At 39.7% G+C, this 50,993-nt stretch overlaps 1 long non-coding RNA gene across 1 annotated transcript; it reads right to left on the reverse strand.

Annotated features, from left to right (window-relative positions):
• Window positions 1–366: 366 nt before the first annotated feature.
• Window positions 367–31,241, reverse strand: LOC309612914. Its single transcript, XR_014235405.1, has 2 exons — window positions 27,287–31,241; window positions 367–26,962 (listed from the first exon to the last, which is right to left on the reverse strand). It is a non-coding gene; the product is annotated as an uncharacterized lncRNA (long non-coding RNA).
• Window positions 31,242–50,993: the final 19,752 nt, after the last annotated feature.

Genomic DNA, 50,993 nt, shown 5'->3' on the forward strand with positions numbered 1-50,993 from the left:
TTGAGTAGGAAAACATTTCTTGAACAGAATACAAAAGAGCTAACTATAAAAGAAAAAAAAAAGGAAAATTAGACTAAAAGACTATTGTGTTAGGTATATTGAGGGATGCAATGACAGCAAGACCTGGTTCTAGTCCTAGTGAGGTTTATGATTAAGCCCATCTATGGTTTTATTATTCTTTCTTCCTTTTCTTTCTTCCTTCCTTTCTTCCTTTCTTTCTTTCTTCCTTCCTTCCTTTCTCTCTCTCTCTTTCTTTCTTTCTTTCCTTTCTTTCTTTCTTTCTTTCTTTCTTCCTTCCTTTCTCTCTTTCTTTCTTTCTTTCTTTCTTTCTTTCTTTCTTTCTTTCTTTCTTTCTTTCTTTCTTTCTCTCTTTCTTTCTCTCTTTCTTTCTCTCTCTCTCTCTTTCTTTCCTGTCTGTCAGGCTCTTCCTGGGTGGTGGGCTAACTCCCTCATTTGCCCTGCTGTTATCTTGCTGAGTGTCCCCAGAAAGCCTGTCTCCTCATTGAGTAACTGATATTTCTCCTTTGCCTTGCCCGTATCACCTGGATTAGGAGAGGTGGTGTGGTGGTTGCAGAATAGGAATGGGGTGGGAGAGGAAAACAGGTCTCCTCTGCATCACTGACAGCTGATTTCTGTTGTCAAACTGTTAAGATTGTGAAATTGGCAATTGGTGATGATTAAGATTCTGATGAGACACTGTGGGGGGAGGTGTGGTAGCCCCTGAGAACATAACCAGAAGGCATTTAGGGAAATGGAAAAGTTGCTGTACAGAGGGCTCAGAGATAGTTCCTTCTCTTTTTTCCCCCTCCTCTCCCTTCCCTTTCCTTATCCTGTGGGCTTTGGGCCTCAAGTACTTAAAGGACTCAGAAAAAACTCAGTTGCTTGGAATTATCCTTTTATTTATTCACCAAAAACATATGCAAGGGTAAGTAAATCATTCCCTACCCTTGTTAGTATGAAAACAAATCTTTAATAAGCATGAGGTGTATTGATGACTGTGCCTAATCTACTCAACATTGTTATTACACTTCATGGTTTGTTTGTTTTTTTAAATTGGAGTGAATCAGCTATACGTATACATATATCCCCTCTTTTTTGATTTCCTTCTCATTTAGGTCACCACAGAGCATTGAGTAGATTTCCCTGTGCTATACAGTAGGTTCTCATTAGTTATCTATTTTATGCATAGTATCAGTAGTGTATATAACGTCAATCCCAATCTCCCAATTCATGAGAGACGGACATTTAAAATGGACCATTACAACATTGTGGGGAGGATTATAAGTAGCTTATCATCAATGACATTTATGAAAGTTTTCCATGGACCAAGTATTGTGGCTGAGCCTTTATTTGTACCATTTCATTTAATCCTTATGATATCCCTATGAGCTAAGTAACATTCTACCTATTTCATAGATTCTGAAGTTGAGGTTCATAAAGTTTTAGTAACTTGGTCAAGTGTATTGTCAAGGATCTCAAGACAATCTTCTTTACAGGTCCTGGCCCCTCAATCAGATGCTGCTTGGCAATTACTCTTTCTTTGTTATCAAACTGTCTCCCAAATTATTTGAAGCCTGAGGTCTTAATGAAAAATCTGGCTAATGGCACTTGACTATAAGGTGGCAGAGTGCTGATGCCATGTTTGAAAGTCAAAGTATGCTTCATTTTTTAGCTATAGATTTAAAAAGGATTGGTGGTGGCTACCTATGCCTCAGGGCAGCACCCCTTTTGTGCCCAGCCACTCCAAGAAGGGTTTAGGGCTATAACTGGCTGGCCCCAAATAGAGAAAACATAATGGTTATCTTTCTGCAGTGGCCCAAGGCACAGTGTACAAACCTGTCCAAGCCACAGCTGTTGCACCTGCTGAGACACACCAGGTTGAAGTTCTGTCTTCCTATAATAAATGATGGAAGTGAAACTGTGCAACTCAGACTGGGACTCGGATCTGACCAAAACCAGATTGGGACTTGAACCCACAGTCTTTTAATTGAGATCACATACCTGGTCTCAGGACTTAATGAAGCTCTGGTTCATGATGTCTCATCACAGAAAGAATTCAGTGAGAGACAAAGTTATAGGTGAGAAGTGGATTTATTTAGAGAGAAACACACTCTACCCACAGAGTGTGGACCATCTCAGAAGGTGAGAGGCTGAGAAATATGGCTTGGTTAGTTTTTATGGGCTGGGTAATTTCACAGGCTAATGAGTTGGAGGATTATTCCAACTATTTGAGGGAAAGGGTGGGGATTTCCAGGAATTGGACCACTGCCCACTTTTTGGTCTTATATGGTTAGCTCTGAACTGTCATGGCACTGGTGGGTGTGTCATTCAGCTAATGTATTACAATGAGCATATAATGAGGCTCAAGGTCTACTGGAAGTTGAATATTCCTCCATCTTGGGCCTAGTTGGTTCTAACCAGTTTTTGTCATGTCCTATGGCTACGTCATTCTTTTAAAGGTTGTGCCGTGTCCCCTTCCCTCCTCTTTCAAAAGGACCCAGTTTCTTCGGGTATGTTCAGGATGTCAGAACAACTCTGCCTCCTTTCTCAGTGTTCAGCATGTTCTGTGTCCTGCCTGGAGGGGGGGAGAAATAGAAACTCTTTTCTTTTTTACTTTCTCCTTCATTCCTGTTAGTTCTCAGGAGGTTGAGAGCATTAACCCTGCTCGAGCTGAACCTTTCATCTTAGGTTGAGTTTCCCTTAGGTTCTAGGGGGATTTGAGTGCCTGTAGTTTATTTGGGAGGTGACCTTTGAAAATTAGGAGGGGATGAGGAAATTTGCGACAGAGAAAGAAAGAAACCCAATGCATGGTGTGCTGAAGAGTCGGTACCTCTGACAAGTTAAGATGTATATTGTAAGCCCTAGAGCAACAGCTAAGAAAATAACTCAAAATATAGTGAACATAATCAATAAAGGAATTATGATGTTACATTAGAAAATATTTACATAATATAAAAGAAAGCAGGAAAGGAGGAACAGAGAACAAAAAAGATATGAGACACTGAAAATGAAAAGTAAAATGGCAAATGTAAATCTACCTATATCAATAATATTAAATGTGGATAGAATAGCAAATGGAGTGAAAAAGGCAGTGATTGTCAGACTGGATAAAAAAAAAAAAACCATGATCCTACTATATGCTGTCTATAGGAGACAAACTTTAGATTCAAAGATACAAATAGGTTAAAAATAAAAGGAGGGGAAAGATATATCATGCAAACAGCAATCCTAAGAAAGTTGGAGTGGTGATACTAATACCACTCAAAATAGACTTTAGAGTAAAAAATATTAGATAAAGGGGACCATTTTATAATGATAAAAGAGTCAATGCATCAGGAAGGTATAACAATTATAATATATATTCACCTAACAGCAGAGCCCCAAAATACATGAAGCAAAACCTTCAGAATTGAAGGGAGAAATAGACAATTGAACAATAATAGTTGGAGACTTTAATACTTCACTTTCAATAATGGATATAACAACTAGGCAGAAGATCAACAAAGAAATAGAAGACTTGGGCAACATTATAAACCAACTAGACCTAACAGACATCTGTAATCTACCCAGCAATAGTAGAATACACACTCTTTTCAAGCACACATGGAACATGCTCCAGGACAGACCATATACTAGGGATAAAATAAACCTTAATAGAAGTAAAACAATTGAAATCATATAAAGTATGTTCTCCAACTGTAGCTGAAATTTGGCCTCTGTACACCAGTACTGAACTGAATCTTGGAGACAGTTTTGGGTGAAGTAGAAAAGAATAGCTTTATTGCTTTGCCAGGCAAAGGGGGCCACAGTGGGCTAATGCCCTCAAAACTGTGTGTCCTGACCTGGAGGGGGTAGTGATGAGTTTTATACTAATGGTTCAAAGAGGAGGGCATGATCAGTTCATGGACATTCTTCTGATTGGTTGATGGTGAGGTAATTGGGAGTCAGCAACATCAACCATCTGGTTCTAACAGGTCTGGGGTCTACGTGCTTGCAGGCAGCATACAGCTAACTTCTCCCACCTGGTAGGGGTTTCAGTACCTGCAAAACAGCTCAAAGATATTGTTATGTATATCCCTTGAGGTGGAACCAGGACCCTGCCCCAAGGCTGCACTGTTGTTTCTTGACTGCTCCTCTGTTGTCTTCACATCCCCTCCCTTCCCTAATTAGCAAATGTTTGAACCTGCCCCTTGAAACTCAGGGAAGGTCATTGAGGCTGAACGAAGCCTATTTCCTGCAAACAAGAAATGGGGGACACAGAAAGGCTTTTGTGCTCAGGAGCCCCATAGGGTCCTGCTCGGTTTCACAACTACAGTATAACAGAAGGAAATTTGGGAAGTTCGCAAATATGTGGAAATTAAACAACCACTCCTAAATAACCAGTGTGTTATTTAGAGAAGAAATCACAAAGGAAATTAGAAAATACTTTGAGATGAATGAAAATGAAAACATAACATACCAAAATGTATGTAGGGAAGCTAAAGCAGTGTTTGGAGGAAAATTTATAGCTGTAAATGCCTACATTAAAATAGAATTCCACCTTAAGATACTAGAAAAAGAAGAGCAAACTAAAACTAAAACAAATAGAAGGAAGGAAATAACAAAGATTAGAGAGGAAATTAATGAAATAGAGAATAGGAGAACAATGGAGAAAATCAACAAACACAAATCAAGAAAATTGACAAAACTTTAGCTAGACTGACCAAGAAAAAGAAGACCCAAATTACTAAAATCAAGAATGAAGAGGGGGCATAACTACCAATTTATAGAAATAAAAAGGACTATAAGAGAAAATTATAAAAAACTGTATGCTAGCAAATTAAATAACTGAAATAGACAAATTCCTAGAAAGACACAAACTACCAAAACTGACTCCTGGAGCAGACATGGCCAGGTAAGAGGTTGATACAGTAATCTAGGTGGGGGTGCTGATGGCGACTTGGACTTGGGTGGTAGGGCTGGAAAGTGAGAGGCATGGGGCCCTTGGGATATATTTTAGAGGTAGGACTAGTGGGGCTTGCTGGTGAGTTGGATGCATGGTGGTGGGGGAAAGAGGAATCAGGAATGAGTCTTAGATGTGAGCCTTGCCCAACAATAGGTGGACAGGGTGTCATTGTTTCTTTGTAAGAATCTCACCACTTAGTATAGGACAGAGGTTGTTATGGAGATGGAGAGAGATTTGAGGGAGTGGGAACATAACCCGGTGAAGATGGCGGAGGGTTTTTCAGAGGGAAGACATCTGAAACATTTCTCACTTTCCCTCTACCCATTTTGGAAATCAGAACTCATCTTATTCACCTGGGAGGCGATTACACTGGCCAGGGCTGATTGTTTTGCAGGGTTTGTTTCTGTTATCTTTGTTTTGACAGTGTCTCTTGCTCTGGCATTTGGTGGGCGTCAGCATTATTAGGTTTGCAGAAATAATAGTACTTCTTATTCTGCCAACTGAGTGGGCTTGATTTGAATGTCATTTGCATATGTTAAATTCCTCTGTGAAAATTATCAATACTTCCTGTCTACACTGGAGTCTGAAGAACTAGACTTGAAGACTTAAAGGAAGACTCAACTTAACTAATCCATTAAGCTGCTGTTTAGGTTGGGCTCCTCCAGAAGCAGACACTGAGACAAGGACAAACCTGCCTTGGCACAGTGAGGTGAGACAGAAAAGTGTGTATTAATGAGCAGGTTGCTGCTGGGGGCTATTGGGGTTTAATCCCCCTGCAGAAACTTGGGAGACTATGGAGAGCACATTCCTTAGAGTTGTCACTACTAAGAGGTGAGGAAGTTCCTCCAACCTGCTTTGTTACTGGCTGAGAAGAGCCTCTGGGGGCATCAAATCTTCCAGCACATCCTACCAGCTGTGCCAGTGGGCTGAGAACATTCCTGCAGCCAGATGTAGCTCTCAGGCAGAGTCACAAGTGCTTGATCTAGGAAGCCATTGTATGCACAGGAATGGCGAGGGTCAGGGAGAGATGGGTGGGGCACTGACATCACCTGCTACAATAGCTTTTAGGGAAGATGTGGGTTGCTGGACCCAAGGCATGGGAGGGCATGCAGATGATTTTTCCATGTGTGACACAAAAGATGCCATTGTCACCTGTGGCAGTTTCATGGTTTGAGATTCTCACAACAGCTTATAAACAGTAGCAAAATAATTTCCATGATAGTTCCATCTCTAAAATAGGCCAATAATTCCTGATATCAATATTTCATCCAACTATTCTGTCCTTTTAAATGGTCAGCTTGTACCCAGCCCATGCAAGACCTGCAGAAGGTATGGGCTGGGGGTGGCAGGTATTTTCCAGGAATTCAATGCATAAGGTATCAGGATAATTGGCTGGCTTTAATTTATTGATACTGTTATTGAGCCTGTTTGTTTTGCCTGATGCACAGCTAGGCAAATGCCTAGTTTTGCAGCAGAGCAAGGCAGCCAAGCCAGGAGAAGAAGTCTCAGATTCACCTCTCTGATAGTGAGAGGGTTGGGGCATTTATGGGACAAGCAATATGGTCTTAGGGTGGGAAAGTGTGGTTGAAGGTAGGGAAAAGGTGAGGTAATCTGTGTTCTACACAAGCTTATCTGAGTTACATGCTTCTTCGTGGGATGCGTATTCAAAAATTGAGGCACTTAGCATGATCTGAGGGTGGAGATTTTGGCCCTCTGACATCAAATGGTCATTCTTTGGACACCTGTGCAGGGCCAGTTTTAGGGTCAGTGGTCCCAACCAGTTTTAGCTGGCTTGAACTGAACAGGGACTGATTCCAAGTTCCTGGAAAACAACTTAAACCCTTTGTTACTATAGTGGCCCATACATCAAAGTTGTTATCTATAGGGGTGGTTAAGGGGTCTTGTGATATATTACTTAAACTACGTGAAGCTTGGAGGGTATGCAGTTAAAGGAAAAAACAAAACAAAACAACACAAAAAACTAAAGTGAGCTTAATCAGTAAAGGCAGGTTACAAGCAGGGTTTTTTTTTGTTTTTGTTTTTAAACAAGCTGTTCCATTATCTGCTATTCTGTAAGACAAGCTCAAGGATTTGTGTTAGTCACCAGCTTGCCTGCTTTGCTCACTGTTGTGTCCTCATCACCTAGAACAGTGCCTGGGCCATAGTAAGAGCCCTGCAAATACAGATTAAATGTGAAGAATGGGAACCTAGAAGGGCTCATTCTATGAATTTATCAGCAACCATCTCTCCTGGCCACTGAAATCACTTCCTTCATGGATTTCCAGGTGCGTGAAAGGTTCGATGTTTTGGCCTCACCTCCTAATCTCTTGCTGTATGTATAATCTGACCGTATGGACAAAAGATGTCATGAAATCCTCTGGGCTATGGTTTCCTGTAAAATAATGGTTTTGAACTGGATGATCTGGGGCTCCTAAATCCTGAATTTAACCTCATAAATCTTAGTTGTTGGTTTTTTTCTTTCCATTTTTGCTTTTGCGTGACCAATCTTCAACGAGACTATATTATCAAGGCAATTAATGATTGTGTTCCTTTGGTGAGTCCCAGGCTCAGCTGCTTGCAGCAGACACCATCAGTGGCCAGCCCAAGTTGGCACTCACCATTCTAGGACATGCTGACTGCATTCTACTGCAAGTTCTTGTGCCTTTATGCCTGAAGGTTTTCTTTCTTTCTTCTTTCCTTCCTTCCTTCCTTTCTTTCTTTCTTTCTTTCTTTCTTTCTTTCTTTCTTTCTTTCTTTCTTTCTTTCTTTCTTCTTTCCCTTCCTTCCTTCCTTCTTTTCTTTCTTTCTTTTTTCATGGATTGGACGAATGAATTTATTTATTTATTTATTAACTATAGTTGATTTACAATGTAGTGTTAATTTCTGCTGTACAGCAAAGTGATTCATTTATACATATATACATGTTCTTTTTTAAAAATATTCTTTTCCATTATGGTTTATTACAGGATATTGAATATAGTTTCCTGTGCTATACAGTAAGATCTTGTTATCCATTCTATATATAATAGTTTGCATCTGCTAACCCCCAACTCCAACTCCATCCCTCCCTCACCCTTCCTCCCCCTTGGCAACCACAAGTCTGTTCTCTATGTCTGTGAGTCTGTTTCTGCTTTGTAGATAAGTTCATTTGTGTTATATTTTAGATTCCACATATAAGTGATATCATGTGGTGTTTGTTTTTCTTTCTGACTTACTTCACTTAGTATGTTAATCTCTAGTTCCATCCATGTTGCTGCAAATGACATTATTTTGTTCCTTTTTATGGCTGAGTAGTATTCCATTGTGTGTATGTACCACATCTTGTTTATCCATTCATCTGTTGGTGGACATCTTGGCAATTGTGAATAGTGCTGCTATGAACATAGGGGTGCATGTATCTTTTTGAATTATAGTTTTGTCTGGATATATGCCCAGGAGTGGGATTGCTGGATCATATGTATGCCTGAAGGATTTCTTTCCACACTGGTGGAGGCTGGAAGTTCTGGGGAGTAAGTGTTCCTGGGAGTGGCCTTCAGCTGATGATGTATAAGAGTTGGTGGATAAATAACCAAGCCCCTTTGCCCCTCTAGTGGGATAGCTCTGAGGTGTGTTCAGTGCTGTCTCCCAGCAAGATTGAGCCCCAGTTGCCCAGAGTGGCATCCTGCTCATTACCACTCTCTGCCATCTTTACATCACTCACCCTACTCCCCTTACCAATGTTTCCTAGGATCACCTCCCTAATAATCTGCTTTCAATTTTTTAAAAATTGAATTGTAATTGACATATTAATTTTAGGTGTACAACATAGTTATTTGCTATTTTTTACATTACAAAATTATCACCATGATCTAACACGTTATTAGGAGGTACTGAAATTTTTTTCCAGAAACCCAACAACTTAGAAGGACTATATGATAAAGACTATACTTTTTAATCATACAATCTTTAAAGGCTATAGTCTTTCAAAGCTACCGCTTGGAAAGATTTTCAAAGATGAAGTGAATGGACCACTGGTTTGACCAAGTCTGGTTTTCTTGGTATTTACCTGGAGAAAAATAATACAAGTCATTTCAAACAAAGAAGACATCTACATCATAGGTTAAACCATTATCTGGAGCTCGAATCTTAAATGGGGGAGGTATAACATTACATATAACTTAATTTACTCAATTATAAATACTAATAGCCAATTCAAAAAGTAACAAAACTAAAAATCTTGAAAGTTGAAAGAGCAGAGTTGAGAAAGAGAATAGTTAGATTTAGGGGAAATGCTTACTTTTTACAGAAAGTATTTGCATTAATATAATATAAAATTGGAGTCCAGCTCACATAATTAAAAAAAATAAATTTCCAAATAAGTCAGTATTTAACATTAAAAAATGAAAATATGCAGAAAAAGTAAATATAAATATAAATATATTATCTTAGGGGAAAGAAAGCATAGAGGTAAAGATTAATAAAATTAATGAAAAGTATCTAAATTTTCTATGTTAAAAAAGTGGTCATATTTCCAAAGCAGACATAGAGATGACCAATAAATACATGAAAATATGCTCAACATCACTCATCATTGGGGAAATGCAAATCAAAACCACAATGAGATATCGCCTCACACTATTAGGATGGCTATTATAAAAAAGACCAGAAATAACAAGTGTTGGTGAGGATGTAAAGAAAAGGGAACCCTTGTGCACTGTTGGTGTGAATGTCAATTGGTGCAGCCACTATGGAAAACAGTTCCTCCAAAAAATCAGCAATCCCACTTCTGGGTATATATGAAAAGGAAATAAAATCACTATCTTGAAGAGATATCTGCACCCCCATGTTCATTGCAGTGTTATTCACAATAGCCAATTTATGGAAATAATAAACTAAATGTCTATAGACAGATGAATGAGTTATATATACACACAATGGAATACTATTCAGCCTTAAAAAAAGAAGAAAATCCTGCTATTTGTGACAACATGGATTGACCTGGAAATTATACTATAAGTGAAATAAGCTAGATACAGAAGACAAATACTGGGTGACCTCATTTGTATGTGATATCTACATATAATATAGATTCATAGTAACAGAGTAGAATGGTGGTTTCTAGGGGCTGAGGGAAAGGGGGAAGGGGAATTATTGCTTAATGGAGACAAAGTTTCAATTTTGCAAGATGGAAAGAGCTCTGGCGATGGCTGGTGGTGATGGTTGCACAACAATATGAATATGCTTAGTATCACTGAACTGTACACTTTAAAATGGTTAAGATAGTAAATTTCATGTTATGCATATTTTACCACAATAAGAAAAAAATTGGCCAAACTTTACATGTGTGCAAAAAACTGAGAAAGAACATTTGCAACCTGTTTGACATTTTAAAAATTAATAAGAAAAGGAATTGCATCCAAATGCAAAAAGAAATAGGGCTGAAACAAGAATAGAGCATTTGTTTTTTTTTTTTTAAAAAGAGTAATATAAGGAATTAATGATCTGAAAAAATAAACTCACTAGGAATAAAAGAAGCTCCAGTTAAAATATGTTACCCTGTGAAATAGCTGCTTTAATACTTCATTAGTAAGATAGCAAATTGGTTTTAAATTTTTGAAGGAAAATTTGGAATATTTAAAATATTTACACTAAAATATGGAAGGATGCAAACTGTGCTGTCAATATGGGTAATCTGGGTGGAGAGAAAGGAAGGGAGAGGAATGTTGATTCAGGGGAGAAACCAAATAAAAAGAAAAAAAGGCTAAAAAAAAAATTATCACCATGATAAGTCTAGTTACTATTTGCTTGCACTCAAATTCTTATCTCAGGGTCAGCTTCTGGAGGACCCACCTAAGGTGTTGCTCTTTGACTTCTGCTCGGTCACCCATTATGCATGCCACCTCCACGGAACTGAGTAGCTTATGAATTTCCTCCATAGGCCCCCCTTTCTCTGGGATTGATTGCATCCTCCCACAATCTCCATCCTCCCACAGTCCCCAGGCCCCAGCAGTCAACTCTCAAATTATTATGCAGCATGATTTAGCTGTTCCTTATCCTCACCCCTCTCACCTAAATTATGCCCTCAGGGATATTTACCCTCTCTACGAACCCCACCTATCAAGACACTTGGCTAAACAAAACAATAGATCTCACCCTGCACATTTTGCTCACTTTTCTGAGTTTGAGCTGTTGCTCAAACTGCAAACAGTTTAAAAATGTATTTTCCGGGAACGCTCCTACACTGTTGGTGGGAACGTAAACTGATACAGCCACTATGGAGAACAGTATGGCGGTTCCTTAAAAAACTAAAAATAGAACTACCATATGACCCAGCAATCCCACTACTGGGTATACACCCTGAGAAAACCATAATTCAAAAATGTACATGTACCACAATGTTCACTGCAGCACTATTTACAATAACCAGGACATGGAAGCTACCTAAATGTCCATCGACAGATGAATGGATAAAGAAGATGAGGCACATATATACAATAGAGTATTACTCAGCCATAAAAGGGAACAAAATTGAGTTATTTGTAATGAGGTGGATGGACCTAGAGTCTGTCATACAGAGTGAAGCAAGTCAGAAAGAGAAAAACCAATACCGTATGCTAACGCACATATATGGAATCTAAAAAAAAGGTACTGATGAACCTAGTGGCAGGGCAGGAATAAAGACACAGATGTAGAGAATGGACTTGAGGACACAGCGGGGGATGGGGAAGCTGTGACGAAGTGAGAGAGTAGCATTGACATATATACACTACCAAATGTAAAATGGATGGCTAATGGGAAGCTGCTGCGTAGCACAGGGAGATCAGCTCGATGTTTTGTGACGACCTATAGGGGTCGGATGGGGAAGGTGGAAGGGAGGATCAAGAGGGAAGGGATATGGGGATATATGTGTACTTACAGCTGATTCACTTTGTTGTACAACAGAAACTAACACAACATTGTAAAGCAATTATACTCCAGTAAAGATATTTTTAAAAAAAGAAAAATGCAAAACAGTAAAAAAAAAAAAAAAAAAAAAGTATTTTCCTCATTACATCTGACACATGAGCAAAAGTGAGCTTCAGGTGTACTAAGAAGGCTTAAAGCCACAGCTGGAAAGTGCTGTTCATTCACAGAGCATCTGGGGTAAGACATACTGTCTGTTGGCCACATGAATGATGACAAGCTGAGATACAAATTGTAGAAGAAACTAATATTCCTTCTTCCTGGAAGTATTCTAAAAGAGAAAGGATGAGGACTCTCAATCTTATTGTTTAAAAAATCAGCATATAGCCTCAAATTGCCAATCAGCCTCAAGCATACCTTGCACTTGTAATTTTTCTTGAATATCTAGCATACAAATGTTAGCCTCCATGTCCCAACTAGACTAGCAATCCCATGCAACTTCATGTTCCATGGAACCTTGAGATATTTAATCTTCCACAGTCACTCTGTGCTCCCCAAGCATTTCTAATTAACTCAAGGAATGTGGGTCCCTGTGTGGGCTCGAGGGAGAAGAAGGCATGAGGAGGGGGCACAAGCCACAGAGGTTTTTGCTCTCCTTCTCAGTCCTCATCTCCATCTGGTCACCCCAGACCAACTCTTTGCCTCAAAGATAAGGGGGGGAAAATCCCCACACGCAACTAACTGCAAGTCTGTCCACCTAAACATCCGACCCTGGGATCCAGCTACATGATCACGGTGTGACAGTATGATGGATTTAGAATGTTGACTTATGGGGGAAATATTCACAGTAGATTGAAGACTGCAAAGCAGAAGGTACCGGTGGTCCTGATTTTTCATAATTATATAGGCAGATATAAATTTGTAAATTATTCCATACACATAACACATGCTTGCAATATTCAATTTACATTGTGTAATATATTTATAAATCATAGATTTGTGTATTTAAATATTGTATTTTAAATATTTTAATGTTAAATATTTATAATATTAAAATTTTATTTGTAATATACAATTTAAATATTTATACACAAAATTCAATCATATATTTGTATATTTGAATATTCTATTTTAATATTTAAATATTAAAAAACAATATTTTGTATATTTAAAATACAAAGTTAAAATATTTAATATATTTATATAAAAATGGTAAATATTTGTTATTTAAATATATTTAAAATATATTTACAAATCATATATTTGTATATATGATTTATATATGTTTACATATACAGAAACATGGGGAAAGTAGACATGGCCATATTCATAATGGGTACATTAGAAGAAGATGATTTGGAGTTTTTGGAAAGATACTATTTGTATGTTTTCAGTGTTTTACATATGCTTTTTGTAAGTAGAAAAATATATCAAGAAAAAGAATATTGTGTTTCCTCCTGTTTCCATGAGTTTTGACTTCAATAGTTCGAGCAAAACTACTACTTCTCCCAGCTGCCTCTCCTGCAACCTCAGATGAGGCTCTATCATTCATACTAACAGACGTCACCTAAGCTGGGGTGTTGATCAAAGGATGGGGTGCTGTTAAAGGTCACCAGATGTGAGATCTAGGTTCTTACCCTGAGCCTCTATCTCCATGAAGAAAGAGTAGTGGGCTCTGTAAGTCCCACCAGACCACATCACCACTGAGGCTGTGGTGGACCTTGCTCTTCAATTGTCCTGTGTACCAGCTTAGACAGTAGGGAAATTGCTTTTAGTTCAGAGATGGCCCCAGCTAACTATAGCTTTGCCCTGCTCTACCATGGATATGGGGCCACCTAATGGTTCAACAAGGGCTCAGCCAATTTTTACAATGACCCTGTTATATTGAGAGATCACTTGTCTTGGCATCAGAAAAATCTGCATTTAAGTCCTAGGTTAAAGTCTCAGCCCTATGTGCTGTGTGACTTTGAGCAAGTTCCTTAACCTCTCTGAGCTTCACTTTACCCATATGTAAAATGGGATCCATGAGAGGGGTGTTGTGAGGATTAAGAAAGTCCATAGCCTAGTGCCTGACACCTGGTGGTCAGTCAACACATGATGGCCATTATTATGGTCTACTTCTGTCACTTACTAGCTTCTGAACTTGGGCTAAAACTCTATTTTGCTGAGACTCAAGTTTTGCACTTATAAACTAAGAACAACAACGGCACAAACCAAACTTGCCTGGCCAACCCACATGGGGTTGGGGTGAGTCTTAAGTAATGTGAAAGTGAGAAATAGTTGTTAACCAATACTGGGAAGAACCCAGTATTTGGTCATGGATAGGAACCAGAAAGAAAGATTAATAAATTACTCTTTGTTGACTGATTGCAAAATAGCTCCAATTCTTCCTTTCCTTGTATCCATACCCCTTGGCAATGTGACTTTTTAGCTCCTCCCATTAAGAAGTAGAGTTTATTTCTCACCCCTTGAAATTTGGCTTGGCCATGTGACTTACTTTGCATTGCAAACAGAGGCTTGAAAAGTGCTTGCACAATGAAACTTGCCCTACATGACCTTATTGGGAACGCTACAACAACCATTATGTGAATGAGCCCACTGAAGGATGAGCAACACATACTCTGACAAAGGGACCTTTATTGTCCCTGCCGACAGCCAGTCATCAACAGTGTGAGTGAGGTCATTGACCATGAGCTGACCGCAATGCATGAGGGGAGCCAGCCAACACCATGTTGAGTAGGCATCCCACTAGCCCAGCCCATCCATCACACACAAAGTTCCAACAAGTATCTAAAGTCAAGTCACTCTCTGAATTATTGCCCTTATTAGTTACCAATCTATAGTTTAAAACAATCATTCTTAAAGTGATACATATATGAATCACTTTGCAGTACACCTGAAAGAATATATATATGTATATAAAATATGTGTGTATATATATGTGTATATAATGTATATATATATAAAGAATTTCAGATTATTTTCCATTACAGATTGTTAAAAGATATTGAATATAGTTCAATATATATATTCAATATATATATATTGAATATATATATAGAATATATATGCTATATACCTGAAACTAACACAATATTGTAAATCAACTATACTTCAATTAAAAACTTTATCATTCTTGTTCTATGTGTGTTTGAAAGTAAATGGTATAGTTCCAGGCATAGACAAGGCACTTGGTGAGTGTTTATGAACTGGACGGATAGATGCATAGATGGATAATGTAGGTGAAGGTAGGATAAAAGGCTGGAGCAGGGAGTTTCTGATGAAGAATAGTTAGAGCAGGGTTTCTCAATCTCAGCACTATTGACATTTTGGGGTTTTTTTGTTTTTGTTGTTTTTTGGCCACACCACGTGGCTTGTGGGATCTTAGTTCACCGACCAGGGATCGGACCCAGGCCCTCGGCAGTGAGAGCACGGAGTCCTAACCACTGGATCACCAGGGAGTTCCCACTATTGACATTTTGGTCCAGATAATTCTTTTGTGTGTGGGGAGCTGTCTATGCATTGTAGGATGTTTAGCAGCACCCCTGGCCTCTATATACTAGATACAAGTAGCAACTCCCCTGCCCCCACAGGAGACAACTGATAATGTTTCCATGCATTGTCAGATGTCTCCCGGGCAGAAAAATTGCCCCCCAAATCCCCACAGAGTTAAGGGAGAAGATTCTGAGCAGCTGTAGGGGTAAAATCTAGGGAATGATGGACATCTGCCTCAGGTATAGGACTTCATCTGAGGACCCGTGAACAGAAATGAGAGGTCAGGAAGCCTGGGTGATGCTTCTGGGGCCAACTGCAGGAGACTTCGAGCCACTGGCCCCAGTCAGGCTCTGAAGCTCAAGTTTAAGATGAAATGAGAATTGCACGATCTAGTTTGTGGTACACATCTCCCCATTCTCCCCTGTTTCCTCTGGAGCCTGCCATTTCCCGTCTTCACTGGTATTCCATCAGTCAATGGACAGGGAAATAAAAACTGAAGAAACTCTGAGGAGCCAGCACTGCTATCTGCTTAAGGGTCTAGGGAAGAGAGGAAAGGAAAGGACATTGACTTTGTGGGAATTTCAGTCTCCTCAGCTCTTTGTTCCCATTATGAAAAAGGTGATTAAAAATTAGCTTTATTTCCGTAAACAGTGACATGTATCCAAACCTACAGCAGTTCCTTACCAAAAAGTGACTCTTTGCCAATTGTTTTGAAGATGATGGTAAAATCAGAGCACCGTATGTTTCCCCCACACAATACAACAGGAATCAACAACTATTTGAGTAATTTCTCATCATAATCCAACCATCAATAAGTCTCTGGGTAAGATTGTGTTGTTACAAAGCCTTCGTCCATCAAGGACGTTTTGATATCCCCTGACACCATTACAGAGTGAAGACGTTCTATAAACAGAAGACAGTGAACATTCCTGGTCTAATTGCTTTTCTCTCCCACTGTTATTCAAACCACCCTAATGCAGGAGCTCTCACATATATAATTCTTAGCAAAACAAAGCCTGCTTCCTGGCTGTATAAACTACCCTGATATGGGTATGGGAAATACACTCATGAGATGCCTGAATGTAAGCATGTTTCCACAGATGTAGAGTGTTAGATGAGTTTATGTTTACTGGTGGCCTCTGGACAGTGGGCATAATGAAACACTATGGTCAAGGTTTTTTAGCAGGTTTGGAGATAAGATTTCCAGGCTAGTCACACATCCCAGCTTTCGGGGACCTAATGAATATAGGTGACTGTATTAGTTTGCCATAACAGAGTACCACAGACTGGGTGGCTTTAACAGAAATGTATTTTCCTCACAGTTCTGGAGGCTAGAAGTCCAAGATCGAAGTGTCAGCAGGGTTAATTTATTCTGAGGCCTCTCTCCTCGGCTTGTCGTTGGCTGTGTTCTCCCTGCGTCTTCATGTGGCCTTCCCTCTGTATGTGTCTGTGTTCTAATCTCTTCTTTTTTTTTTTTAAATTTATTTATTTATTTTTGGCTGCACTGGGTCTTCGTTGCTGTGCGTGGGCTTTCTCTAGTTGTGGCGAGCGGGGGCTACTCCTTGTTGTGGTGTGCGGGCTTCTCATTGAGGTGGCTTCTCTTGTTGCAGAGCACGGGCTCTAGGCGCGCGGGCTTCAGTAGTTGTGGCTCATGGGCTCTAGAGCGCAAGCTCAGTAGCTGTGGCACACGGGCTTAGTTGCTCCGTGGCATGTGGGATCTTCCCAGATCAGGGCTTGAACCCGTGTCCCCTGCATTGGCAGGTGGATTCTTAACCACTACACCACCAGGGAAGTCCCCTAATCTCTTCTTACAAGGACATCAGTCCTATTGGATTAAGGCCCACCCAATAACCTCATTTAACCTTAATTACCTCTTTAAGAACATATCTCCAAATACAGTCACATTCTGAGGTACTGGGCTTAGGACTTCAACAGGTGAATTTGGTGGTGGTGAGGGGGACACAATTCAGCCCATAATGATGCCAGGCACACATCCTTTCTACTCCATACACATCACCAATTGTACAGAATGCTGATGCCCTTTAACAGCCAGTGTAACCATCTCTCAGCTGCTGTGAGTGTTAGCAGGTAATGACTCACAGTTGCCCCCTCTATGCAGAATTTTCCTCGTCCAGGAGCTTCCTTGCTTGAGAAGTTATGCCTCCACTCCTCCGGCAGCCCACAGCTGATGACTGACAGATATGGGGGTACAAAAGGCCAGGCCCCTTGCTCTCTGGTGGGACTATGTGGTACAGTTCATGCTTCAGAGCTCCCTGTGGACCAGGCTGACGCTAGACTCCAGCCGAGACCACACCCTTGCTCAGCTCCTTCCTCTGCCCCTTTGCTTCTCTCACTCCTCTTCTCCTGAGTCACTGTCAATAAATCATGCACACCCAAATCCTGTCTCAGTCTCTGTTTTTAAGGGGCTTACCCTGAGACTACAAATTTCAAAGAAATTACTCAAATACATTTAACAGGAACACTCTTCAGAAGATAATTTAGTTGTTCTTTGATAATTCAGAAGATATTCCCTGAACTTGCAGTGTCACTGGCCTTTTATTGTGAACATCAATTATTTCTACAGGTAGGAAGAAAGATCCTTGAACAGAGCACTCCTATGGCTAGAGGATACAATTACACATTTTGATTTAACAGTAGCCAGAGGTCAGCCCAAGTGGGTCCAGATGAAACCAAATCTGATGACAGAGCAAGAGGTCAGAATGATATCTCCAGTCGACATCATCCACACCAAGAGTCAAAAGGCATAGCCACTGTGATCTTACATGTGTAGCTTCTTGATTTGACAGAATTTCACATGGTTCATCTCATTTATAGACATATAGGATGTTAATGCTGGGAGGGTTCATAGTTATCCCTCCAACAACTATTTAGAGTTCTGTGATGGGTTGAATTGTGTCTCCCCCCAATATATGTTGAAGTCTTAACCTCTTGAACCCCAGAAGATGACCTTACTTGGAAATAGGGTCTTTGCAGATGTAATTAGGATGAGGTCATACTGGAATAGAGTGAGCCTAATCCAAAGCTCTATACTTTTTCATCGTTTTGTTTTGGAAGTCATGGGAAACCTGATTCAGAATGTGACAAAATTTCATTAAACTTAATGACAAATACTTACATAGCCTCTTTTGATATTTTCTATTTATTAGTAAAAGATGAAAAGCTACATGCCATTGTGTAAAACACTCTCTCATCCTACTGGAATAAAAGTGATTGAAAGAATATATGGAAACAATATGGTAGCAAAAGTAAAATGCAGTCCTTGGTCAGAAAATATATGGAAGACACCTAGAAAATATTTCTGGAGATTTTGGAAATATTAAAACAATTTGTACACATGGGAAATTTGCATTATAGTTTGAAAAGAGTACAGATAGATGTTCCTAATGTGTCCCAGCTTGTAGTGCTTGTTAAACTCTGTCAGTAATAAAATGCAAGAGCTACTTTTTGATGAGCTATGAAAGGAAAGATGAAGTAGATAAGATAATAGTCTCAACAATAATGCCTTCTTGAATAAAACCGCTGTTCAATGGAAAGAAATAATCAAAAATCTTGTAGCCACCAAGAATCATCTGCTTTGATTTGAGAGGGGAACAGAAAGGGTATTGAACATCCCATTAAAAAATGCATCCATCACTGTTTCAGAGATGAGGCATTTCAGCAAAGAGGTGGAAACCAGAAATGCTCCATTGATGTAGCTCACTGCATGAGAACATTTTTAAAAACATGAGCATGAAAATCATTTGACTACACAGGAGTTCACTGGTTATCTGGTGGCAAAATTTGTAAAAGAGCTTCTAACTTAAAGATAAATCACACAGTTTTCCTTTAAAACAAGTCAAATATTTCAAGTTTGGGAGCCTGGGAAGACAAATGACTAGCAACAGAATTGACAAATGACACTAGAGGGCTCAGATTGGCAGAAAGCCAAGAAACAGACATGGATGGGTAAATCGACCAGGTTCACTTATCTTGTGAATGGAGAGGAATTGGCATAGTCAGAATTCACTGCAAAGAGATTAGGAACATTAACTGAGCCACACAGAGGTATAAACTTGTGCACTAAATCTTCTTACAGAGCTATGCAGTGTCAGATGACAACATCTGATGAGTGAGGATTCCATCAGAACTTCTGGAAGCCTGCCTCTCTGGCTCCAGACGTACATAGTTAGTTCTGCACTAGAGCCAGGAGCATTTTCTCACTCTTGGAGTTTATGATATACAATACTATTAACAGGTCCCAGTACTCTCAGTTATGAACATAGCCTTCTGTGTCCCCTCTGCCTCCCCAGGCTAGCATTGTCTTGTCCAGACACATTCCTGAACTTAGTGCTGTCTGGTTGTTTTTGGATTAAGAGGAACTTGAAAGACTGAACAACCAAATGCAATATGTAGTCCTTGGGTGGGTATTAGCTCAGATGGACCAACTGCAAAAGATATTTTGGTGGCAATCGGGGAAATTCGAATATGGATTGGGTATTAGGTAATATAAAGGAATTATTGTTCATTTTGTTAGGTATGATAATGATATAGTGGTTATGTTGGGAAAGTCCTTATTTTTAGAGATACACATGAAAGTGATATGAGGTAAAATGTCATTGTCTGCAATTTATTACAAATACCTTGGCAATAAGTCACATGAAGTAAATCTGGCAAAATGTTAAGAATTGTTAAGTGTAGGTAATGCATATATGGCAGATCATTATACCATTTTTCCTACTTTTCTGTATGTTTGAAAATAAAAGCTCATAATGAGTTTTTATAATAAATAAAAATTATTAAGCAAAATCCATGCCATCAAGGTGAAGATGATGTTTGAGCATTGAGGAAGAAAGTAGATATTTTTTTGAATAAAATGTATGGAGAGAACATTTTGAATGTTTCCATTGCTACATTATTTTATTGATAAAAGAAATACAAATGTCATCTACCAACTTTCCTACTGCTACACTTAAAAAATATTGGGAAAACCAATGAACAATGTGAAAAGGAAATTAAGAAAACAACTCCATTTACAATAGCATAAAAAAGAATAAAATACTTAGGGAAAAAACCTAACCAAGGAGATGAAACACTTCTATGCTGAAAACTACAGAACATTATTGAAAGAGGGTAAAGAAGACAGAAATAAATAAAAAGAGATCTTGTGTTCATGGATTGGAAAGCTTAATATTGTTAGGATATTACACAATGCAATCTACAGATTCAGTGCAATCCCTATTAAAATCCCAATGGTATTTTTTTGTAGAAATAGAAAAATTTATCATAAATTCATATAGACTCTCAAGGGACCCTGAATAGCCAAAACTATTTTGAAAAAGAACAAAGTTGGAGAACTCACATGTCTTGATTTCAAAACATATCCTCTCCATCTCAGTGCTCTCACCTCACTGTGGCAGAGCAACCTCAGCCCTCCCTTACACTCCCTGCCAACAAATTTCTTTTCAGTATTTTTAAAGGAAAAATATAAGAACCAGTCTTATCAAAGGGGTAGATTAGTCAGCTAAGCCAACAGATAGCCTAACACCTAGAAACCACAATCTAAAATGGAGTCTAATTAAAGATTGGCTGCCAAGATGGCAGAGTAGAAGGACATGAGCTCACCCCTTTTTAAAAAAGCACCAAAATCACAACTAACTGATGAACAACCATTGCCAAAAAACCCCCCAAAACAAAACAAAAACCCCACTGGAACCTACCCCAAAAGATACCCTACATCCAAAGACAAAGAAGAAGCCACTATGAGATTGTAGGAGGGGAGCAATTGTAATAAAATCAAATCCCATATTCGCCAGGTGGGCAACCCACAAACTGGAAAATAATTATACCACAGAAGTTCTCCCAGAGGAGTGAATGTCCTGAGTCCCAGGTCAGGCTTCCCAGCCTGCGGGTCTGGCAATGGGAGGAGAAGCCCCAGAGAATCTAGCTTTGAAGACCAGCAGTGTTTGACAGCAGGAATTCCACAGGACTGGGGGAAATAAAAACTCTACTCTTGGAGGGCATACACAAGGTCCTGTGTGCACCAGGACACAGGGAATAAAGCAGTAACCTCATAAGAGACTGGATAAGTGACCTGGAAGACAGAATGGTGGAAATCACTGTCATAAAACAATAAAGAAAAAAGAATGAAAAGAAATGAAGACAGTCTAAGAGACTGCTGGGACAACATTAAATGCCCCAACATTCACATTATAGGGGTCCCAGAAGGAGAAGAGAAAGGGAAAGGACCTGAGAAAATATTTGAAGAGATAATAGCTGAAAACTTCCCTAACATGGGAAAGGAAATAGTCACCCAAGTCCAGGGAACACAGAGAGTCCCAGGCAGGATAAACCCAAGGAGGAACATGCCGAGACACATAGTAATTAAATTACAAAAAATAAAGACAAAGAAAAAATAATAAAATCAACAAGGGAAAAGCAACAAATAACATACCAGGGAACTCCCATAAGGTTATCAGCTGATTTCTCAGCAGAAACTCTGCAGGCCAGAAAAGAGTGGTATGATATATTTAAAGTGATGAAAGGGAAGAACCTACAACCAAGAATCCTCTACCCAGCAAGGCTCTCATTCAGATTTGATGAAGAAATCAAAAGCTTTACAGACCAGCAAAAGCTAAAAGACCATCTTTGCAACACATGCTAAAGGAACTCCTCTAAGTGGAAAAGAAAAGGCCACTACTAGAAACAAGAAAATTATGAATGGAAAAGCTCACCAGTAAAGGTAAACACAAAGCAAAGGTAAGAAATCATCTGCACAGATATAATATCAAAACCAGCAATTGTGAGAAGAGGAGAGCACAAATGCATGATATTGGAAATGGATTTGAAATTAAAAGACCAGCAATTTATAACAATCTTGTTTATATATAGACTGCTATATCAAAACCTCATAGTAACCACAAACCAAAAATCTACAATAGATACACACACAAAAAAGAAAAAGGAATCCAAACACAACACTAAAGTTAGTCATCAGATCACAAGAGAAGAGAAAAAAATAGGAAGGGAAGAAAAAAGACTTACAAAAACAAATCCAAACCAAATAAGAAAATGGCAATAGAAACATACATATTGATAATTACCTTAAATGTAAATGGATTAAATGCTCCAACCCAAAGACATAAGCTGGCTGAATGGACACAAAAATAAGACCCATATATATGCTGTTTACAAGAGACCCACTTCAGATCTAGGGACACATACAAATTGAAAGTGAGGGGTTGGAAAAAGGTATTCCATGCAAATAGAAATCAAAAGAAAGCTGGAGTAGTAATACTCATATCAGATAAAGTAGACTTTAAAATAAAGACTGTTACAAGAGACAAAGAAAGACAATACATAATGATCAAGAAATCAATCCAAGAACAAGATATAACAATTGTAAATATATATGCATCCAACATAGGAGTACCCCAATATATAAGGCAAATGCTAGTAGCCACAAAAGGAGAAATGACAGTAACATAATAATAGTGGGGGACTTTAACACCCCAATTTCATCAATGGAGAGATCATCCAGACAGAAGATCAGTAAGGAAACATAGGCCTTAAAAGACACATTAGACCAGATGGATTTAATTGATATTTATAGAGCATTCCATCCAAAAGCAGCTGAATGCACATTCTTCTCAAGTGCACGTAGAACATTCACCAGGACTGATCACATGCTAGGCCACAAAGCGAGCCTCAGGAAATTTAAGAAAATTGAAATTATATCAAGCATCTTTCCTGACCACAATGCTATGAGATTAAAAATCAACTACAAGAAAAGAAAAATTGTAAAAAGCACAAGCACGTGGACGCTAAAGAATATGTTACTAAGCAACCAATGGATCACTGAAGAAATCAGAGGAAATCAAAAAAAACCTAGAGAAAAATGAAGATGAAAGCACAATGATCCAAAAACTATGGGATGCAGCAAAAGCAGTTCTAAGAGGGAAGTTTATAGCAATACAATCTTACCTCAGGAAAGAAGAAAAATCACAAGTAAACAACTTAACCTTACACGTAAAGCCATAGAGAAAGAAGAACAAACAAAACCCAAAGTTAATGGAAGGAAAGAAATCAAAAAGATTAGAGCAGAAATAAATGAAATAGAAACAAAGAAAACAATAGAAAAGATCAATGAAACTAAAAGCTGGTTCTTTGAAATGGTAAAATTGATAAACCATTAGCCAGACTCATCAAGAAAAAGAGGGAGAGGACTCAAATCAATAAAATTAGAAATGAAAAAGGAGAAGTTACAATGGCACCACAGAAACACAAAGGACCCTAAGAGACTACTACAAGTAACTATATGCCAATAAAATGGACAACCTGGAAGAAATGGACAAATTCTTAGAAATTCTCCCAAGACTGAACCAAGAAGAAATAGAAAATATGAACAGATCAATCACAAGTACTGAAGTTGAAGCTATGATTAAAAAACATCCAATAAACAAAAGTCCAGGACAAGATGGCTTCACAGGTGAATTCTATCAAACATTTAGAGAAGAGTTAACACCTATCTTTCTGAAACTATTGCAAAAATTTGCCGAGGAAAGAATACTCCCAAACTCATTCTATTAGGCCACCATCACCCTGATACTAAAACTGCAAAAAAAGAAAATTACAAGCCAATATCACTCATGAACATAGACACAAAAATCCTCAACAAAATACTAGCAATCTGAATTCAACAGTACATTAAAAGGATCATACACCATGATCAAGTGGGATTTATCCCAGGGCTGCAAGGATTTTTCAATATTCACAAATCAATGAGTGTGATACACCACATCAACAAATTGAAGAATAGAAACAATATGATCATCTCAATAGATGCAGAAAAAGCTCTTGACAAAATTTAACACCCATTTATGATAAAACTCTCCAGAAAGTGGGCACAGAGGGAATATACCTCAACATAATAAAGGCCATATATGACAAACCTACAACTAACATCATACTCAATGGTGAAAAACTGAAAGTACTTCCTCTAAGATCAGGAACAAGACAACAATGTTCACCCTCACCACTTTTATTTAACATAGTTTTGGAAGTCCTAACCATGGCAATCAGAGAAGAAAAAGAAATCCAAACTGAAAAAGAAGTAAAACTGTCACTGTTTGCAGATGACATGATATGATACAGAGAAAATCCTAAAGATGCTACCAGAAAACTACTAGAGCTCATCAATGAATTCAGTAAAGTTGCAGGACACAAAATTAATACACAGAAATCTGTTACATTTGTATACACTAACAATCTAACAATGAAAGATCAGAAAGAGAAAGTAAAGAAACAATCCCATTTACCATTGCATCAAAAAGAATAAAATACCTAGGAAAAACCTACTTAAGGAGAAAAAAGACCTGTACTCTGCAAACTATAAGATGCTGATGAAAGAAATCGAAGATGACACAGATGGAACAGATATACCATGTTCTTAGATTGGAAAAATCAATATTGTCAAAATGACTATACCAGCCAAAGCAATCTACAGATTCAATGCAATTCCTATCAAATTACCAATGGCATTTTTCATAGAACTAGAACAAAAAATCTTAAAACTTGTATGGAGACACAAAAGACCCTGAATAGCAAAAGCAATCTTGAGAAAGAAAATGGAGCTGGAGGAATCAGGCTCCCTGACTTCAGACTATACTACAAAGCTACAGTAATCAAAACATTTTGGTTCTGGCACAGAAACATAAATCAATGTTTATGTTTTATTGATTTAAGCATAAATCAATAGATCAATGGAATAGGATAGAAAGCCCACAGATAAACCCACACACCTATGGCCAATTAATCTATGACAAAGGAAGCAAGACTGTACAATGGAAGAAAGACAGTCTCTTCCATAAATGGTGCTGGGAAATGTAAAATAGATAGCTACAGGGAAGCAGCCCCATAGCACAGGGAGATCAGCTCAGTGTTTTGCGACCACCTACAGGGGTGGGATAGAGAGGGTGGGAGGGAGATGCAAGAGGGAGGAGATATGAGGATATATGTATATGTATAGCTGATTCACTTTGTTATAAAGCAGAAACTAACACACCATTATAAAGCAATTATACTCCAATAAAGATGTTAAGAAAATAAAAAATAAATGGTGCTGGGAAGACTGAACAGCTACATGTAGAAAAAATGAAATTAGAACCATACAAAAAAATAAACTCAACATGGATTAAGGACTTAAATGTAAGATCAGATACTATAAAACTCTTAGAGGAAAACATAGGCAGAACACATAAATCGCAGCAATTTGATTAATTGCAGCAATATCTTTTCCAAGCTGTCTCCTAGAGTAATGGAAATAAAAACAAAAATAAACAAATGGAACCTCATTAAACTCAAAAGTTTTTGCACAGTAAAGGAAACCATAAACCAAACAAAAAGACAACCCACAGAATGGGAGAATATATTTGCAAATGATGCAACCAACAAGGGATCAGTCTCCAAGATTTACAAATAGCTCATGCAGCTCAATATCAAAACAACCCAATCAGAAAATGGGCAGAATACCTAAATAGACATTTCTCCAAAGAAGACAAACAGATGACCAAGAGGCACATGAAAACATGCTCAACATCACTAATTATTAGAGAAACGCAAATCAAAACTATAATGAGATATCACCTCACACCAGTCAGAATGGTCATCATCAAAAAATCTACAAACAATAAATGCTGGAGAGGGTGTGGAGGAAAGGGCACCCTCCTACGCTGTTGGTGGGAATGTAAATTGGTACAGCCACTATGGAGAACAGTATGGAGGTTCCTTAAGAAACTAAAAACAGAGCTACCATATGATCCAGCAATCCCACTCCTGGGCATATATCCAGAGAAGAACATGGTTTGAAAGGATACATGTACCCCAATATTCATTGCAGCACTGTTTACAATAGCCAAGACATGGAAACAACATAAATGTCCATCGACAGATCAATAGATAAAGAAGATGTGGTACATATATACAATGGAATATTACTCTGCCACTGAAAAGATGAAACAATGCCGTTTGCAGCAACATGGGTGGACCTGGAGATTATCATACTAAGTGAAGTAAATCAGACAGAAAAAGACAAATATCATGTGATATCCCTTATATGTGGAATCTAAAAAAATGATACAAATTAACTGATTTACAAAACAGAGTCACAGACCTAGAGAACGAACTTATGGTTACCCAAGAGGAAGAGTGTGTGTGAGGGGTGGGATAAATTGGGAGTTTGGGATTGACATGTACATACTGCTATATTTAAAATAGATAACCAACAAGGACCTACTGTATAGCACAGGGAACTCTGCTCAATATTCTGTAATAACCTAAATGTGAAAAGAATGTAAGAAAAGAATAGATGCATGTATATGCATAACTGAATCACTTTGCTGTACACGTAAAACTAACACAACATTGTTAATCAACTATGCTCCAATAAAAATTTAAAATAAAATAGATAAACCACAAAGTCCTACTGTATAAGAAGGGAACTATATTCAATATCCTGTGATAAACCATAATGGAAAAGAATATGAAAAGAATGTATATATATGTATAACTGAATCATTTTGCTTTACAGTAGAAATTAACACAACATTGTAAATCAACTATACTTCTGTAAAGTGAATAAAAAACCTATTACAGGGCTTCCCTGGTGGCGCAGTGGTTGAGGGTCTGCCTGCCAGTGCGGGGGACACGGGTTCGAGCCCTGGTCTGGGGGGATCCCACATGCCACAGGGCGACTGGGCCCGTGAGCCACAATTACTGAGCCTGCGCGTCTGGAGCCTGTGCTCCGCAACAAGAGAGGCCGCGGCGGTGAGAGGCCAGCGCACCGCGATGAGGAGTGGCCCCCGTTTGCCGCAACTAGAGAGAGCCCTAGCACAGAAATGAAGACCCAACACAGCCATAAATAAATAAATTAAAAAAAAAAAAAGTGTCTTCTAAAAAAAAAAAAAAAACCTATTACAAAGCTGCAGTAATCAAAAAAGTGTGGTACTGGCATAAAGACAGACAAATAGAACAATGGAATAGAATGGAGAGCCCAGAAATAAATCCTTGTGTTATGGTCATAGGATATTTGACAAGGGTGCCAAGATCTTGGGGAAAGAACAGTCTTTTCAACAGATGGTGTTGGGAAAACTGGGTATTCATATGCAAAAGAATGAAGTTGGACCCTTATCTTACACTATATACAAAAATTAACTCAAAATCAATTAAAGGTCTAAACTTAAGACCTAAAACTATAAAACTCCTAGAAGAAAACCTAGAGGAAAAACTCATGACATTAGATGTGGCATGGATTTCTTGGATATGACACCAAAAGCAGAGGCAGCAAAAGCAAAAACAGACAAATGGAACTACATCAACCTTAAAAAATTTTGTGTATCAAAGGGCACAATCAACAGACTGAAAAGGCAATCTATGGAATAGGAGAAAATACCTATAAATCATATAGCTGATAAAGGGTTAATATCTAGCACATATAAAGAACTCTTACAACTCAACAACAAAAATTCAAGTAACACAATTAAAAAATGGACAAAGGAAAAAAAGTGGACAAAGGACCTGAATAGATATTTCTCTAAAGATGATATAGAAATGGCCAGCAAGTATATTGGAAGATGCTCAATATCACTAATCATCAGAGAAATCAAAACCATGATGAGATATTACCTCCCACCTATTAGGATGACTACTATTAAATAAACAAACAAAAACAACAGAAAATAATGAGTGTTGGTGAGGATGTGGAAAAATTAGAACCACAGTACACTGTTGGATGCAACTGGTTCAATTGCTATGGAAAAATGGAATAAAAAAATTAAAAAATAGAATTATCATATGATCTAGCAATTCCACTTCTGAGTATATATCCAAAAGAATTGAAATCAGAATCTCAAAGAGATATTTGCACAGTCACGTTCATAGCAGCACTATTCACAATAACTAAGAGACAGAGGCAACTCAAACGTCTGTCAACAGTTGAAAGAGTAAACAAAATGTGGTGTGTACATACAATGGAATATCATTCAGCTTTAAAAAGGGAGAAAATTTCATCATATGCTACAACGTGGATAAACCTTGAGGACCTTACATGAAGTATCTAAAATAGTTAAAATCATAGAAACAGAAAGTAGAATGGTGGTTACCAGGGGCAGGGTAGAGGGGGAAAAGAGGAGTTGTTTAATGGGTATAGAGTTTCATACTTATAAGATGAAAATGTTCTGGAGATACAGTCACAACAATGTGAATATACTTAACACTACTGAACTGTATGTGCACTTAAAAGTGGTTAAGATAATAAATTTTACTTATGTGTTTTTTACCACAATAAAAAATGGGGGTGGGGGCACTTGGGAACAGAACTGTTGAGCTGTTTAAAACTTTCCAAATGAAGTATTTCAGTAGGTTTTGTACTGAAACACTTTGCTAAATACAGAAGAATACAACACTTCTGACTAGGCTGCAAGAACCTCAGGGAATATGGTGAATTTTTACATATTTGGCGGTGGAAGAGGCTGAAAAATGAGTATCACAATTTGGGAGAGCACATTCAATGATGTCCTTAGTACATTTACTTTTTATGAGAAGTCTTTTTCAGATACAACAGTAATCAAATGCAAGTGTTGAAAGAAATAGACCTTCTATAATATTATCACAAAATGTTAAATCAACATTTAGAAAAGTAAAGTGTATTGAATTATGTTTAATTCAAAATACTAACAATAAGTATATTTTAATGCTATATTAATAACTATTTATTATAATAAACTATTAACCTATTAATGAATGAATTTATAAAACTATTTATTAAATGTTTATTTCATACTCAGTTCATCCTTTTAAAATTTCCTTTATTGCAGCTCAAGTATTTTTATCGATGGGGTGCTTTATAAGAAGTTTGGGGTCATTGCTGTAGAGTTCAGGGTTTCTTCACACCCCCTAACCCTGGAGAATCCTATCCAATCTCTTCTAGGAATTCTGAACCAGATGTAAGACGAGGCTGTGGTAGAAAGGGAGGGAGAAGAGGTATCAGGGAGGAAAGAGAGAGAGTTTTGTTCTAATATGATTTTCAAATTTTTCCAATTATCAAGAACAACACTGTACAGTAGAGAAGAAAATGTTCCATATTTGTGCTGTCTGACACAGTAGCCACTGGTCACATGTAACTGGCGAGCACTTGAAATGTGGCGTCGTGTGACTGAGGAATTGAATTTTAAATTTTGCTCAATTAAAAATTTTTTTAAAATGTCCTCCATTTTAAAAATAATTAATTAATTATTTTTGGCTGCATTGGGTCTTCGTTGCTGAGCGCGGGCTTTTCTGTAAGTTGCAGTGAGTGGGGGCTACTCTTTGTGGCGGTGCACCGGCTTCTCATTGAAGTGGCTTCTTTTGTTGTGGAGCACAAGCTCTAGGCAAGCGGGCCTCAGTGGTTGTGGCACGCAGGCTCAGTAGTCGTGGCTCGCGGGCTCTAGAGTGCAGGCTCAGTAGTTGTGGCGCTCTGGCTTAATTGCTCCATGGCATGTGGAATCTTCCTGGACCAGGGCTCGAACCCATGTCCCCTGCATTGGCAGGTGGATTCTTAACCACTGCGCCACCAGGGAAGTCCTCAATTTAAATTTGTTAAAATTTAAATAGCCATGTGTGGCTAATGGCTACTGTATTAGACAGTGCAGTGCTGGAAGGAAACCGCAGCCAAACATGCCTAAAAGGTCTAGTGACTGAAGGGAAAATATGAAGTGTGTGAACCAAGCAACAGAGAACTGCACATGTGTCAACATGAAGAAGTTGGTGCAGGGATGTAGAGATAGCATAATCTGAACAATGTACTTGGCTGAGTTATACCAAAGTGATCTTACATTTTCTTTTCTACATTGATGAAAGATTTATAACTTCTGTTTTGTTGCAGAAGGGAAATGTAACTTATGTTTCACAATTTATCTGCCTACAAAAGGTATATGCAATACACTTTGGTAAGTTTTTATCATATTTCATAGTTTCAAATTATTTTTCCTTTGGGAAGTTACAGACAGGGGGATGTGCATACCTCTTCCTTTATCCCATACTCTAGGCTTATTTTTCATTAGTGCAAGTGGGACAGCCTCAATCTTTTTCTCCTCTGGGCTGTACATGACCACTAGATTTCAACTTCTCTCTTCTCCTTTGTTAGGTCTCCTCCTCCAAAAAAGTATCTCCTCCAATGCTGACATAAAATTCCTCTAACAGCAGGTGAAGTCTTTTGTTCTCCAATTAGAGATATAATGCTTATGATAGAGATAGTACTACCTGACATAATACAAGAAACTCACGCCAAGAAAAAGTCAATCAGTGTATTGAAGAGACACTCATCTCCTTTATGAGGGATAAGATGATAGAAGAAAGGAAGCCACTGGTTTCATAAAAAAGGGGTGGCAAAAGTTTTTTGGAAAGTATGTTGTGGGGATGAAGAAGAACCATATTTTCAGGCATCATCATCACTTTTTCTTGGGCCAAATGGGAGGAACAAGCTGAAATCAGTGGTTGGAATGCTTGAAGCTCTGGGCTGTGGAATTTAAAATGACAAATGGTGATTTGTCTCTATATGGATATGTATGACCATCGTTAAAAAGTCTACAAATAATAAACACTGGAGAGGGTGTGGAGAAAAATGAACACTGCTGATGGGAATGTAAATTGGTGCAGCCACTCTGGAGAACACTATGGAGGTTCCTTAAAAAACTAAAAATAGATTACCATATGATCCCGCAATCCCACTCTTGGGCATTTATCAGGAGAAAACTCTAATTTGAAAAGATACATTCACCCCAATATTCATAGCAGCACTGTTTACAATAGCTAAGACATGGAAGCAACCTAAATGTCCATTGACAGATGAATGGATAAAGAAGATGTGGTATTTGTGTATACACACACACACACAATGGAATATTACTCAGTCATAAAAAAGAATGCAATAATGCCATTTGCAGTAGCATGGATGGACATAGAGATTATCATATTAAGTGAAGTAAGTCAGACAGAGAAAGGCAAATATCATATTATATCACTTATATGTGGAATCTAAAAAAATGATACAAATGAACTTATTTACAAAACAGAAAAAGATTCACAGACATAGAAAACAAACTTATGTTTACCAAAGCATAGGGAACTATATTTAATATCCTATAATAACCTATAATGGAAAATAATCTGAAAAAGAATATATACATATATATATATCGGAATCACTTTGCTCTACACCTGAAACTAACACACATTGTAAATTAACTATACTTCAATTAAAAAAATATAGGGACATTGTAAATTCTAGGAGGACAGGGACAAATTACAATGTGCTTCCTACCTGCTCCTCCCTGGTAGCCTCCAACATGGTGCCAAGCACACGGAGTAAAAGTGTCTGTTGGAAAAGTGAAAGAATATAACTTTTGAAAACCTATTTAAATCCTGGAACACTGCTTAAGCAGTGATCATTTTCTTTTCCCCTTGAAAAAGTGGATGAGAAAATTAACTAATTAAAAACCTCCTGGGGATGATGTTTCCTCCCAGCCTTTGCACCTCATTATGAAAACCTAGACTGAAGAGCTCTTCTTTTTTTTTTTTTAAATTATTATTTATTTATTTATTTTATTATTTTTAGCTGTGTTGGGTCTTCGTTTCTGTGCAAGGGCCCTCTCCAGCTGCGGCAAGTGGGGGCCACTCTTCATCGCGGTGCACGGGCCACACTCTTCATCGCGGTGCGTGGGCCTCTCACTATCGTGGCCTCTCTTGTTGCGGAGCACAGGCTCCAGACGCGCAGGCTCAGCAGTTGTGGCTCACGGGCCCAGCCGCTCCGCGGCACGTGGGATCCTCCCAGACCAGGGCTCGAACCCACGTCCCCTGCATCGGCAGGTGGACTCTCAACCACTGCGCCACCAGGGAAGCCGGAAGAGCTCTTCTTGAAGTCCTATAGCAGCAGCCAACTACCAATGAAAATCAGTGAAAACTATATGATCACTTTGGAAATTAAGATAAGGAGGCTTTCCATGTAAACTCAGGATTTTCACCTGTCAGAACAAGACTTACTACAGGAAAAATGATAAAATTTTATTGAAAGATATTAAGGAATATCTTAACAAATGCTGAGAAATGACATGTTTATGGGTAGGGAGGTGCAATGCCATAAAGTTGTCAATTTCCCCAGAACTGAGCTATAAATACAATGTAATTCCAGGAAAAATTCCAATAAAGTTATTCTGGAACCCAACAGGCTGATATGGAAGAATAAAAACCCAAGAATAGCCAAGACCCTCTTGTCAGAGAAGAACAAGGTAGTGGTAAGGTTCTGCTCTGCTAAATATCAAGACATTAGGGCTTCCCTGGTGGCGCAGTGGTTAGGAATCTGCCTGCCAACGCGGGGGACATGGGTTTGAGCCCTGGTCTGGGAGGATCCCACATGCCGCGGAGCGGCTGGGCCCGTGAGCCACAACTACTGAGCCTGCGCGTCTGCAGCCTGTGCTCTGCAATGGGAGAGGCCGCGACAGTAAGAGGCCCGCGCACCGCGATGAGGAGTGGCCCCCGCTTGCCGCAACTGGAGAAAGCCTTCGCACAGAAACGAAGACCCAACATAGCCAAAAATAAATAAATAAATAAAAATTTAAATATCAAGACATTAAAGGTTGGAGTCATTAAGGCAATGTGATATTGCCACAGGGAGAGAAAACTAGACTGATGAAACATAAAAGAGCCAGAAACAGAAGCACAGTCCATGGAAACATAAGATGTGCTATTGGGCGCCATTGCAAGAGGAGGAAGGAGTGAATTGGTTGATAAATGGCTCTGGGACTCCAAAACAGACTTTGTTTATGCTTTCACTTCCACTCACCCATCACTCTGGATGATCATTGCCGTGTTCTTTTTCTGTCTCTTCCACAAACTTGACAGGACTGAGAGCATCTTATTCCCCCTCTTTGCATCTCTTAACACAAATCCAGTACATAGAAGAGTCTCATCAAGATTCAGTTACACTTTTTATGAAAATTTGGCGTCAACTCTGTATGGTCTCTGTGAGAATTAAAAGAGATAATTTAAGTCAATCTGCTAGAGCAGAGATTTGCATAGAGTAAGCACCCCCAAATGGTCATCATAATAGTTATCATTCATTGAGTCCTAATATGTGCCAGGCACTGCACTAAGCTCTTCATCAGAATTATTCCAGTTTAACCCTTGCAGCAATCCCCTGAGCCGTGGGGAAACTGAGGCATTGAGAAGTTAGGTACTTTGTCCAATGCCATATGCTAGAAGGTGGGAATTGAGTCTCTAAACCTAAGCAGACTGGCTTCCAGTGGCATTCCAATGTAATCTTAACCATCATGTTACATTATGTTTTATAGTAGTGATTACTTTTGTATGGAAGACCACAACAAATATTTGTGGCATGGATGAGTACATGAGTGATCCTGAGTCCTTAATAAAATGTTGAGAAGCAGGGAAGTGTGTAACATATTTTTGAGATTTTTATTTTATTTAATCCTGAAAGAGCTCTGGTTAGCTGGAAGTGTAACAAGTGTAATCCACCTCATTTCCAAGTATTCATGAGAAAGAGGGTGTTAAGGAATGACAATACCCAACCCCTTCCCCGTCTCTAGGAGAGACAAGACAGGCACTTGCGATTCCTGGCCACTGTGCTGTATGGGGCAGAGTGTGTCCCTGGCATGGCCAGGGACTCTGAGTGCTGGCCTGAGTAGGGAGGCTGTATAGGGGATGGGGCTGCATGAACCCATAACAGCTTGGGATTTCCATTCCCAAATTATGCCTTAAACCACAATGAGATATCACTATACACCTATCAGAATGTTTAAAATAAACTGTGAAAATAGCCAACACTGGTGAGCACCTGGAAGAATTAAATCACTCAGACGTCACTGTTGGGAATGTAAAATGGTACAGCCACTCTGGAAAATAGTTTGGAAGTTTCATAAAACGTAAATATGCAACTACTATATGACCTCACAATTGTACTCCTGGGCATTTATCATATAAGAACCTGTACACAAATGTTCATAGCAGCTTTATTTGTAATAGTCCCAAACTGGAAACAATCCAGATGTCCTTCAATGGGTAAATGGTTATGTAAGCCATGGTGTATCCACATCATGGAATACTACTCAACATTAAAAAAGGAATGACAATTGATACATGCAACAATCTGGATGAATCTTATGCCAGAAAATTATGCCAAGTGAAAAAAACCAATCCTAAAAGTTACATGCTGTATAATTCCACTTATATAACATTCTTGAACAAAATTATAGAAATGGAGGACAGATTAGTGGTTGCCAAGGATTAAGGAGGGGGCAAGAATGGGAGGGAAGTGGGTGTGCTTATAAAAGGGCAACATGTGGGATTCCTGTGGTGATGGAACTGTTCTGAATCTTGACTGTATCAATGTCAGTAACCTGGTTTTGATATTTTACTATAGTTTTACAAAATGTTTTTATTGGAGGAAACGGTAAAAGGCATATTGAATCTCTCTATATTATTTCTTGCAACTGCATGCGAATCTAAAATTATCTCAATATAAAGAGTTTAATTAAAAAGAAAAGCAGGGCTTTCCTGGTGGCGCAGCGGTTGGGAGTCTGCCTGCTGGTGCAGGGGACACGGGTTCGAGCCCTGGTCTGGGAAGATCCCACATGCCGCGGAGCAAATGGGCCCGTGAACCACAATTGCTGAGCCTGAGCGTCTGGAGCCTGTGCTCCGCAACAAGAGAGGCCACGATAGTGAGAGGCCCGCGCACCGCGATGAAGAGAGGCCCCCGCTGGCCGCAACTAGAGAAAGCCCTCGCACAGAAACGAAGACCCAACACAGCAAAAATAAATAAATAAATAAAATTAAGAAGTGTTTTAAAAAAAAAAAGAAAAGCAGTCCCGGGACTTCCCTGGTGGTCCAGTGGTTAAGACTCTGCCTTCCAGTGCAGGAAGCGTGGGTTTGATCCCTGGTCAGGGAACTGAGATCCCACATGCCGCGGAGTGTGGCCAAAAACAAAAAAACAAAAAAAAAAAAAAGAAAAGCAGTACCGTTATCTCTTTAAAATTTTTTTAAATCTTTGCATTTAATTTCTTTAAACTGATATGTAATTTTACATAAATGCACAGGGTTTAATTCAAATGTAGTATTTTTTTTCTTCTTACCTGTCCCTTTCCTTCTTTCTTCTCAGGTCTTTACCCACATCACCCCTCCACCCTTAGCTGTTATTAACAGCCTTCTATGGAGAAAAAGAACCATAGACAATGTTAGTAGATAAATGATAGATTGAGAAAAATATCAATAACGCAGATGACAGAGTTAATATCATTAATATTCAAAGAGGTCTTACAAATTCACAAGGAAAAGATCAACCACCCATCAGAAAAGAAATGAGCAAAGATTCGAAGACATGATTATTGGAGAAGCAAATTCATAGTTAAACCATAAGTGACAAGAGGTTCAAACTCACTAGTAGCCAGGGAAATGCAAAAAAGTAACAATGAATATCACTTTATACCTATCAGATTAGAGAAAAAAAATCACTGGCAGGGATGTGAGGGCAAAAGGCACTTTCACTCTTTGCTGTGGAAGTGTGAATTATACACACAATCTGGCAACATCTATCACAATTAAAAAAATATATATATATACCCTTTAAAACTTTACAAAGCCATTCACTTCAGAACTGTGTATTTTACTGTACATAAATTACACCTGAGTGAAAAGAAACAAAATTTAAAAAATACATCTACCTTTGTCCCCTTGTAACTCCTTCCTGGAAATCTATCCCATGAACTAGAACTGCCAGTCTATACAAAAGGAAATTGGTACAGAAACGTTTATTACAATATTGTGCCAGAAGAAAGTAGGAATAAAAATGCCCACAAATGGAAGCATGCTTGAACATGGTATAATGACACTACAGAATATTATGCAGTAATTAAAAGGAGTACATCAGAGTTACACAGATGACCAGGAGGTATATTTATACATATAGTACATTATATATTTAGTTTATATTACATATTTATATAAATAGTATATTTTAATATATTTATATATTTGTATAGCTTATATATATTTATATATCAGATATATATGTGTCTCCTCTGAGTTACTTTCTTCTAATTATTATTTTTGTCTCTATCCTTGGATTTCCTCAGATGTTTGCTTGTCTGCTCACATTGAAGTGCAGGTCACTAATATTGATGGGAAGTTCTGTGCTTGTGGGTGACCTTGTTGACCTGTGGGTCTCATAGAATGACCTGGCTGGGCCATTTATTTAGGGAAATTCCATGTCATTATCTCTACGTCTTTCCCCTTTGGGCTGGGCCAATCTCCAGAGAAGAAAGCTTGTCTGCCCAGTTCCAGTGGTATTAACTGGGCTGCCAGAATTCAGGGAACAAGAGGAGGAATAGGGTTGGAGTGTCAACATTCAGTATGTAGACAGATTTTTGCCTATTTTCCAGTTTTTGATAAGATACTTCCTGCCCACAGTTGTGCCTGGTGTCTGCACTTTGTTTCTCCAGGAAAAACAGTCCTTCAGTCTTTGGTTGGTACTGAAGAGGAGAATCTGGACGTCTGTTTGCTTACGACTAGGCTCTCAACCTCATTCTGTTTTCAGCATCACCCTCAATCCTGAAACTTTCTGGGTTTCTGCTGAGTAAAGTAGGTTGCATTTTGGGTTTTCCCACTGTTGACTTTGGATTCCACTTTCTCATGTCTACCAACTCAGTTACCATACATTCTACTGTGATCCAGCTTCCAAAATATGGTGGCTGTCATTTCCTCTCCTGCTGTCTTCATTTTTTTGGCTTATGCCTTTTAAAAAGTCTTTTTGAGATCTATGAATGGATGAAAGATTTACACAGAAAATAGCACACATATAATTCTATTTGTTTGAAGTTTAAGAAAGGTAATAATAATCTATGGTGATAGATATTAAAATAATGGTACCCTTGGGCAGGGGAAGAGAGTCCTGGGAAATGGCACGTGAGAGCTTTCTGAGATGCTGGAAATATTTTGCATCATGACAGACGATAGTTACACCAAAGCATCATATGTAAAAATCAATCTCAGTAAATTAAGATTCATGCATTTTATTATGTAGTATTGAAGGATATTTTAAAAGAAATAAATAGAAATAATTTGTTTCATGCACAAAAAAGTCTTTTTGTTTTTATTTTTTGGGTAGAGTTTGGAGATGGTTAGGAGATAATTTGAGTGTTCAGTCCATTATTTTAAGTTATAAAACCCCAACTAACTTCTTACCAAATATCTCTTAAAATTGTCCAGTCTGGGAGTTGGCAATGGCCGTAGTGTGTCTCCCCACCCCGCAGAGCACTGGTTCTCAGTCCTGGTTGGCTCTTCAGAATCACCTGTGGAGCTTATTGAAACATGTAGACACCTGGGCCCCACTCCCAGAAGTTCTGGTTTCAAGCTTGGAGTGGGGACCAGGAATCTGTATTTTAACATGTTCCACTAATGCTGATTGAAGACCACTGCAGTAGAGAAACTTCCTGTACAACTCCTCGACAGGAGGAGTTGGTCAATTAGATCTTCGTTTACATCTTCATTGGCAGGCTGTGCAAGTAATTAAATGATTCTGAATATTAGGAAGTGAGTTAATATATACAACTCCAATCTGTGTTCTGGGGAACCTTCTGTTATTGTTTGTAGTTCTGCTCTTTGAGATTATACCCCTCATGTGTGGTTACTATTCATATGACTAGCCTTCAAACATTGAAGGCAGCTGCTATTTTTGCTTCTCCCTCCGGCCTTCTCTTTTCTTGGTTGAACTCTCCTTCTCCTTCTTCCTAGAGCATGGTTTTCAGGCCATTCACAATCCTGTGCAGCTACTTCTGACAACCAACGCCAGTTTGTCAACATCCTTCATGGAGATGTGGTGTCCCAAATGGACCCCACTATTCTGGGGGTATGATTTTCAGAGCGCCGGGTGGTTGTTATGTCCCTAGAGTCAGACTTTACATATATTAATGTGGCCATGGATTACCCTGTTTTGTTTCATTTTTGTTTTTAAAGTCCTTTATTACTGGTTCAGTTTGATCTTGGATCCAGACACCCTCTCCCAGTGAGATATTCCATCTAGATTCCTTAAGTCAGGTCTCTCACTGCTACACTCAGTAATGGACTCTCTAACAATGTGTTGAATGAATAAATAGATGGATGAGTGAATGAATAAATGAACTTTAACAGGAAGTTGAAGGGACTTTTCTGGATGCCATGGAATTTCGGCAAAACCCTAAGGATGAGGATACTAACTTAAAGTTACCTTCACTTCTCAAAGAGAGGTACTAGAATAGTTGATGCAACATGTGTTTATCCACATTACAAAGATAGATGCTAGACATACCTATGCCAGACTTACTAGAAAATATTAGAACAAGTTCAGCGGCCATCAACTCCTTCTCCTACCTTCAGAATTTATAAGACTATCTATTTGAAATGATTATCGGGGAGTCATTGGGAAAGGAGAGTTCAGCCTAGTGGGAGCTGGTATGGTGTTTCCTCGCTTCTCTCTGTGGTTATTCCACAATCCACCACTTGGCTTCTTACTTCCTTGCTGGTGGCTTGCTGAGATGCAGAATCCTGTGGCTCCATCTTGGTGTAGCCACAGGGAAGGAGAGAGGTGAGAGTTCTTGGGGGAACTGGGACCTGAGAGACTTACGTGAAACATACTGGAGTCCATGTCTTACCAGGTCATGCTAAAGGTGGAATGTTAGTTGGCACTGACTGTGATGGCAGGTCTAGGAGTAAAGGTGTCAACAGGCAGATAGCACTCTCTGCATTTGGAGAAGCAAGGATGGGTAAATGGACACTATGAACAGTCACCAGGTTTAAGCAGTCTTGATAGGACGTCACCCAAGAGGTGAGGGGACTACAGCAGGAAGAGGGTTTGGGATAAACTGGTTGGGCATGAATTAGAAAGGAGGAGGCATGCAAGTTACGCAGAGAGTACATTGCCCACATCAGAGAACCATACAGTATGGAGGCTTGTGTAGGGATACTTCCAAAGGACCTGCCAATGCACCCAACCAGGTGCAAGGTAGGGAGGCTGACATGTAGAGAAGACCTCTATAGCCAAGGGACAATCACAAACAGCACTAACTAAGTAAATTGATGCTTCCCTATTTTCTGTAATCCCTCTTTCTCCTACTTTGTCTCATTGAAGGGATGAAGCAAAGGAAGGGTGGAACAGCTCACAGCCCCCTTCCTCATTGCAAGGCCTCAAGCCACAGTTTTGGTAGAAACTGCAAGGAGAATTGATACTTGGAATTGCATACGAGATTGGGGTTTTGACTTGGAGTAGATTGAACTTGACTTTTCAACAGCTAAACAATGAGTTATTATCAAAATGAGATTGTTCTTATTATTGAAAGTGGTTGATCTGCCTGAGATGTTTTCTAGGGGTAGGGACCAAGCAATTTTGAAGGAAAATAGAAAAATGAAGTTCTTTCCTGTTTGGACCTCCAAAGCTCAGCATATTTAATATTAAATGAATGAATGGATTCAGGATTGGTGGTAATGGATTCCTATCATTGCACACTCCAAATCCCAGTTTCTCAGACTCCTTAGGTCCTTGTGGTCAGAAATGCCATTCATTCATTCATTCATTACCTTATTTGTTCAACTTTTAATTGGCTTCTCAGCTTGTGCCTAGCATTGACATAGGCCCTGGGGGGTCCTAAATGAGTGAGCTGGACCTGTGACATCCAGGAGCTTGCCTTGCCATTGAAGGAGGAGTTTTGAAAGATTGAGGTCTGAAGAGCTCATTGAGCTCTGAAATATGCCTCAGACTTGAGTTGGGAGAGAACTGGGGTGTCAGCTCAAGATGGGAGTGCTATCATTCAGAGGTCAGGTTTCCTGACTCTCTGCTCTGGCCCTGGCTTGCTCATTCATTCATTCAAGAAATCTGTGTGAAGCACCTCCCTACTTTTAGGGTAATCTGCTTGGCATCCTCCTTAGAGGGGCATCCTTGATGGGTAGATCTTCCAGCGTGACAAGCCTATTTCTTACTCTCTGAGAAATTCAGATAACAAAGAGATAGAGGTGTGGGTTAAATGTTTTGGGATCTGTATTTTCTATTAACTCTCTGACTTTTCCAGTTACTCCCTGGTGCCGTGTTTACCTCAGACAAGAACTAATTCTAGAAAACAAGGCAGATTCCATTTGCTGGAGTCAGAACACCTGAACACCTGCAGGGAAATGAGGAAGACTCTGTGACAGTTATGGTGTTCCCCCCCAACCATCGGAACCTTGGGAATAGGGTTGCCAGATACAGTTGAAATATTTGGACATACTTATTCCAAAACCTTAGCCATTGTTTATCTGAAATTCAAGTTTAACTGGGCAGCCTGTATGTTAATTTGTAAATCTGGCATCCTTACCTAGGAAGTGTTCTCTTTGCCCTAAGAAAGACCATGAGACTCATCTCTCGGGTTTTCAAGAATCTCTTCCCCTACAAATCTTCTCTTCACCCCAGTAGGTGGGGCCCAGCTGGACCCTGCTGATGACCTTTCACAACAAGCCTTCGTGGATGGTGCAGTGTGAAGACCTTACCCAGGGACAAGGAGACCTGGGTTCTAGACCATAGTCCGCCACCAACAGTTCTGTGACTTTGCACAGGATAGTTTGCCTTTCTGGACATTTCCCTATCTAGAAATTCAAAAGTCACAGGTGGATTTAGCTTCAGAGTGCAATCAGGGTGGGAACATTTGGCATTTATCCACTCTGTACCCAGTTCAGCTGTATCTGTGTGTGTGTGTGTGTGTGTGTGTGTGTGTGTGTGTGTGTGTATGCACATGCTCACGTGCACGTGTGTGTGTTGAGGGATACATGAGATCCCAAACTGCCCCGGATAATGCAGGACTTAAAAAGCCATGCTTTTTTGATTTTGTAGTTTGGAAATGACTCCTGTACTGACAGACAGTGGAAGGATGAGGAGCAGTTAGAGGCCCTGTCCCATTCTGTCTTAGTTTACCTCTCTCAGAATGACCCCACCTTCATACCGCCTGGCTCCTTGGAGAAAACAAAAGGTCTTTTCTATGTTCTTAGAATACAGCAGGCTCACAAAAAATAACAAAAGCACAATGGCAGACTGTTGAGTTGAGATTGAAAAGGTTCAGCCATGGCAGCCCAGTGTCCACCCAGCTGCCTGGGGATCAAGTCGTCGCATCTGGGAGGCTGCTCCCAACAGCCCTGTCTATTCATTCATTCAGTCTTGTTCTGAAGCATAAAGCAAAGACGAGGGGCAGCTCTGTACAGAATCCGAAGGGAAGCCAGAGAAATGACTGCAACAAGAAGAGAGAAAAGTGCTTCCTTTCAAATGCTGCTTTTATCCCTCACTCTCAGGTCACAGACATTCAGCAGGACAGAGAGAGAACTGAGATGAGCTAGACAAAGGCTGTGCCAGGGCTGGAAAAGCAACCAGCGCATCCTCAGAACTGCCTGGGGGACAGAGTGACAGCATCAGGAGGGTCGAGATGTCTGTCACACTGAAGGAGAACAGTAATGGCTCTTGGTTCTAGGAGAGAAACTGGTGTGTGTTGTAGACATTGTTGTTGTGTGGCCCTGAGGTCCCTCTGGCCAGCTCTCCATGTGCACCCTCAGCTGCTGTGGGTTTTGCTGCAAACACTGTGTGCCCTTTGTATATTGTCTTGGGAGGTGGAGTTGACTTGCCCAAAAGAGAGCTAGAGGGGCCTGGGAGTTCTATGCCCTTCCCCCAAACTCTTCCCTTCCTTGCCAAGGACAGGTGTGGGAGTACAGAGCCTCAGCTCCCCAAGGTGGACAAGGGCTCCCCATAATATCAGGCTGAGCCTGGGGCCCCACTGCGATGTCCCTTATTTGGCTTCTTCCCCTTCCATATCCTGCTTCCCCTATTTTCTTACTGGTTTCCCCTTAATTAATGAATTATATAATTCATTAAGGAACTTATTATCTCTTAATCAACTATTTATATCTGAACTCTGGTCTTGGGGTCAGATTCTGATCTGATTACAATAGTGGGGCAACTCAGAGTTTGAACCCCAGGAAGACATTCCAGTTAACACTCCAGGTTCTCAGGCAGGAAGAGGATCAGAGGAGCATCAGCTTCAACCAGAAATAGAATTATCAAAATAGAATTATCATTTATTTATTTATTTTTTGCTTTTGTTTTCTAAATAAAATTCTTTTGTTATCCTTTATTTTGAAATGTATTGTTCTGGATATTAACATTTACAGGTGTTATAATATTATTAGAACATATGTTTTTATCCATATAAATTATACTATTTTTTTTGTATATAATGCTTTTTGTCTTGAATTCTACTTTGTCTATAATTCCCAGGTGGTTGCTGTACTGGCTACAACTATCGTTTAGTAAAGACCCCAGACCTCTCATGGAGGAAGAGGGGTGGATGCTAGGAGCAGGGGCTCCTAGAGGTCTGCATCACAATCTCTCACATTTGTGTCTTCACTTGGGGATCTTTGAAGTAATTTTTACAGGAGACTCTTCATTTACTAGTTAAGAGCACACATTTTAGACTCAGACAGACCTGGGTTTCTGTCTCACTTCTGATTCTCACTAGCAGTGTGACCCAGGGCAAGTTACTCAAACTCTCTGAGCCTTAGTTACCTCATCTATAAAATGGGACTAATAGTGGTTCATATTTCAGAGGGTAGTTGAAGGGTTAAATGAGCTCATGTATGTGACTGCCTGCTGGTGGTGAGTGTGTTGAGTCTGGCCCCTGATCCTCAGTGTTAACATAAAATAGAAGCCCACAGTCTCTGTTTTAACCAGGATGTCGTTCCAAGGTGGGATATGCCAACTGCTGAATAATGCAGCCAGCCCATAATTTTTGCAAGAGTCGTTATGGAAACCATATATATATATATTTTAAAAACCTGCTGTAAATTGGCCTTTAGTAATGTCATGGTAACTGTGGAGGGAGGAGAAGTGCTTATAGTACAGTGATTAGGATTCAGTCTTTTTTTTTTTTAATTATTAGCACCTTTAATTATTATTTATTTATTTATCCATTTTTTTTGGCTGTGTTGGGTCCTCGTCTCTGTGCGAGGGCTTCCTCCAGTTGCAGCAAGTGGGGGCCACTCTTCATCGCGGTGTGCAGGCCTCTCACTGTCGCGGCCTCTCACTGTCGTGGCCTCTCTTGTTGCGGAGCACAGGCTCCAGACGCGCAGGCTCAGCAGTTGTGGCTCATGGGCCCAGCCGCTCCATGGCATGTGGGATCCTCCCAGACCAGGGCTCGAACCCGCGTCCCCTGCATTAGCAGGCAGACTCTCAACCACTGCGTCACCAGGGAAGCCCGGCAACCATATTTTTTAAAGTCACTAAAAGTTGGCAAAGAACATGAAATTGTGACTAGGTGACAACCAAAAACGATGGGATGACATAAACCTGGGAAGAAAGGAGAGGAAGGAACTAAGAATACGAGATGCAGGTAGGGAAACACGTACTCAGGGCAGGATAATTATATGTGTTTGAGCTGGGATTGGGAATCTGTCCCTGGTTTGAACAGAATGAAGGATGTGAATTTGGAATGGGCATTGTTACATGGTCTGCAGCTCTCCCTATCAAGGCTGCCTGAGCCATTCTTCTACTTGCTTGGCACCCCTGGAAGGAGAGGAGGGATTATCGCCCACCAACCGGAACAAAGGGTCCTGGCTAGAGCTTCTCAGTCCTGTGGCCTTCCTCCCTTTTGCTTCTGTCCCACCTGCCTGTGTCTCCTCTGGGAGCTTCCTTGGAGGAGACATGCCTTCCTTGTCCTCTCTGCATAAATTCCCAGTTAACTCCTAGCATCAGAGAAGTACCAGGTATCCACTGCCCAGAAGTGGGTCTCACTCAGGCCAGGAGAGCTCACGTCTGAAGCTGTCATGGTTGCAAGAGAAATGAAAGGTCTGACATGAGAAATGAAAGGTCTGCTTGTACTCTTTGCCTGCTCTAGGTTCATTTTCTGCCCTTCTCTGCCCTGCTCTGGGCTTGGAGACTGACTCTATAGATGGCATTTTTTTTTGGCTCGCATGCCAGCTGGATTCTGGTTGGGTTTGACCAATGGAAGGCACCTGAGACTGGAGGGCAGCAGGAGAGAGAGGTTAGGGTATACTACTCCCTGCTCTGACAGTGGCTCCATCCCTCCAGTAGTTTCCCCACCCCAGTGGATCCAGCGGCTCCAGCTCTCACTGGGCTCCTGTGTCACCATTTCCTTCTCTTGCTTTCCAGTCCTAAGGGTGATAAAGCTGCCCTCTGCTGCAGGTCTCTGGGAGACCAATCACCCCTTGCTGTTTCCCTTATCCCCACCCACACCTCTGTAAATACGCTCTTCATTAAAGTCTTTTCATTTGAACCAGCTGAGTTGAATTCAATTCCTACTAAGATTCCAACTGGCACATGGAGAAAGAGTAAAGGCATCTAGGATCTTAATTTAGTTTCTGAGGCAGCAGGGGTGCAGGTTAGAGGGGGGAAGGAGGTATAACAAACTTGGGAGATACAGGAGAAGGACCCAGGAATCAAGCCCAATAGCAGAGCTGGGTCACATGGGTCTAAATTACAGGTCATTGTTATTGGTCTGTGCTGGTGCTGAAACATGGGAGACATCCTCTGGGGAAGGAGGAGGCAGGGGTCTTTGCACAGTGGAAATACCCACATTGGGAGCAAAGTTGCATCTTCACTCTGGGGAATGCTTCTGCATCCAGCAGGGCTCAGTCCCAATGGGGTGGGAAACCCAGAGCTGTGCATGAGACCAGAACCAGCCAATAGACTGAGAGTCATGAGAGCGAGCTAGTTCTGCCAGAAAAACTGGAGCAGGTAATATGGATGAAGGCAGGGAGGTTTAGGGTTACTCTCATGGTCTTAGAGAGGCCTGAATAAGGATGAGATCTGGGGCAGGCAAGAATAGACACAAATCAACTGGTGATAAATGTGTGATGGCAGAATCACAGCTCATGAGTTATGCAGCTTTGGCTGGCTCTTTAGTGCTTGTAGGGGAAGGAAAGGATTATTGTGATAAAGATGGGTAAAGACACTTGAAAGCAGTGTCTCTGGCACAGAAAGGACAATTGCAGAATATATTTAGGAAGTAAGTTGTCGGCGTGTTATGCTGGTACTATACATTTGACTGGATTTGGGTAAAGTCATCCTTGGGCCAGGCTCCCAGCTTCCTAGTCTTGTGTCAGGGGAGTTTCTTTTAAGTCTTTTATGAAATATCCACTTGGCAGTAGCCAGGGCATCATGGCTCCCATCTCCACCTCTGTTCCTTTGTTGCTGATGACACAGGAATGCCTGGACACCACTCTCCCTCCACCCATTGGATGTTGCTGCCTCTCTCTTTGCATTAGAAAAGGCTAAAGGGGGGCAGAGCCACATTTCCCTATTCTGTCCTGTCCCCTAATCCCTTTCAGCACCTCCGCAATAAAGTATAAATGTAGGTGGGAGGTGTAAATTTTCAGTAAAAAAGTCAAGTGTTTAAAATCTCACTTTATTTCTCTATTACTGAGATTAAATTAGCTCTTGAGCCTTGATTTCCACATTTTGGAGAAAACTTGATTTTGCCAATTCCCTACATACATGGGTCTGTAATCTGGGGCTTTCTATTCTATTTCATTGGCCTATATGTTTATCACTTCTGTGAATACCTCATTCTTCCAATTACTATAACTTTATAATAAATATTGCTTTCTGATAGACTAAGTCCCTTCTTCAAAAATGTGCCTTGACTTGAATTTGGGATAAGCTTGAAGCTCACTACTGATTTTTGTTTCTGGATCTTGTAGCCAACTACCTTGCTGTACTCTCTTATTAATTTTATTAGGTTTTACTAGATTATTTTGGATTTTATTTACAGACAATCATATTATCTGCAAATAATTACAATGGCATTCTTCTTTTCTAATCCTTGTAATGTTTTTTTCCTTGTCTTATTAGGCTGACTTCTAGTACAGGTTGAATGGTAGGGATGAGAGCAGACATTCATATCTTGTTCTTGCTTTAAAAGGGTTCACCAGTTTCTCTTTAATGTTCATTGTGGGGCTCCCACTCACTGTTTTAGAAACTCTATTATCTACTCAAGGGATTTGTCTCTCCCAGGATCTGCCCCTCTCCCCTTGGCAGTACTTTCCCTAGTGCTAAGGAACTCCATCCATGAGAATGTCCTGGGGCTCCAGAAGGGCAGTGCAAGGTAGCTTTTGACATTGCATTTCCCACAGCCCAGCCCAGGGTGAGCTCTTTCTTCCTGAACTTCTCCCCATCTACATATTTTGCAGGCACACCTCTTCATCCTTCACATTTTCCAGTGAGCGCCTGTTGAATCAGGTGGAAAGGCATCTCTCTCTCTGCTCCCTTCCCCCTTCCTCCCTCCTTCTCACTCTCCTTTTTCTTTCTCTCTCCAAAGATAAACAATAATTGTCAGAGAGAGTTAAAACCCACTAGGAGGAAGAACAACATTTTCCTTCATGCTCCATAATTTTCAAGACCACCTCTCCTCAGTGAAGTTAAACTTCACATTTTTATGTGGAAGATTCCTGGCTCCTTTGTTTTGTCTCAGTCTCCCCCTTCAGACTGTGCACCTGGGTCTACTGGGAGTAAGAAATAGCACTACCTCAATAATTGTTCCCTCAGCTCTGCAAAGATCGACTTTGAAAAGCTTTGAAATTGCCACATGAAGGCTCAAGGTCTTAGCCAAGGGCTACCCTCCTTTCCACTCTAGGATGGGGACAGCATGTGGTTTTCTTCTTGTTGTTCCATAGTAATGCTATAGGGCAGATGAGGTGTAGCTTTCAAGTTTTTTTTTTTTTTTAATGGGGTAAAAAGACTGTTTCCCTAGACATGTGGTCTCCAGAAAGTGTGGTCTGTGGTTTGGTTAAATGTGTGTGTTTTCATTGCAGACCTTTCTTTCCAAGGGCTTTCAATTTGTGGCAGATGTGTAGGAAGGAGGGGCACCAGGGATGCTGCAAAAAGTGGAAATTTGACCAAGTCAAACCTTGGACTCTGGTTTTATTCAACTAGCACCTCAAGTTATGTCTTGTGACAAACAAAATATGAACTTGAGAGATTACAGTTGGTTCTTATTGTTCACAGTAGTTATGTCTATAAAGCCACCACAAACAATGAATTAGTGAATACTGAACTAATGCTCTTAAGGGAATTATAAGGTTAGTTTCCTGCAAATTTCTGGTCACAACATTTTTGTCAACCAATCAACACATAACCTTGTTTTACATGTGTTTCTGTTTAAAGACACTTTATTTAATGTATACTGTTGATTCACCAACATTCATGGCCCATAGTACTCCAATTCATGCCTGAATGAAGCTTATCTAACACATATATTTTCTCTTTCATCTTGTGCTTAGGAGCACTGGATAGACCTTCAGCTGTCATTTAAACAGCAAAACCAACACCACAAAGCATAAGAGTGCAAAAACCATGGCACTACATAGAACATGAAAAGGACACTTGTTTATACTATGAGAGCTGAAACAAGAAGGCAGAGTATCAGTTTGTTTGCCCTCCACTGGGAACATGTGTGTTGTGTGACTCAAATTTTCCCCTGCTCTGCACACGCCTGTGAATGACCATGAAAGTGCCATGAATATTGATTTTGGGGTTACAAATAAATTTTAGCATGTAGAAGAATTCACAAATATAGAATCTGAGAATAATAAGGACTGACTGTACATAGAAAAGAGACTGTCCATTAAAAACATTTATTTCTTAAAAATACCCTACAAACTTACTGTTTGAACAACTCTTGGATGAAGTTAGGTGTTTTGTGCTTCCAGCAGCTATTCACAGGGGAGCTCAGAGAACAACTCACATTTCAATTTGTCCAATGATCTCACTCCTACCTCAAGGACTTCCAAGTTGGGCAGGGGTTGGGTGATTTAACCATCTTTAAATGATGAAGTGAAATGACACTGAGGTTTAAACATGTTTCCACATGTCAAATGTGCCTCACAGAGCCTGGCAACAAAGAAGGTGGCAATACAGGTGTTTTCTTATTTACTATCCTTTCCCCTAATTTGATCACCTCTTCTTTTTTCTCTTAAGAGAGGTGAGGATAGTTGGTAATGGGGAGGGTGTAGGTGAACCTCTCCTGCTTAGGAATTCCTAAATTTCTAAGGAGGAGTCATCCTGGATTTATTGCATAAGAGCAGATGCTGTGAAGTCTACAGAGGCAAGTACTTGGCCTCTGACATGTTTTCTGACATCTTCATGGCCTGAAAGTTCTGACAAGTGTGTCCAAGTGGGAGGGAATTCAGACATGTAGTTCTACTTTGACTTCAGTCTGCTGTAGGATTTTCTCCTGGCCTTTGATCTCTTTCTGTGGCAAACAGCTCCCACCCTGTTGACCTACACATCAGAGACAGAGATGGAGCCATCACAGGTTGAGGAGCTGAGCACATAAGTGCTTTTTCTTGAGGATGAGTTTGCTTCTTACTGCCTGGACTCTGCCCGATCCTCCTGCTTTTATTGCTCTCTCTAAACTTGATCCCTAATCTGCCTTGACTGGCAGTATTTCCTGTCCATTTCTGTACCTTATGTGCCTTCCAGATCAGCCTCAACATATAGCTCTCCTCCCTGATATATTGGAGGGTAAATATCCAGCCAGAGTCATGCAGTTTGGGGAGGACCAAAGTACTACTGATAATTCAACCTCAAAGATAGTGATGGAATTGGTACCTGGGTGAATTAGTTTCCTATTATTGCTTTAACAAATTAACACAAACTTAGTGGCTTAAAACAACACAGGTTTATTCTCTTATAGTTCTGGAGGTCAGAAGTCCAAAAAGAGTTTGTGAGGTGTCAACAGGGTTGCATTCCTTCTGGAGACTCTAGGGGAGAATTTGTTTTGCTGCTTTTCTTCAGCTTTTAGAAGGTGTCTGCATTCCTTGGCTTGTGGCTTCTTCCTCCATCTTCAAAGCACATCATTCCAGCCTCTGCTTTTGTCACCACATCTCCTTTTTCTGACTTTGTCCTTCTTATCTTCCTCTTATAAGGATGCTTGTAATTACTTTGGGCTCACCCCAGATAATACAAAATTATCTCCTAGTGTCAAGATGCTTAACTTAATCATACAAACAAAGTTCCCTTTCCCATGAGATTACATATTGACAGTTCCTAGGGATTAGGATGTGGACATATTTAGGAGGTCATTATTCAGCCTACTGTACTGGGGAATAGAAGGCTCATTCAGAACTACTTCAGTGGGTTTGTAAACCCAAAGTTAAGAGATACTTTTAGCTAAAATCCTGCTTGGAGCAAAGAAGTCAGGCTCAGGTGGAATAATGTGAGAACCAGAAATATCAACACCATGTATTTCTATGATTGCTATAATAAGAATAACCATGGAGCAGAAGCTGGGGTTGTCCCTTCATTAAGTGAAGCTCAGAGATCTGGAAAACAATGGCCTAATTATAAAATAAAAATACTGTTGTGAAAACAGTGTAGCTGTGGGTGGCAATGCTTTCCTGGGTCAGCTATGGACCCCCCCCACCCCAGTTTTCTGCTTCTTCCCCTTGACACTCCCTCAACTCTCTGCAGATGGTAGATGGTGATGATAGTAATGAGGAGGAAGAGAAAGAGGAGAACTAATTCCCAGAGTTCACAGCTGCCTCTATATGATACAATAACCATTTGCTGAAATAAAATAAAAATGCAGAACTTCAGGCATACTGAGTGAGAATGCCAAATCGTGCTAGAAGCCTTTTGCAAAATTTCCTGTTAGCTGATGTAGCTCAAACAGTGAGCTCGAATGAGAAGGAATTCATCCAATTATTTCCTGTCCACTGCATATCCCCATTCAGAGGTCCAGACCTTTGATAATCTTGCCTTCTCTAGATTCAGTCAAGTAATGGATAAAATCTTTAGATGGTCATAGGTGCTTTAATCAATGTTATTCCAACCATCTGTAAATCTAACTAATCAAAATATCAAAGTATTGAAAGCTTAACTGAGATAAAGAAAAGATAGAGCCTTGACATTCATGAAGGACTCATCCTCCACCTTTGGAAATCCCCAATTGTATCACTAGCACTACAGCATATAATTTCTTCCATAAAATGCAATTTTCTCCACAGGCTGTAGCATTTGTGGAAGTATTGTGAATCACTTCTTATTTCTCTATAAAACTTATATTCAATTTATTCATGCCATGGATCGGAATAAGCAAACATATGGTTATATTAATGTATCTGAACTTCTATTCTCTGGCTAAGAACTATCATTTTCTTAAAGGATCCTTAACTTCTCACCTACCTAATATTTTCATTCTTTCTTCATTTTCAACAATAGCACCAACTTCCATCACCAAAAAGCCATTGGCTTTCTTTTAGGGGGATATACATTTTTAAACTAAGAGATATAGTCTTTCATGATTTCAATTTCTTTTCCTCTTTTCTCTCCATCCCAGTCCCCAATCTTCTGCTGCTTTTTCATCTTTGTTATATGTGCAGTGTTGGCTGACACGACACTTGGATGTATGGAGAAAACATAGCTTCTTGACTTTTCTATAATTGATCAAAGCTTTATGAGCCCCTGACTCATTGGGAGGTAAAGAACAAACTTAAACTTAACTATTAATAACATATAGTCTTTTTGAACTTAAGTATACTCCATTCAGCTTAAATCACCCACTTTCAGATAAAT

This window comes from Balaenoptera borealis, assembly GCF_965194805.1.
Source record: "Balaenoptera borealis genome assembly, chromosome: 16".
Lineage (NCBI taxonomy): Eukaryota > Metazoa > Chordata > Mammalia > Artiodactyla > Balaenopteridae > Balaenoptera > Balaenoptera borealis.